Source organism: Sciurus vulgaris, assembly GCF_902686455.1.
Source record: "Sciurus vulgaris genome assembly, chromosome: 11".
NCBI classification, from domain to species: domain Eukaryota; kingdom Metazoa; phylum Chordata; class Mammalia; order Rodentia; family Sciuridae; genus Sciurus; species Sciurus vulgaris.
In genome coordinates this window covers 116,146,370-116,214,910 of record NC_136472.1, presented here as the reverse complement: position 1 = coordinate 116,214,910, position 68,541 = coordinate 116,146,370, and the positions used below count along the sequence as shown (strand labels likewise).

At 39.5% G+C, this 68,541-nt stretch overlaps 1 protein-coding gene and 1 long non-coding RNA gene across 5 annotated transcripts; both read right to left on the bottom strand.

The window, feature by feature from the left end:
• Positions 1 to 19,482: 19,482 nt before the first annotated feature.
• Positions 19,483 to 26,899, bottom strand: LOC306640224. The gene is made up of 3 exons (XR_013757772.1): positions 24,164 to 26,899; positions 21,709 to 21,783; positions 19,483 to 20,826 (listed from the first exon to the last, which is right to left on the bottom strand). It is a non-coding gene; the product is annotated as an uncharacterized lncRNA (long non-coding RNA).
• A 4,057-nt stretch (positions 26,900 to 30,956) lies between these two features.
• SC5D (sterol-C5-desaturase) lies at positions 30,957 to 46,747 on the bottom strand. 4 transcript variants are annotated; one of them, XM_079103279.1, is made up of 6 exons: positions 46,624 to 46,733; positions 41,567 to 41,611; positions 40,306 to 40,523; positions 39,414 to 39,546; positions 37,282 to 37,382; positions 30,957 to 36,998 (listed from the first exon to the last, which is right to left on the bottom strand). In XM_079103279.1, exons 3-6 carry the CDS (start codon positions 40,513 to 40,515, stop codon positions 36,543 to 36,545), a joined length of 900 nt encoding a protein of 299 aa, XP_078959405.1. In that variant the 5' UTR covers positions 40,516 to 40,523; positions 41,567 to 41,611; positions 46,624 to 46,733; the 3' UTR covers positions 30,957 to 36,542. The 4 variants fall into 4 exon arrangements, with proteins under 4 accessions (XP_078959405.1, XP_078959406.1, XP_078959407.1 ...); XM_079103280.1 differs by lacking the exon at positions 46,624 to 46,733 and adding an exon at positions 46,474 to 46,581; XM_079103281.1 differs by lacking the exon at positions 46,624 to 46,733 and adding an exon at positions 46,391 to 46,409.
• Positions 46,748 to 68,541: the final 21,794 nt, after the last annotated feature.

Sequence of the window (68,541 nt, the reverse complement as noted above, 5' to 3'; positions counted from 1 at the left end):
CCTTCCTTCCTTCCTTCCTTCCTTCCTTCCTTCCTTTCTTTCTTCACGGTGCTGAGGATTGAACCCATTGCCTCACATGGGTTCACTGAGCTATATCCCCAGCCCTAAATGTCACTTCTATGGCCCATTCAGTGTGTGTGTGTGTGTGTGTGTGTGTGTGTGTCTGTGTGTGTCTGTGTGTGTGGTGCTAGGGGCTGAATCCAGGGCCTGGCACAGGCTAGGCAAGCACTCTACCACTGAGCTACATCTCCAGCCTTTTCTTTTATATTTTGACACCAGGCCTTGCTAAGTTGCTGAGGCCAACCTCAAATTTATGATCCTCCTGTCTCAGTCTCCAAAATAGCTGGGATTATGGGCATTGGCCACCATGTCCAGTTACAACCTATCAACTTCTAACAACTAACTCAAAGGATAGGGAAACAGGCCTATGAGGGAGGGGGTATCACAATTTGAAAATGGGCCAGGAATCACTGGGTCCATAGAAAAGAATGTGTGGAAGCCAAATAGAGAAGATCAGCAGACGAGGACCGGGATGGAGCTCCGAGGCCTTCTTGCTCTCATCCTCCCTGCGCCGATGTGTCCCCAGTGGTGAAGAACTCCTAGTGCTCATGCTTTGCAGACCATGCTTAAAAACCGTGGGTCTAGATTTTCTCCTGTTTGTCAACATCTCTCTTAATCTATAGGAAACAAAGTCGTGTATATACCCAACCTCTGGAACGGTATAGGTGTAATTTATTGAAAGAAAACCATTTCTTACCATTTTGCCATAAACACACAAAGACCCAAATGATGCCCCTAGACGTTTCTTCCTCTGGCAGAGGCTTCCATTGCTTCATCCCCTGAAGGGCCTCAGGGAGTCCCTTCTCTCTCTGGTGTCCCTACCTCTTGGCCCCATGCCCACATGTCTTGGATTTTCCCTGAAGGATGCACGAAATTCCTCACTTTCTGTCACAGGACGACAATGATGTGCTTCAGATTCTTTGGAATGGAGCAATCCTAATACCTCTCACGGCACATTCTTAGAGTTACTATGATAACAATCGCAGCTTTGGATTATGGTTTAGAAAAGACCCTCTTCCCACAGGATGAAGCAAAGGAAGGAATAAGGAGAGGACAGACGTGAAAAACCTCACCTCCACATACATGACCCACACAGGTCCTGGCTGGTCATCACCTTCCTTTCTCATTCTAAGACACACATTTCCTCCCCACTTTAACAGCTTACGATGGATGACAGCTTACACTCAATGGTGTTTCTCAGTTTATTTGGCAGGTTATTTCTTCCTTGTATATAAAATAGTGGTGCATTTCCAATAAGATGGTGACTTAGATTCAGTGAGATTCAATAATTTGAACTTGCTTTTCCCCTGTCTGAAAGTGGTTTATCCCGATGATCAAAAGCAACATCTGTGGGCATGACCTTTCGATTTTCTTTGAATTTGCTCTAAACAAATGGTAGCTTTCATGTATGCCTTGAGGAAAGACAAGACATAGTTTTTCTAAGACCAACCAAGCTGATAACTCTATTTTTAAATACGGTTTATTAATTCAATCAGCAACTTTGGAATTGAATAACTAGTATGTTTCCCAACCATAGTTCTAAATGTAAATATATATCGAATGCTCCCTCCTTGTCCACGGGGGCCACATTCTAAGACATTCCTTGGGTGTGGATAGCATTAAGACCTATATATACTCCATATATATATATACACACACACACACACACACACACACACACACATATACATATATATACTTACATACATATATATATACATACACACACACATATATATATACATTCACCTAGGGTACAAGTTAATTTATGAATTAGACTAAGACGTTAACAACAATAACTAGCAATAAAATAGGACAATTATAATAGGCTACTGCAACAAAAGTTATTTACAACTATTGAACTTTTTATTTGTGGAGTTTTCCATTTAATACTTTTAGATGGCAATTGGCTTCAGATAACTAAAATCACAGAAAATGAAACCAAGGATAAGGGTAAATTTAATTTTAATTTTAATTTTAATATTATGTTGCATTTTGCTGAATACATCGAAATATTTATTGAATGAGACATTTTGCATTTTTTTTCATCATCTAGTCTTCAAAATCCCATGTGCATTTTCACCAATAGCACATCTCAGTTAGGACTAGCCACACATCAAGTGCTCAATAGCCACATGTGTCTGTGTGTCAGCACAGTTCTGGAAGGTGGAGCAAGGTAATAAAGAAGTAAGCAAGAACATCATTTTATTTTTTTGGTACTGGTGATTGACCCCAGGGGTGCTTTTCCACTGAGCTATATCTCCAGCCTTTTTCATTTTTTGTTTTGTGATAAGGACTCATGAAATTGCTTAGGGTGCTCATTAAATTACCGAGGCTGGCTTCAAGCTTATAATCCTCCTGCCTCAGCTTCCCAAGTTGCTGGACCTACAGACATATACCATCACACCCAACAATAATGTCGTTTTATGACTGGATAAAGAAAATGTGGGACATATGCACAATGGATTATTACTCAGCCATAAAGAAGAATGAAAGTATGGCATTTGCTGGCAAATGGATGGAACTTAGACTATCATGCTAAGTGAAATAAACCAATCCCAAAAAATAAATTAAAGTAATAATATAATTTTAGATAGGGATGTGATCTATGAAGAATACAATAAGATCATGGGATCAATAGAAATAGAACAGAAGTTATTTCAATAAGTCTTTTTATTTCATCTTATTTCATTTAAATTAATTTTACTTTATTGTTGTGAAAGCGCTTAACATGAGATTTACCCTCAACAAAGTTTTAAGGTTATAACACATTATTGTGGACTGTAGGTATGATGTTGGACAATGGATCCCTAAAACATATTTGTCTATTTATTTATTTATTTATTTTAAATTTATTTTTATTGTAAACAAATGGGATACATCTTATTTCTCTGTTTATACATGAAGTAGAGGCATACCATTTGTGTAATCATACATTTACATAGGGTAATAGTTTTTGATTCATTCTGTTATTTTTTTCCTTCTCCCTACCCCATCCACCCCTCTTTTTCCTCTATACAGTCCCTCCTCATATTTGTCTATTTTAACTGAAACTTTGTGCCCATTGTGTAGTAACTCCCCACTTTCCCTTCTTCCAGGCCCTAGAAACCACAAGTCCACTCTTATTCTGTGGATTTGACTATTTCAGATGCCACACATCAGTGGATTCCTGCAGTCTTCATCTTTCTGTGGCTGACTTAGTTCACTTAGCATAATGTGCTCAAAGTTTCATCTCTGGTGCCACATATTGCAAGACTTCTTCCTTTTTTAAGGCTGAATAATAATAGTCCTTTTAGAGAAGGTCATATTTTTAAAAAATATTTTTAGTTGAAGATGAACACAATATCTTTATTTTATTTATGTATTTTTTGAATGGTACTGAGAATCAAAACCAGTGCCTCACACATGCTAGGCAAGTGCTCCACTACTGAGCCACAACCCTTACCCCTAAAGAAAGTCATATTGATATGAGATCTAACAGATGAGAAAGGGACAGAAGAAGGTTCTAAGCCACAGGAAAAGTGGGAGAAACCCCTGTAGTAAGAATGAATTTGGAACAATTCAGTAATAGAATGTGGTTTTAGCAGTGAGTGTGTGTATATATGTGTGGTGGGTGGTGTTGGGCTGAGGCTGGGGTGGGGAAGGAAGGAGAGGTAAGCAGGTGCTGGATCATGAGAGGCCTTATAGGAAGGCCAGGGAAATGATGTTGATTTTATATGCTTCACTACTACTGCATTTATTTTTCAAAGTACTCATACCCACTTGTTTAATAATAAACTTTGAAATTTTCTCAGGGATTTGTCTTCATTCATTTTCTGTGACTGTAACAAATTACCTGAGACTGGGTAATTTATAAAGAATAGAAATTTATTTGACTCAGGGTTCTGGAGGTTGAAAGTCTAAGAGCATGGTACTGGCATCTGCCTGGCATCTGGGGTTAAGGGTCTTCTTATTGCTCTGTGAGGTGGCAGAAGGCATCACATGATGAGAGTGCCAGCATTCTAACTTGGGGTCTTGCCTCTCCTACTTGTAAAGCCACTAACGCCCCCATGAGCTTTCCATTCTCATGACTTCTTCTAATTCTATTTACCTACCAAAGGCCCTATCTCTGCATACCATTAACATGAGAATTTGAAGATTAAATTTCCAATCCATGAATTTTTGGTATACCTTCAAGCCATAACAGGATTGATGTCTAGATTTTTAGTGTGAGGTTTTCAAAAGTCACTCCTTTTCCCCTGTTAGAAGTTGGGACATTATCTTTGGGCATCATCTCTCTTTTTTGTGATTTTTCAAAGACTACCTGGAGAGATGCTGAGTCCATACCTGCAGGCGCCTCCAATGTTTGGGGATGTCATGCAAGGAGGCCTGGAGACCAGGACAGATACTTAATGAGTAAATTCTTTTTCACCACTTTTCCCAAATCTTTGTCTTCATTTCTCTTTTTATGGTATTTGTACTATTCAGTCTGAAGATACCACTTGAGAGAGAAGATAGAAGTATAATAGCCTCTGAATTAATTCCACTCTCTACTGTTGGTTAAATTATATGATTTTCCCTGTCTTCTTTTTCTTTACTCTGAACACAGTAATATTGGTTTAATTTTCTACACACCTTTCAGTCCTTACAGTGTATTGCTTTCTAAACATTGATGTTTATATTATCTCTTTCTCTTTTGTGTTTGGACAACTGATGCAAAGGTAACCTTCTTGTTCCCAGATCCCTAGGTCACATTTCCTATGTTACTCAGGGCTCTCAGTTGAACATTACAAAAATACAGCTCAGCTTATTTAAACCAAAGGAGAATGGACTAGTTCACATGATTGGGAAGTTCACTGATTTTTTTTAAGCAGTCTGAGACTTTATTAGACAGGACATAGGCACAATATATCTTTTGCTATCAGCATACATTATTTATAAAATGCATAAATATTATGATGTCACATTTTGGCTAAAGTAGATTACCACAGACTGGGAAACTTTCAAGTAATAGAAATTGACTTCACCGATTTTAAGCAAGGTAGAGTCTGAAGTCTTAAAAATGTTAGTGGGAGTTTTTCTCAGTCTTTTCACTTTTTTTTTTTTTCATTATGGAAAGGCTCTTCTAGCTTGTCTACAACAGAAAAAAAAAAAAAAAAAAAAAAAAAAGCAAAAGAAAATAGATTCTGTCTCCTGATAGTACCAGAAAAAATTCCAGATAAGCTTTTCATTGGCCAGGCTGAGTACACATCCTACTTCAAATCAGTCCTCAGGGGATGTGTTAGTCAGCTTTATATCACTGTGCCCAAAATACCTGACGAGAATGACTTAGAGGAGGAAAAGTTAATTTGGGACTCACAGTTTCAGAGGTTCTGTCCATTGTGGGCCAACTCCATTGCTCTGGGCCTAAGTGAGGTGGAACATCATGGTGGAAAGACATGGCCGAAGAAAACTGTTCAGCTTATAGCAGCCAGAAAGCATGTGTGTGGGGGGTGGAGATCAACGTGGGAACTAGACAAATCCTTCTATGGCATGTCCCCAGTGACCACTTTCTCCAACTAGATCCCACCTGCCAGTAGTCCACTTGGCTATCAATGGATTAATCTAGCAAATGGACTATCCGCTGATGAGGTCAGCGTCCTAATCACTGCCCAAGAGCCACACCTCTAAATCTTGCTGTGTTGGGGGAAATACTTCCCACACATGAGCTTTTGTGGGGAACATTCCAGATCCAGATCATAACAGGGGGATCTGGTGTTCTCATTAGTCGCGTTTGGGATATGCCCCTCACTCAAGCCACTTGGCCTGGGATTAGTAAAGGTGGTTCCTCATAGGAAGGTTACTCATAGTTATGTTACAAGAAGGGCAACTGGGTAATAGGTAGGTAAGAAAATGATCCCCATGGTCTCATCATATCACTTCTCCCTTTTAAGTGTTACTTGTATTTTTTGTGTTCTTCCGATTCTTCTGCCTCTCCCCTACCTGAGTTATGTATGATTTTTTTCTTGGCTTATTGAAAAGATCCCTTAACTAGTCTTCCATCTTCCACTTTCTTCAGCACAATTCACAGGACACGTTTATATGAAAGTGCATATGACCATGCTGTGTAGCACATGGCCTGACTCCCCATCTTCACCCCCTCCCAGGAAAATGCTCTTAGAAAGTTCTTCTACAATGTACTTCTCAATGTGCCAACATCCGCAAAGTCTTGAGACTCAGAAGAAGATCATCATTCAGAGGCAGTAGAGAAATACCCTGTTGAACAGTGGGGACTGATAAAGCAAGAAGTAGCAGCTACCTTGTACTGGAGGAGCTAATGTGAAGAATTCAAAGCTTCCCCAGAACTCTGACCTAAACAGAAAGAATCTACAATATGACAAAGAGCGAGAATCTTACATGTATGTGTCCGTGATAGATACTAGTGTGTAGAAGGAGCCATGTAAAACGTCCTGCCCATAATTCACTGACAACTTGCAGCTGGAATAATGAGGGACAGCACTGTGGTAGAGGAGGTATTTGAGGTGACCTTCAAAAGATGGGTAGGGTCTTCTTGGCTAAGAGGAGAAGCATGCCTGGCAAAGTGACCTGCTCCAACTAAGCCGTGGCAAGTTGGATGAAAGGTTAGAGAATGGTGAATGTTTCCCCTAGAGAGTTTCTGCAGGGTGGTAGAGATAGACCATGAGACTGAGTTGAGGCTTGATTGTGCAGGTTGTTGAATGACCTCAGGTTTTGGAAATGTGTCATGTCACCTGATATATGTCAGTTGCTGAAAAAGAAGTATGATCCCAAGGGCAGGCAGATTCTGCTTGTCTGGTAGTCTGGAGAGCTGTTTTCCCTTTGTATTGCTTTTAAGAGAGAGAGGAAGAGATCCTGGGATTTGGCATGGCAAGTCCTTTCCCCAGCTGCTATGGGGCTGCTGCTCCTCTGCCCTCAGCACTGAGTGGGCCTGTCACCTCGGCAACCAAGACTCATGTTCCAGAACAGAGTTTCCTGTGCAGGCCTCGGGCCATCCTGATATCTCATACTAACTCCTGGCTCCTCCTGAGCTCCCGAGCCAGGCAGTGCTCATTTGGGCTTTTCTGGATTAACTGAGGCAGCCCAAGGATACTACGCAAAGTCTCACAGGAGGCAGAGGACAGAGTGGCAGAGAAAGACAACGTGGGCCCTGTTTGCATGCTCGGTGTGTGGTATAATATTCCAGCTGGTCTGAAAGGTCAGCCAGGGGGTCTTGTTTGTGAAATTAGGAAGAAGTATAAGTTGCTATTTCTTTCTCAATTCTGTCTCTCTCCCTTCTACCCTGGGACTGGGAGTTGGGTCATGCTTCTTGCCAAGAGCTTTCCTTCCTTGTCAACTGACTGCCTCTCTTTCTTCCCTTCTGAAAGGGAAGGAATGGGTTTCTTGGCTGTATTTTGGATAAATTCTGAAAGGTCCTCAACTCACCACTGGCACAGGCTGCCTGTGTGGGACTTTTGTAACATGACATGGTGTGTGTGTGCAAGACTGCATCCTGAGGTGCCCTGGGAAACACATTTCAGTAGCCCCTGCTGTCCCCTGGGGATCCCTTGAGTGGGGAAGCACTTGGCAGCAGAGTTAGACACCCTTGAAAGAGGTGGGATGCATGGTGGGATGCATGGCTAACTCGGGTTGCTTCTCATTCTCTGAGGCCAGGCCATTAGGATGAGGTTTGCAGATGCCTGTCTCTGATCCTGACTAGTTTAGAAAGTGCTGGGCAATGAAAAGATGCCCGGATGTCCAGAGGGGAGGAATCATTTCTGGAAGACTTCCTCCTGCTCCTTGGCTGTGTTTCAATAAGAGCCTTCTCCTTTTTCACCTCTCTTCTGTTGTTGGTGGTAGGATGTGGGGTGGACCTTTCTGCACCCAAATGTCTGCGCCTCTAAGCCAGACCATTAGAAGAACAGATGTCAGTCGGTTCGTTGGGAATATTTCGGGGCTTTGGTTGCAATATCCTAGAGAATCTCCAAGCACACGTGCCCCTGTGAAGGTAAACCGCCACTGACTCTTTGTAAGAAGGAAAATTTCTCAGCAAGTTAAGAGGGCAGCTGCAAGAATCAGACAGACCCAGGTAAAGATCCCAGCTCACACAGTTGTCCACACGACTGCGCGAGTCATGTTGACAGCGTCCGTCTGCAGGACTGTTGGAGTGGGATACGGGTCTGCGCTCACCTTGGGTGAAGGTGGAAGGACCAGACACGGTGGCGCATGCGCATGGTTTAGTATGAAGCTTGGCGCATACTGAGCGCTCAGTAATGGGGAATACCACTGTGATTAAAGTAGTGGCCTTGCTGTGATTGTTTGGCACTGATTAGCCAAGGGTTGGAGGGAATGGTCCCACAGTGGTGACCCAAATGCTCCCAACTGCCATTGCTCCCACAAACGGTCCAGGCAGCTGTTACAAAATGGCATTTACACAGGGGCTAACAGAACACAGTATTAATTATAGGATGCAGCTGGGTCATCCCCAGGCTTCGGGGACTTCCCACACACGGCTGGCGCACTGCCCTTCGGAGGCAGTCTTTCCAGTGACTTCCAGACTGACCTTAGGGGGCTGTTTGTGGCTCAGCTATCAAAGGGTTGTTAATTTTACACACATACCACATTAACACACGCTTTAAATGGTCTCATTAGTTTTTCTGCTGATATCCAGTGTTGAAATTATTACTCTGGCTTCAGAACCCCTGTGGACAAGAGCTCTCATTATTTTATAAGGGATAACACCCCCACTTACCCATAAATCTAGGGCAGCTTCCATTTGGACTTTCTTTGTGGTTCATTTGGTCCATTAGATTAGAGAGGTGATGTGTCAGAAACCACCAATTTGCTGTTCAGTTAGGACAAATGCAGTAGGGTAACTCAATTGCACCAATGCAGGAAAAGAGCTAGGTGCATAGGTGAAAAGAATCAGGTGCCATGGTGGACCACAAGCTTGAGAGCAGTTGTCGGTGCAACTCAGTTTGAAGGATTGACGCTGATTATATTGAACGTGTGGGCTGTTCAGCCTGATCAATCCTCCAGAGAAGAAACATTAGACAAAACAGAGATTCAGTACACCTTATAAAATTGCAAAGGAGATTTTATTAAAGCCAGCTTCACATGTATCTCAAGGACTCCTTTTAGCTAAGTACCAGAGTGTTACCCTCTAGTTTAATCTATGAAACACAGAATCCTTGCTTCTCAGAGATTGCTTTTAAAGTAAAAATTGCCTCTTATGTTTTGATTATTGAGGCTATGCGTGTACTGAGCTGAGCCCCTTTCAGAGAAAGAAGAAGGGGGAGTGGGACAAAGGGCATACATATGAAGATCCCGTGGCCCTGGTGCACCCCAGTCACTAGCATCTGGAGATGGGCGTCAGTGGGGGCTGAGGCTTCAAATTCTCTCATGCCCACTGTCCCCCACATGGGGTCCCCTGCTCTAGGGGCTATGGATAGATAGAGTAAAAAATGTTCCTCTCTCCTTCTTTTGGGCTGGTGTCCAAAGAACAGGGACCAACTCCTGATGGGACATGAGTGATGAGGACTCCCTGTCAGATATCGAGGAGATTGAGATCATTCTACCACTTCACTTGTAGCCATCATGGATAGAAAGGAACCTTCGGTTAGCAGAATCCACCATGCCGGTAGATGGCTGTACAAACTGTGCATTTGCCTCACTGACAAACCCAGTAACAATAAACCTCAGCTGGGGGACTTCCAGTGGGTAGCCCCCAGTCGTTAGGTCAGAGCCCACACTGATCCAGCTGGTAGAGACACTGCAGAGGCGGTTTCCCACGCAGGGTGTCACTTAGCATCCATCCCCCCTGCTGGATTCAAAGCTGGAAGAGACCAGGTCTCCTCATCACAGCGGGCTCAGCACAGAGCCCCGTACCCAGGGGACTCGGGATGAGCATTTGTGAATGGAGGGATTGCAGCTACACATAAACATGCCCCGAATTAAATGTTCTGAGCTGAATCATCCTCTCATGGTTGCCTGGGTTGAAAAATTTAAAAAGTATTTCCACACATGATTAAACAATGTTATAGGACATTATGCACTTATAACTCCAGTTTTGCAAGAGAGACAGCAAGAGAGAGAAAGAGGTAGGGAGAGACAGAGACAAAGACACCTTCAGAATGGTGGGAGACCTAGAGAAGACTAAACCCTAAATATAAATAGTGATTGCCATGGGGCGTAACACGGTATTTTTTTTCTTGTATTTGCCTGTATTTTTCAATAATTTTTAAATGCACATATATTAGAAACATTTTTATTAAATTTCTGAGCAGATCTCAAATGCACTAGAACCTGTGTCTTATTACAGTAACTTGGCAAACAGTGTGTCACCTTATTTTCAGAGTCCCTTTCATCATCGGCAGCCACCTTATCGATGCCCCCTCCTTTCCTCTTGGGGCTGTAATTTGTATTTTAACTTGAAGAACCAGGTGGTGGAGGGAAGAGAAAAACTCACAAAGCTCCCAGCAATCTGGAGGCTGCTTTTTCTCCAAGCAAGCAAATCTCTTTAGGAAGGTAAGGAACCATTGTAACTGAATGAAGAGGTGTTCTGAGGTAAGCATTAAATAGATGTGTTGCTTTTCCAGTCTTGACTGAAAGGATCAAGTGACTTCCTTTGCCCAGAAGTTACAATTCCATGATTAACAGAATTTCCTCACAGCTTTGCAGGCTTCAATTCTTATTCTCCCAAGTGTTGACCTCATTGCCTCCTCCTCTCCTCTCCTGGGAACAGTAGTCAGAACTGCAGTTCCGGGGGGCGGGGTGGTGACAGAGTTGCAATTTCCTGGTGAGCTGGAGTACCAAGGGGAGCATGGGGACATGGAGATAGGAGAGGACCAGAGGAGCACCCCAAGGAAATCAGCACAGCCTCTGCTCCTGAGGTTCTACCACCTAGTTGGTATTTATTTTGCTGCTTGGAAATCCTGCCTCTGCCCCCAGAGATTATAGGATCCTGAGACTATAAATACATAATCCCAGGAAATACCTAGTCTGAAATCACACAGGAAAAGATGCATAATAATTCTTTTCATTAGACATGTCTTAATTTCCAAGCATTTTGGAATTACACTCATTGTTTAAATGCAATAACTATCTAACCCTGTATGTTTTTGCATATTACCGTGCTGCTACTGTAAAAAGTCTTATTTTCTTGGTCCTTCTTTATGTAGTTTGTAGTGTAATACACGTCGCAAATTATTGTAATCCATCTCAAATGCTATTTTGAGCTGCAGTATGTTGTAACTCATCCATTCATTCAATTTTTTCTAGGGTAAGGTAAAGGCTTAGCTGTTGTTAAAAAAGCGTGGCCTCTTTCTATGTACAACCCCCATGGGAGCACTCCAGGGGGGAGTGAGTGGGGGCTGAGCCCCACAAATTTCTTTCTTTTGGGGGAGCCAGGTTCCCACATTTTGCTGCCCTGCCATCAACTGGGCTGATGTCACCGTGTGATTCAACATGGCCCGTGAGTGTGTCTGTGTTTCAACTTGTAGGAAAGTGAGCCAGTGGCAATCCAAGGCAGGCAGCTTGTTTTTATTGATTTTTTAATGAATAAACTTTATATTTTTAGAGCAGCTTTAGGTTCACAGCGAAATTGAACAGAAAGTACCGAGAGTAGCTATGTATCCCCATCCTTCATGCAAAAGCTCCCCCACCATCAACACCCCATGTCAAGTAGGGCGTTTTATTTTTCCTGTTAATGAACCTCCACGGACACATTCCAATAATTCAAAGTTCACAGTTTACATTTGACTTCACTCTGAAGAGTTGTTCATCCTGTGGGTCTTCAGAAATGTTTGACATGTAGCCACCACTGTAGTGTTGTGAACAAGGTTCACTGCCCCAAAGATCCCCTGGGCTCCGCAGTCTGTCCCTCCCCCTCTCCTAAAACTGGCAAACACTGATCTTCGTACTGTCTCCTTAGTTTCCCTTTCCCATCATGTCATATAGTTGGAATCATCCAGTATATGATCTTTTCACTTCTTTCATTTAATAATGTGGTAGCTCATTTTTCAAGCACTGAATAGTATTTCATTGTCTGGATGTATGACAGATTATTCTTCTTATTTGAAAGACATCTTGGTTGCTTCTGAGTTTGGGGAATTTTGAGGAAGGCTGCTATAAACATCCACACGTGGATTTTAGAAATAGGTTTATGCATATTATATTAATTATAACTATATTTTAAACAAGCTTTTAAGTTACAAGATTTCCAAGTATTAAGTACTTAAGTTAAGACTTAAAATTTCCAACTGTGTCCATGGAAACATACTGGCTTTAGTGGCAAAGTTGACTGAGTGGTCTGGCAAAGCACTGTGTTCTGATAGTGGTCCAAGAGAAAAAGTGTCTCAAGGCATCTTTTAAATATAAACAGACTTTTTAGGGTTAAAATATTAAATAAAATATTTGATATCCATATTAATGTCTGATTCATTCTACTGTCTTTCCCATCCCCCCTCCCTTCCAGTAACTCTATCCTGTCCAATCTGGTGAATCTTCCCTTTTCCCTCCCCACCCCCCACCTATTGTGAGGGAACATTCAGTCTTTGGTTCTTTGGGATTGATTTATTTCACCTAGCATGATAGTCTCCAGTTCCATCCATTTACTGGCAAATGCCATAACTTCATTCTTTTTATGCCTGAGTAATATTCCACTGTGTATATATACCACATTTTATTTATCCATTCATCTGTTGAAGGGCACCTAGGTTGGTTCCATAGCTTAGCTATTGTGAATTGAGCTGCTATAAGCATTGATGTGGCCGGGTCAATATAGTATGCTGATTTTAAGTACTTTGGATATATACTGAGGAGAGGGAAAACTGAGTCAAATGGTGATTCCATTCCAAGTTTTCTGAAGAATCTTCTTACTGCTTTCCAGAATGGTTGCACCAATTTGCAGTTCCACCAGCAATGTATGAGTGTACCTTTTCCCCCACATCCTGGCCACATTTATTGTTACCTGTATTCTTGATAATTGCCATTCTGACTGGAATGAGATGAAATCTCATGTAGTTTTAAGCTGTGAGCTCAACAAATCTCCTTTTTAAAAAGTCAGGCTGCCTCAAGTACTTTGTTATAGTAACAGAATACAGACTAATACATTTTCTCTGGCAATAGTACAGAGCATGGATATGGTGGAAATAAGACCAGAGCCAGCGGATAATCTAGAAGTGACTGCAGTTTGTACCAGAGAGGTTGAGGCTGAAGCAACTTCAGGGGAGAAAGCATAGAGAGGAGAACCTGATCAAGTGTGTGATTCAGAGATCAGAAATAAAATTCTATGGCCAGCTGTGGTAAGATGAATTAGAGAAAATGATCTGAATTGAGTCTTAGTTTTCTGATTTGGTAGCAGAGTGGATTATAATACCTGTTACAGGGAGGAGACCAAGGAAAAGAATCAAAACTGGGGTTGTTGGACAACGGTGCTATTTGCTCAGGCCATATTTATTCCCATGAGCATATATATCTCCAGGAGAGATGTCTAGCAGACTGCAATTGGATAGGAGTCTAAAGTCCAGCAGCATTGTCAGTCTGGGAGACTTAGATTTGGGAGCCTTCAACACAGGAAGGTGAGCATTAAGATTCTGACTACTGTGCAGTGTGGGAAAACAATCAGTGGACCAGAAGCCCTAGAAGGAGTAAAACGATCAAGAAGTTGGCAGAGGAGGAGGACCTGAGAAATAGAACAAAAAGCAAAGATCAGAGATGGTGGAGGAGAATCATGGGAGATATCAAGGAATGAGAGAATGTAGGAAGGATGGATAAGGAAGAGAGTCAAATGAAAGGTCCTGTTAGAACAAGACTGGCAGCGTCTACTGGCTGCCTCAAGTTGGGTAGGACTCTTTTGAAAGCAGAATGAGTTCAATGGTAGGTTCAGAAGTGAGGTGATGGTGGGTTTAGAAGCATAGGCGACATTTTCAAGGATCTTGGCTGAGAAGTAAAGAACCAAGAGAGACTTGCTTCTCTATAGGTGAGTCTGGATAATAGTGTAGGCCAAGGTCAAGGAGCTAACAGCAAGCAAGAGAACAAATTAATAGAAGAAAGGCTTTGTGAATGGAGCAAGGTCCTAAAGGTGAAGGCGATGATGAGTGACAAGCTGCGATGTGGGTGGGAATCTGCGTATGGGTCAGAGTGGAGCTGGGGTGTCTTGACCAGGAGCAGTTTGCCATCTTCCCTCAGATCCTGAAGAGGAAAGGCTGTTTGTAAATGAGACACATGCTTCTTAGCTGTTGATGCTGGCTCAGTGGAGGTGGGAGGAAGCAGAAGTTCACACCAGAAGCCTGTTTTCTTGATGAAATAGGACACAAGCCCATATGCTGAGAGAGAGTTGGGGCTGGAGAAGAAGGCTGCACATGAGCACCTGGCAGAATAGGAGAGGAGGGCCAGGTGGGACCCACACTCTACCCTGCAGACTGGGTAAAAGAGCCAGGAACGGGTATTCTGTGTCAATGGCCTTGTGAAGAGAATGGGAGCAATGGAAAGAGACGAGCTCACCAGCAGAGAGTGGAGTGGGGAGAGTTCTCAAGGACTTCTGAGTTACTCAGTTCTGAAGCAATAACTAAAGTCTCGAATATTTTAGGAAATGTTTTTACAGACATGTTTCATTTAGTTTTCATACCAGTACTGTGAGGCAAGTTATTATTTCCTTATTCTGCTGATAGATGAAGCAAGACTCACAAAAATGGTGACTTAAGCCAAGCACGGTGGTGCATGCCAGTAATCCCAGGAGCTCGGGAGACGGAGGCAGGAGGATAACGAGTTCAAAGCCAACCTCAGCAATGGGGAGGTGCTAAGCAACTCGGTGAGCCCCTGTCTCTAAATAAAAGACAAACAGGGCTGAGGATGTGACTCAGTGGTCAAATGTTCCTGAGTTCAATCCCCAGTACCCAAAGGGAAAAAAAATGGTGACTTAAGGTCAGACAAGTAGCAAAGGCAGGACTTAAAACTAGATATTCCGTGTTCAGGATTCACACACACACATCATTTGATCTTTAAAGACACTGATGATGCAAGTCAGGAATAAAAGTACCCACCTTGGGTTAGTTTTTCTAGGAGTGAGGTTGAAACCTCCCTTTTCTACTTGTGACCACAAATACAGCGCAGCTGGAAGTTCCCCAGCATGATATTGACATCAAGGTGATCCTGGACTTTCCTCAACTAATCTGCCCACACAGGTCCCCACTCAGGCTCACCTCCATGCCTCCACACCAATGCCCTTCTGCTGAAATAATCTCCCCTCCGTTGTCCCCTGGAAACTCCTTCACCTCCAAATCTTCCCAGTTGTCTTTCTTCCTGCTAAATGCCCTGATTCGTGTTTCTGCTTGTACCTGGGGCTCATCATTTATGCCCTCAGAATTGTTGCCTACACAGCTGTTTCCTTCAGGAGGCCAAGAGCTCCTTGCAGGCAGGGACTGTGCCTTATGTCTCTTTGGATCTCTACACCATGCGCCCAGCACCATGCTTGGTGCAAATATGGGTTAGTCACATGCAAATAGAGGAAATGGACCTGCTCCCTTTGACATGTGTCTCAGTGAAAAGCAGCCAAAAAGCATTGGTTAGCTCATCACGCAAGTAGTCTTAACAGAGACTCATTGCTTTGGTTGAGATAGGCAGACATAGAAGAAACATTGAGAGATAATTAGCAAAGGCTAATTAATTCTTTCCCTCAGACTTTCTTCCTTTTCACTTTTAAATGTGTGGTATTTTAATATATCCAGAAATTGACCACGTTCCCCCACCTCTACTCCTGCCATGATCCTGGGCCATGCCACATTCTCTCTCGCCTGGTTGATGGTAACAGCTTCCTAACTGGTCTCCCTGCCTCCCCTTGCTAGTGAACAGTCTATTCCCTGTACCCTGATCCTGCATCAGAGCGACCTGCTTCAATGAAGGTCAAATAATGTCCCTTCTCTGTTTGGTCATCTGCAGTGGCTCCCATTTCCTTCTATGTGAAAGTCAAAACCCTTTCATATCTTTCCAGGGCTCTGCACGATCTGTTCCTGTTAACTCTGACTCCGCCTCTTCTCCGCTTCTGGGCATCCCTACCTTTCTGAAGGTTCCAGGTGCGTACTTCCTCACTGCGCTTCCTGACCTGGGTGCTCCTCCACCTGATTTCTTTATTACTCACCCTCTTCTCCCTTCAGCTCTTTTATTCAGGTGATTCCTTTTCAGTGAGGCGTCCCTGACCACACTATTAAACATGACAAATCTCTACCCTGATCCAGGGATCTCCTGTTCACTTCTCTGCCGTATTTTCTACCCAGTACCCAATGCTGCCTAGCATATCACGTGTTACTTTTCTTCTGCTTTCTTCAGAAGGGCAGTGTCCAGCTCTGCTTTGCTCATTTCTGTATCCCTCCTACCCAGAATAGTGTCTTGCACAGACCAGGCGCTCAGTGGATATTTGTTGATTGAGTTCTGATCCAAGACTGATCTCTTATTTCCTGGTTTTAAAATATGCCTGACTCTCAGATTGTTTCACATGCATTCATTCTGTTTGTTTAATGAGTACATTTCAAAAACACCGACCATTTACACTTCACGCCTGTGTGACAGTCTACAGAGATCAACTGCATCTGTCCTTTGACTTGCCTGACCCCTTACACCCCATCAGCTCGCTCTAACTGCATCTGTCCTTTGACTTGCCTGACCCCTTACACCCCATCAGCTCGCTCTGCCTCTCCAGACTGCTGGGTTTCCTTTTTTACTTCCTCTGCTGCCCCCAGGTTCTCCTCCTCTTGGGAAAACCTCATCATTCCTGGAGAACTCCTTCCTTTCCCTGGAAGAACGCTTGCTTCTGCTGATTGAATCTTTGCTTTTTAATCAGCAATGAGGAGGTGGGGGGTGGAAGTGGGGAATATACTTAGACCATCATATATCATTTTATGGAAGAAAAGGCCTGACATTTTCATTGGCAAATCAATCCTAGAGCTCTGGGACTGGAAAGAACCTGAGAGGTCAGCCCATCTATCTTCACACCTCTGGGCAGTTCTGAATTGAAAAACCATCCCCCAAACACGACTGTCTAGCTTTTTCTCTGGCTATTCTCTAAGGAAGCTAACTTCCTGACCTCTTTTGATAAGCCATTTTAGTGTCTTAGTGGAAAATATGAAATCATTATTAAAGCACTTGCAGTGCCCTAGGGTTTGGAATTGAAGCACAAATTCACAACCTTGGAGTTGGGAGTGGGAGGTTGGGCCCTGGGACAGGACCAGCCTGGGTTTGAATTTTGCATTGACCACTAGCTGAGTGAGTGACCTTGTACAAATGAACCTAAAAAAAAAAAAAAAAAAATCATTAAAAAGAAGAAATTTTAAAAAGAAGTCCTTAGGACTTTATAATCGTGTGTGTGTGTGTGTGTGTGTGTGTGTGTGTGCACATATATAAAAATTATAAGTTATGTGCTCAATAAATGTACAAATATATACTTATGAATGTTTCCTCTTTTCCTTTCTTTTATTCCTCCCATCACTTCACTCAGTTTCATTTCATATTTAATAAGCCAGCTAAGTCTTCCCTGCAGAATTTTCAAGTCCAAGAGAATCTTGCAGCTTAATGATATCCCCAACTTTTATGAGGGATACCATGCCATTTGGTTATGATAATTTGTTTATGATCATTTGGTTATCTCCAAATCATTCTTGCCTGAAGATAAATACAGTAAGCTTAAAAAATGGATACAGAAGCCGTGGATATTGAATTTGAATCCAAGTTCAAAAAATGTATCAGATGTGCGCATTGGAGCGCTCATGTTCATAGAATCTTTGTTTCTTCATCTGTAAACTAGGTGTAAAATATCTGCTACCCCACAGGGTTCTTCCAAACAATTCAATGAGATTACATATGCAAGGGATTCAGCATAGCGCCCTGGGACTTAGTATGTACTTAACACATGATAATAATATTTGCTAATATTTAATATGTATCACCCATTTCAAGTATGTGAGGCATTAAGAAGTACTTTACATCTATTAACGGTAAATGAATCACAGCTTTCATTCAGTCGATTGCTTTCATTATCATTTCTACTACCATGTTTTAGAGACCCAGGAAGGAAGACAACGAAGAGTTCTTTCCTCTCCAAGGACCTATTGTTTTGGTATTCAAGCTAATAAGGTGTATCAGAGTGGTTGGTGTTAACTCTGCTAAAGAGAAGAGGTGAAGAAGGGCTTCGCCCTTGAATGGAAGGAGCAGTCAGTAAGAAGAGCCTGGTGCTCATAAGCACGAGGCTATTTCTAACAGCATAAGTGCTGGCACCAAAGTTCATTTCTCAGGCTGCCTGTTATCACCGCAAGGGCGATAACTGGGTTAGCGGAGGGGTGACAGGGAGAGGGCGAAGTGCGTTCAGAGCTGTGTCGCTCGGTTTCTGTGGTTTGTAAGTACACATCTCTCCAGAAGTGTAAGTGGGAGAGAGGGAAGGGTATGATTTTAATCTTCAAACAACAACAACAACAACAACAACAAAAAGCCACCATAGCTGGTCAAACTGACCTAGTGGAATAAGAAACTTAATTTAGCAGAACAACAGAGTTGACAGTATGGGTAGTCAGACTTCCAATGCTGTAACAGATACCCGAGATAATCAACCTAAAAGAGGAAATGTTTGTTTTGGTTTAGTTTTGGAGGATTCAGTCCATAATTGGGTGAATCTGTTGATTTGGGCATGGTGACCAGACAGCATATTATGGCAGTGGAATAAACTGCTCACCTATGACATCTGGGAAGCCAAGAGAGAGGAAGAATAAGAGACCAGGACCTGCAATCCCCTTTGAGGCACGTCTCCAATGACCTACCATCCTCCCATGAGGCCCCGCCTCTCAGAGGCTCTACCACAGCCCGCGAATAGTGCCACAGGACTTCATGGGACGCTTATCCAAACTATCATGACTGTTGTCAAAGTGCTCCAAACACATTTCCATTTTCAATTTTTTAAAGAATTTACACTTATTATTTCCAAAACACCAAACAAAGCAGAGAAAGAGACAATGTTGAAGATGTGTATTTTAAAATTCATCATAAAAGAGAAAACCCGATACATACTAAAGATGCCTCTGGCTGCTGAATATTTAGATAATCCCTAACGCAGAGATCCGAGGTGGAGCTGTTTTCTGTCCTAAAAGGTGATAATGAACCATTTAAAAAGAATAGTACCATTTGAATTGCCGGAATTGGTTACCAAATCTGAAATGTCCTTCCTAAATTGTTACACTCTCAGTTTAATTTAATAACATATAATTTCTAAATTATTAATTGAGTGCTTTCAAAGATTATTTTTGAATGAGCTTCTGAAATACTCTGGGGAGGCACCAGGAGAAGTAGTAACTAAGGCATTTCTTAGGGTACCTCCTACTCTCTCCAAGCTCCCCATAGTCTGTTCCTCTTATTCATTGGACTGCCAGCATCACGCCTTTATGCACGGATCTCTCCCTTGCCCTTTCCTTGGTGGTGGACTTCTTGTCCTCTGTGTTCTGGGTTGAATTTCTTCAGGTGAAGAGGGGATTTTCCTCACCACTTTTTTTTAAGGCGTTTCCCCCCTCCACCCTTCCAGCCTGCAGGGCGTTGTTCACAGCCACAGCAGTTCATTTGATTTATTTTCCCGTTAATGGGTTCTCCCTGCTAGACCGTACACCAGTCTAAGCTAAGCTGGATGGAACTAAACTATTCTAAGATAAAAAATAGGCAGAACTCATGCCTGTCTCACCTTCATGACTGCCTCAACCTTGAGCACAGTGGTTGAAACCTAGTAGAAGTTTTATATGTGTGGATTGACTAGATTGCTCTAAAGCTGCCTCTGGGCATATATTAAGTTTGTCCTAAACGTCTCTCCCTACATAGTGAACTGTAACCTAACTTGCTCTGTAAACAGATTGTAACCTACTCTTGTAACAAGTAGCTGAGTCTCAGCCAATCACAAATGCCAATGATTCAAACCACTCTCAAATATGACAGGCAGGAGCTATAGCCCATCAGCCTGCCTCTGCACATCACTTCCTTTTCTCTGGTTATATATATAACCTGCTTATGTGGTGGGGTGGGGCATTCTGAACCATTTTTGGTTCAAACTGCTACCCAATTCTAGGATTGCAAATAAAGCTAATTAAGCACTGCAAAACTAAATTTGTTGTAATTTGGCCTTTTAACAGTTTAAGCATGATGAGTGAAATTTAAAGAGTTCTTTTTTGTTTGTGACACACTTATGGAAAATACAAATGCCCAGAAAGCGAATCCATCTTCAGCTGTGATTAGGTCTATGTAGGAATTCGTGCATTTATTTAACTGAAGATTGGTGGCATTTGACCTTGGATTATTCAAGATCCAGAATATTGTCAAAATGTATTCACTCAAGTAAATACAGTTTGATTTAAGTAATACCATTTGGGTAGTTGGGGACAGAGTTATTCTTACCATTGAAAAGAGGAATGAAAGTACCTTTCACCTGGAGTCTGTAGTAGCTACAAAGGCACTATCCTATACAGCATAGGGGCAAAAAGTCATGGTGCCTTTCCTTATACAACTGTAAAAGATAAACATCAAATCTCAGACTTACTAACAGCTGAGCAGAGAAGCCGCTGTCTGTGATAATGCTACAATAATGCTTGGCATTATTATTCCCATTTTACTAATGGTGAAAATAAAGTTCATAGAAATTTCCCAGGTCCTCGAACTTAGCAAATGGAAAGAGGCAGAATTCATAGCCAGGTCTATCCAATCCCAAACTCACCAAATTAAACAACCCAACCAGCATTACTTGAGGTGTACCACGCAGAGCCGGAAACCGGCAACCTAGGAAGTGAAGAAAGACAGAAACCCAGGTGATTGTCTGTCCTCGGAATACATCATCAAACACATGCGAAGCAGCAACAGCCCTAACCTGCACCAAGCAAAGATGAGCCTGACATTTCTGGGTAATTAAATAAATGAAAGTAGGATGAATGTGACAATAGCAATGGGCAGGATAAGAATAATGTCGTCAGCAAGATTTTCACAAAAGAATAAGAAAGGCAGGAGGTGTGTGAGTGCAGCTTCTTGGTGGTCACTTCTGGCTCCTCCAACACTACCACATACCAGCTGTGTGGACTTTGGGTCGGGCCTGAAAGCCAGGAAGAGCAAAAGGGATAGTCAGAGTATTATAGGTCCTAGGATAGCCCAGTCTGGCCCATGAAATTCAAGGTGTCCATGATTTCTGAGGAAGCAGGCAGGGAACCTTCAGAAGAGAGTAGTCCTTTGTTTCCTTCATGCCAGTGTGAACAGCATCTCCCATGTGATAAAGGGACATACATGTGTGAGATCAGTAGTTCCGGGTACCTCCCCTGAGATAGAACTCATGTAGTTATGAGTTCCATTGCAGCTGCACCTAATCTTGGCTTTGCAATTTATTTAGAATTACCAACAAAACAAAACAACAAAGACAAAACAAAGGCACACAAGGGAACTTTTGGAGATGGTGGCTATGTCTAGTCCCTCAATTGTGGTCATGGTTTCACAGGTGAATATATATGACCAAACTCAACAAATTATACACATTAAATATTAAGTATTTTGTACATAAATTACACCACACCAAAGCAGTTTAAAATAAAAAAAATAAATAAGGGAACAAACAAATACACAAAATTGAACACTACTTTTAAAAAAGAAAAGTGAACCAGGCATGGTGACACACACCTGTAGTCCCAGCTACCCAGGAGACTGAGGCAGAAGAATCCCTTGAGCCCAGAAGTTTGAGGCTTTGAGGCCAGCCTGCAAAATGGTGAAACCCCATAAGTAAAATGAAAGAGAGAGAGAGAGAGAGAGAGAGAGAGAGAGAGAGAGAGAGAGAGAGAGAGAGAGAGAAAGGGAGGAAGGGAAGGAAAAGAAAATAAAGGAAAAGAAAAGAAGGCCATGGGTTTAGCTCAGTGGTAGTGTGTGCTTAGGATGCTCAGCGTCCTGGGATCAAGCCACCGCACCAAAAAGGAAAAAGAGAAGGGTGGAGGAGTCTTTGTCCCTTTATTCATTTGTGACATTTGGGTTAAATCCCAACTTGACTGTAGAGGACAATGAATAAGAGAGAAATGTTGCAGAGAAGATGCCCACGTTATTGAGATTTGAGAAGATATTGAGATTACTTAGTAAATGTTTCTGTAGAAACGTAGGCAGCATACTCCCTTTTCCTGTTTGTGCACCTGGGTTGGAAAGAAAGAAAATTGTAGGTTGAGTTATAACAAAGAGAATTTTGTTTCCTGCCATGCACGGGTGCTTTACAGGTCCTGTAGTGCTTTATAGGTCCTTTTCCAGAGGTCAAGGGCTTCCTCCTTCCACAACCAACATTACAGAAGGGATCTCAGCAGCAGGGAAGAGGATTAACTCTTGGTCGTTCAGACCACTGGATTCTGCATGATAAAGTTGAGACAAGGGAATGAGCATGATTTCCTATGTCCTTCCCTCCCCCGGGGTGTGCTCCTTGTGGATACGAGCACGATTTATTTATCCTGCTTAATTTCTTCAAACGTCATTAACTCTATTTGTGTATGTCCTTATTGGACCATGCTGTGATATTTAGTGTGCACTTAAAGTGGTTATCAAAGAAAGCACTTGCTTATTGCCAGCATTTAATACAAGTATCTAATTAAGTTCAGGTTATTGTGTTAATTAGCATCCAGATCTATAAAGTTTATTAAGCTATCTGATTTTAATATAACCCTACTGCAATTAGTGGTTATGTATTCATTCAACTGCTCAGATAAAAAACATTAAGTCTGGATATATAAAGTGAATTGTTTCAATTCACCTAACCATTAGATTTTATCATAAAATGTTTATTAGAGTAAGAGGTGCAGTTTTACTTTGAACTCAAGTTTTTAGTGAACCTATCATCAACTTTCATAATGAGTGTCCTACTTTCATACTTGGTCATGGCCATGAGTTCCATTTGCCTTGATTTATTTTTTAAAATATAACATTTTAAGATTTTTTTTTTTTTTTTGGTACCAGAGATTGAACTCAGGGGCACTCAACCACTGAGCCACGTCCCCAGCCCTATTTTGTATTTTATTTAGAGACAGAGTCTCATGAGTTGCTTAGCAGCCTTACTTTTGCTGAGGCTGGTTTTGAACTTGTGATCCTCCTATCTCAGCCTCTTGAGCCACTGAGATTACAGACGTGCACCACCACGCCTAGCTCACAACATTTTAAAAATTGTTTATCAATTTTATGAATGCTATTCAAAAACTTCCTCTTCAACCAATACTTTACATTTTCACAATGAGTGTATAGAAAAAGGGATCCCTACGACTTTTTACACGCAAAGAAAATAAGAATCTCCAGACGGGAATGTTCTTGAACTCTTGCCACTAAACCCACAAACTACCTGTGCTCTCTCGCCTGTGAGCAGAAGACCATTCCTCCTCCCACTGAAGCTGTTGCTCTCCAGCCTTCTAATCAGGCACCCCCACCTGGTCTTCCTCCGACCCCTCCTCCACCTGCCACTTCCTTCAGTACTAAGCATTCTCCAAATTTCTTGTATTATAAACCATGCTTTTCTTTGCCCCAATCTCCTATCATCCCTATGGGCTCTATTGCCACCCCTGCATTTGGAAGGGCACTTCTTGAAGAGCCACTGGCTTCCTCACCAGCCAGTCATTGCATGGACTCATAGGTATCTGACTGCTTCACCGAACGCTAACCCATAATCTGCCTGCACTAAATACATTAGAGGTTCCTTGAGCCTTCATTTTCTGGGCTTCCTGGGGATATTTGTCAGTACGGACAGCTTGCCCCTTTTGGTTTTCCTATAAAGCAGCACTCTCCTGATCAGCCTCTTTTCTTTGGTTCCTTTTCAGTTTTCCTATTGGTTCTTCTTCTGTTTGATCTTTACAGTTTCCTTAGGATTCTGTCCTTGGCACTTTTCTCTCTTGAACCATGCTCTATGGGCTGTCTATCGCTTCATGGCTTTTATTCCCATGTAAACTTGGCTAACTCCCAAATTTATATCCCCCAGCCACCCACCCATTAACACAGCCTAGGCAGATACAAATCCCATCTGATCACCTCAGTGAGTACATTCTTCCGTGTCTTCCATTGATTCTAGGATAAAATCAACCTCTTTCCAGGGTCAACTAAGCTTCCCAGGATCCAGCCTCACCTTGTTCTCCAGATTCCATCTCTTTCTAATCTTCTTCCAGAACTCTACATTCCAGCCATGCTGGACAGCATTCATTGTCTTGGATGGTCCATGCTCTTTCACCTCTGAGCCTTCTTCCATACAGTTTTTCCTACCCAGAACCCTTTTCTGTTCACCTTCCTGCCTGCCACCCTCAGAACTCTGGTTAAATATTATTTCCTTTGGGGAGAACTTTCCCCAAGCTATGTTAGCTCCTGCTGACCTATGACCTCATACTTTTTGATATTGTTTACTGCGTTAACCCACTTCCTAGCTCAATGCCTGAAATATATTAGGTTATTAGAATAATTTGTCGAATGAATGAATTTGCCTAAATGACAATAACATGATTGTTCACTTCATGTTCGAGAATGTCCACCTTTGGGAGGGTGGTCCTGTATGTTCTCCCATTTGCTAATTAATTCTGCTGCTTCTAAACTAAACTGCTTATTCATAACAATTAGGTTATTTTATAAAATCGTGGAGGAAGAGGCTGCAACACCCAAAGACAGCTGTGTTGCACTCCTGCTATAAGATATGGGGTGTGAGTCTAATTGAAAAGGTGTCTAACATCTGATTCAAACAACTCCTTTTTTTTTTTTCCCTCAGACTTGTTGGGAAGTTTACACATATACTCTAAAACCTGCTTTGAGTATTATGAACAGCTGATTATGAAAGCATTTTCCTTGTAACACCTAAAAATATTTACTCTGCTCTTACATATAGCTTCATTAACCCTTAGATGAAGGTTTTTACAAAGAGAAAAAACAGGGGGTCAGGATGTAACTCTGTGGGCCCTGGGTTCAGTCCCCAATATCACAAAAAAAGCAAAGCAAAACAAAAAACGATTTCTACATAGGCAGACATTAACTTCACAGAAAACTTCCAGAGCATACCAGGTTCATAAGGTTATAAAGTTGGGAATATCTTTCAAATGTCTCTGTAGGGTCAAGATACAGGAATGGAGATGAGTCTTCATGGGGACTGGGGAGATGTTGCGTCTTTCTCCATTTACCCTACTGATTTTCACTCCTGCTGCTTGGAAAGATATTTGACTGGTATTTTCCCACTCTGTGTCTGGACTTCAACTACTGGGAAAGCTCACCCTCTAATAACTAAAATGTTTCATGGGCTTCAAAGAAAACCTACATCAGAATATAGAGAACTTCTATGATAGCCTGCAGTCCCAAGAGTGGTGTTTTGTCCCACGGGGGAGGGATGGGCACACATGCACATATTGGATTTTATTTGGAATTTACTGTTTTGTGGGTTTTGTTATTGTTGAGCCTAAAATAAATAGCAGGACTGGACCAATGGTGCTCTAAATGCAGTGAAAAGGAGCACAGCAGGGAGCATGCATCTCCACCAGGCTGATTTAAGAGCACGGTTTTCTAAACACAAGAGAAGGAGTAGATGACCTTTCTGGATCCCTCCAGTCTAAAGATTTTTATGATTCCGTGCACGTCCTCTGTCTAGACATGAAAGGTGGATGCTTTTGCTTTTATGGCTACAACTTGGGGAAAAGTCTAACTACTCCACCTACAGCCAGATCCTAGAAACTGCTCAGCCTGTCAGGAAAAATAACAATAGAACAAGGGAGGGAAAAAAGCCCACCGGAAAGAATACAATTTCAGAGTTCATAGGGGAGGATATTTCCCACATTTGCTTTTAGTCCAGCCTCCTGAAGTGACTGTCATTTTAATATCTGTCTTCCATAGTTTGCAGTAATTATTCATTCTTATATTTAATGTCTCATAGGAAGTCCATTCCATAAGAAGAGGAGACAGAAAACTTGGCTCTTCCTTTGACAAGTGGGGAAAAAGACCTGGAAAGGTAAGTTAGATGTCTGTGGTTGCACAGTGATCAAGCCAAGACCAGGCGTGGTGACGATGGTTGAGTCATGAATGTGCAGATTTTTCTGCTCCTGAGCCTGACCTGACCTGCTATTCTGTCATCAGACATTACACCTGGAACTCTCTCCCCTCACTCATGGATTCCTTACTCACTCTTCTGTGTGGGGGCAACCTGGACACAACCTTGCCCCCGCTGGCCTCCCTACCTTCCTTACTATTTCCCTTACCTACTGCCTCCCATTTCTCTAACTTCCCAGACCCTACTGAACTCAGATCATAGCAGCCTCCTTGTTCTTTCTCAACCATGCCAAAGGCCTGCCCTGGATGCTCTTCCTTCACGTACCCATGTGGCTTGCTCCTCTTCCTCTCAGGTCTGTGCTCAGATGTTACTTCCTCTGGGAGGAATTTCTTAACACCATATTAAGTTCTTCCTTCTTTAAAGATAAACTAAATGTATATCATAGAGCTTTCTAAATCTTATATCTAATATGTGTGCTGAGTAGGGCATGAGGTCACAAGTCCTCCTCAAGCTGTTGTGGCTCCAGTCCCCACAGTGGGCTGTGGCTAACACGAACATCCTCCTTGCTTGACCTTACCTAACGGTTTTAAGACTGAATGATGGAGAAGGGTGACAACAGGGAGGGGAAGGAGGAGGCACTATCACAGTTCTTTGAGACTTCATCCTTAATCTTAAGCAAGTTTTACGCTGGAGCCCAATGTAGGCCTTTCCTGTCAATAAGCTCTGAATTTCCAATTACAACTCAAGAAGCTGGCTCTGAGTGTTTGGTGCTTCTAAACAAGGGGGACTTTCCAGCCAGCTCCTGACCCAGAAATCTGATAAATAAGCTCGGTGCAGTGGCACACGCCTGTAGTTCACTCAGGCCCCCCTGAGTTCACTCGGGAGGCTGAGGCAGGAGGATTTTCGAGTTCAAAACCAGCCTCAGCAATTTAGTGAGTCCCTATCTCAAAATAAAAGGGACTGGGAATGTGGCTCAGTAGTTAAGCACCCCTGGGTTCAATCCCTGGTACAAAAAAAAAAAAAAAAAAAAAAAAAAAAAAAATCTGATGAACAAATTCCTCAACTTCCTGTAGGATGGTACTTGAAAGAATAGAATCTCAAAAGGATTATCCATAACCACCCAGTAAGTGATTTCATGATAATCAAAAGACTGCTTTGTCTAAACTCCAATGTTGAAAAAAATATAGTTGGAGTTGTTCTGAATGATTTCACTAGCATAGTTCTTCAGAGGGATTTAGTGACATTTCTTCTCTTGACCTCCTTAGCAGCTTACCATTCAGGCTCGTGAACTTGCCATGTGACATTGGTAATATTGGGTAATGTACAGTCTTGTTTCTTCTGCTAAGTTGATTTCATGATCCCTAATGTCCTAGAGGGGTCTGCCACTTGTGGTTCCATAAAAGATCCTTCTTAAAGACGGGTTAAGATATTAGTCATTCACCATGATGTGCACATCACAGGGCTCAAACCTAGATAAAGAAACTGAGAGGTGAAGGAGTTTTGAAGAACCTTATTCCCAGAGGGGGTTAAAAAAATAAGATAACAGGGCTTTGGTTGCAGATTGAAAACAAATAAATGACAATCCCTTACTGGGGCCTAACATCAGACCTTGATGTAGGTGTCTTACACATGCTATTTCATCTACATTGAAGTATATCACCACAGGCTGTGAAGAAGTAAAAGAGACCTGAATTTAAGTTCTGAATTCAAGTCCTGATGTTGCCATAAACTTGCTCTGTGATTTTGGGCAAATTACCATAAACCTGCCAATCTCAAGTTTATTCATTTGGGAAGACTGGGATTTGTCCCAGTTGTTTTAAACATAAGCTCAGAATCAGTATCTGAACCCAGGCCCATTTTATGCCATATCTCCTTATGCTGAACAGTGCTGCCTCAAAATACTTCACCTACTATGCAATTTTCTCTGCTATTAGCAAAGAAGGGATCAAGATTCTCAGTTTTAATAGAAATTTGTTTGTATGCCCCTATCCATTTCTAGAGTCCCATTTCTTCCTAATCAGTGCCATAACTTTAATATAAAACACTCAATAAGGTTGGGAATTCAAATTTTTATGTGCACAATTTAACTTTGAGGTAGATTTCAAAAATCTTGGCATTACAAGTGTAGGAGATACAGGTTTATTTTAGGGAAGTCACAGAGGCTTTGTGGTCCCTTAATTGGACACTGAACTAGGAATTTAAAGTCATGAGCTCATTATTTTCTTTGCTCAAGTTCCTCAACACTTAGAAGAAATCAGCCAAGCCCATTATACTCCTTATTTCCACTAAAATGTTCCATGTAGTTAATACTCGTTCCTCCAAATCCTTGCTTTGTACAGGCACTTATTACAGGTATCTCTGCGTAGTCTTACCTGTTTTGCTGCTGCATATCATGGACTTCCAATATCTCCTTTATTATTGGAAATAAGGTCATTATTAAATCCATTCCTATCCAAGAACCATTGCAGACAGCACAGGGCCAATCCAGAGAACTGTTCTTAAGGTTCTGATCTCTGGAACCACTTTCAGTGCCAAACTCTTTATTAGTGTTCCATCAGAGAGAAGATTTGACCACAGGCAACAGTGAAAGCATCTTACATAGTCGATGTGAGGCCATTGTTTTTGTGTCTGGGGTTGGAATCTGAATAGGAGGAGCTGGGTCAGGAAGGAAAGATAAATGTAAGAGCAGGGAGGCAAGGGCAAACTAGAATTTGCGAGGTTGTCCTGGACAACTCGTGACAGACTGGCTCCTTTGTCACCTTCTCACCCAAGCCCCAATTTTGAGGTGGGACTGCCCAGCATTGGAGGTTGGTGCCGTTCATTATGAACTTAAACACAAACCAAATCCGAAATCTGAAGAGAGTACCAGACAGCAGCTGTAGGTCCAGCTGCAGCCTCAGGGCAACCACAGGCTATAAGACAATCTGAGTGAACTTGGAGTTTTGTGGAGTGCTCCATAGCCCAAGTTTAAAAAGATGGCTGCTGTGTTCCACTTCTACCTTCCAAAACAACCTGTGTAGCCACACTAACCAGGAACTGTACTGTACAAAGCTGCTCTCCCCACCCTTTCCATTGCGGCCATTTCCCCGCCTCCCAACTACTGTCAGTCTGTGAACATCCTAGCTAGCTATTGGTTCATCAGTCAGCTTGCAAGTATCCTTCTCCGCTATCGGTCCGTTGTTAGCCCGGCAGAATTCAACTGCTTCACAGTAGCTACCCCGCCATCTTTTTTCTTGCTTTTTCTATCCTACTCACTTGCTTTCTTTCTCCTCCTCGCTTTCCACTAGCTCGCTGCCCTTTCTGTTTCCCTTTCTTTTCCTCTCATTTTCTCTCTTACCCTGTAGGGAGGCACTTTGCTTAATAAACTCCCTTATGTGATTTCCTGTGTCCCATGGTTTCGTGGGATTTCTTACAGAAACTATGTAGAAAAGTAACTGGGAATGCAAGATCTGGCTCAGGTAAGGTAATGCAAAACAATTCTACCACACCACTACCACCAGAAGAAATCCCACTGAAATAAAGTACTTGGAACACAATAACAATGGAAACAACACTATCAAAGTTTGTGGGCTACAGCTACAGATGTCCTGAGAATTTTGTAGTTTTAAATGCTTATAAAGGATAGCTAGATAGATAAGACAGATAAATAAATAAATGGTCTGAACTTCCAACCTAAGAAGCGAGGGGGATAAAAAGAACAAATTGAACACAAAGGAAGTAGAAGAAAAAGATAGGAGTAGAAATTTAAAAAATTGAATATAATAGAGAAAGATCACAAAGTCTGAAGTTGGTGTCTTGGTCTGTTTGTGCTGCTGTAATAAAATATCTGAAATTGGGTAACTTATGAACAACAGAAATCTCTCACAGTTCTTGAGACTGGGAAGACTAAATAAGGGCTTGCTCTCTGCCTCCAAAATGGTGCCTTGAATGCTTCATTCTTGGAGGAAAGGATGGAAAAGGGAAGGGAACACCTCTCTGAAGCTTTTTTTTTTTTTTTTTAAATGATCTTAATCTCATTCACAAGGGTGGAGCCCTCATGACCTAAACCCTGCCTAAAGACTCCACTTAAGTTTCACATATGCATTTTGGGGGAAGACACTCAGACCCTGGCAGTTGGTTCTTAAAAAAAAAAAAAAAAAAAAAAAAAAAAAAATCAATAAAATTGATATTTTTTTCAGACCGATCAAGTAAAAGAGAAAACACAATTCATCAATATAAGGAATTAAAAAGGAAATATCACTACAGATCCTACAGGCATTAAAATAGGGAATGTTCAACACAATTTATAAAAATAAGATGAAAAAAGTATCAAAACTAATAAAGGAAGAACTGAAAATATGAAAAGTCTTATGGTTATTAAAAAGTTGAATTAATTACCAAAAACCTGGGTTTGCTTTGGGACTGGAAAAGATTTTCCAGATGGGACATAAAACACAATTACTATGAAGACGAAAATTGATAAATTGATCTTAATCAAAATTGAACATTTTCCTTATCAAAGCACATCATTAAGGAAATGAAAAAACCAGACTGGATGAAATTAATAAGTATTTGTAATGTATCTGATAAAGAAGTTATGTCAATATATAAAGAATTCTTATAAGCCAATAAGGCAAGAAAAACCACATAAATTTTTAAATGGTCAAAAGACTTGAACAGATACATTGCAAAAAACGAGACATGAGAAAAGTTGCTTAAAATCATCAGTTACAGGAAAATGCAAATTCTGCCACAAAGGGACACCACTTCATACACACTAGAATGGCTTAAAAATAAAGACTGACAAAAATGTTAGTGAAAATGGGGAGAAAATGAAATTCTAGTCATCAGTAGTGAGAATGTAAAATGGCACAACCACTTGGGAAAAGTATGATAGTTTTTATAAAATTAAACATACATATACTCTGTGACTCCAGAATTTTAATGCTTACCAGAAAGAAATGAAAACATAGCTTCACACAATGACTTGCACACAAATGCTTATAGCAGCTTTATTCATAACTCCAGACTGGAAATAACAAACATCCATCAATAAACAGATTAATAAATAGTCGTATACTACAATGGAATACTTTTCAGTAACAAAAAGACACAAACTATAGATATGTGCAATAGCATGATTCTCAAAGCATGTTAAGCTAAGGAGGCTAAATACAAGAGTATACACTGTTTTAATCAATTTAAGTGATTAAGTTTGAAAGAAATTCTAAAACAGGAAAAATTAACTTTCAGTGACAGAAAGCAGATCAGTGGCTACCTCGGGCTGGGGTGAGATTGCCAGCAGAGGGAAATGAAACTTTTTCTGATGAAGAAAGTCTTCTGGATCTTGATTGGAGTTGACATTGGTATATGAATTTGTTCAAGCTGGTTGAATGGTACTGTTAAAATGAGTAAATTTTATTGTATGGGAATTAAACCTCCATTAAGTTGACCAAAAAGAAAAACAATCTTGAGGAAGATCAGACAAAAATCAGTAAGTTGCTGTCTTAATATTTGAATGTGCACCATTTCTAGGTTTCTGGTTTTTGTGTGGTAATAACATGTCAGGAGGCCAAGATTTCATCTAAATATATAGCTGAATAAAATTATCACTTTAAAATGGAAGAAAACACAACAAATGATGTGAGAAGTGAATAAGAGCCTATGGTATGAATACTTTGCAATCAACTGACTAACTTCTGATACCATTATGCTATTTTGTGATTAAGTATGGTTGAGTAATCAAAAGATATCAAGGTGCTTAGAAAAATATGTCAAGTACCCAAGTCTGTCTTTGGGGGTACTGAATCAAAATATTAAATCTCTTAACAAATGTTTAAGAAAATATAACTAATACATAAATGGTATTAAATGTTTAGAATTTGAGGATCAAATAAGTTAATCATGAAATGAGAAAGCCATTTCTTATTTTTTTACCTTACTTACAATTTAGTAAGGTCTTCAAGTTAATCTAAAGAGAGTTAAGCGGGGAAAAATACATAGTTTTTGGTTTTACCGAGAATCAAACCCAGGGTCTCACGTATGCTAGGTAAGCACTCTACCACTGAGCTACATCCCAGCCCCAGAAAAAAACAAATTTTGCATGTATTTTAACAAAACAAATAGTTATTAAAACAAATACTTCTAAGTATTTTTCTTTCCATACTGCCTCGACAGTAAAGCTGACTGTGGTTCATACGCTTCCTTCCTGCCTTTCTTAAGAAACGTTTTCTACTTTTCAGGGAGGTTGCGTTGCTTCTGTTTTATCTCCATAGCTTCTAGATTAGCATTATGGTTTGAAGTAATGTGTTTTAAAAATGAAATTACATAGCAACAAATAATCTAGATATTTTGCCTCTTACAAAGTCAATTTACAGTAAATTTTAACTTTACTTATGATTTTTAAAAAATTTTTTTCGTTGTAGGTGGACACAATGCCTTTATTTTATGTTTACATGGTGCTGAGGATTGTACTCAGGGCCTCGCACAGGCTAGGGGAGCACACGACCACTGGAGCCCCTTATGAGATTTTCTGAGGCCTCTTCTCTGCTTTCCTTCAATGTATTTCACCCTCCAGTGTTAAGGTGAACGTGTCTAGGCGCTTTCCCCCTGTGATTTATATTGAGAGCCTATCTGAGATATGACAATAATCTGTACTTAGAAAGGAAAACCAGTAAGCACGATTTAGACGTGTTATAGCCCGAGTGTCTCTGACTCAATTTCATTAGGCAGGCAGTGTTTTCATCCATCTATAGCTGTAGAAACCAAGGTCACACAATCCACAGGTGGCAGGGCCAGGACTCATGCTTTGCTATTGGAATCTAAAACTCTTGGTAATAATAATGAGATGAAGTTTGATCCTCCTCCTAGGTTTGTGCTTTCTTAATATAATCAAACAGAATCTTTGAGAATCCTTCTGTATCTACAGCATTGTGCCTAGAGCTGGGTATACAGGTTCATTTGACCCCCTAATCAATATTTGTATTACTGATTTATATGTGGTCAGAATCTGGGGTACTGGAGGGTTTTGTCTGCTTCCAGGAGAAGGCTATTACTTTTGAAAGGGGAAAAAAGGAGCACTCCTTTGATATAGGGACCATCACTGACCCTGCTTTACTCTGCCCTTTTTGGTTCCCCCACGGTACTCAACAAATATCAGCTAATGAGTAAATGAGAAACAATTTGTTGGGTAAAAAAAGAGCATCAGAACAGATTAAATATTCGCATTTACTGCAGTGTTTGGCACTTATGTGGGGTCCACTGTATGTGCGTTGAAGGGAACATTTTCACATTTCATCAGTACATTCAGCAAAGTATTTACTGACCCTTTCCTAAGTCTTGAACATTCTGTGAGAACGAATGGTTTAATGCAATGATGACTCAGACACGGTCTCTACTTTCAAGTTATGTGTGGTCTAGAATAAGGTGCACATGATAATAAAAGAAGATAGAAGAAGAAAGTGCTGAAATAAGACTGCTAGTCAAATGTTTTGGGTTGAAGGTAGAAAGATAAGAAAGTTCTTTCCCCTTCCCTTAGGCATTTCTTGCTGCTTTAACAAAATAACTTAGACTAGGTCATTTATAAATAAAAGTTTATTTCACAGTTCTAGAGGCTGAGAAGTCTAAGATTAAGGTGCTGCAGTCTGGCTCCTGGCCAGGACGTGGTGCTGCCATGATGGTGATTTGTTGCTGCATCCTCCAAGGGGACAAATATTGTGTCCTCACGTCATTTGAGCAAAAGGGATGAAGAGTTCCCACACATCTCTTTTATAAGGTCAGTAATCCCATTCATGAAGGCATGACCTTTATCTCCTAAGGGCCTTACCTCTTAATAGCATCACATTGGTGATTAAGTATGAATTTTAGGGGACATGTTCAGACCACAGCACTCCTCAAGCTGGTTCATTTCTTCGGATACCTTTTTTCATGCTCTCTGTGGAAACCTCATGATTTCAAACTTTTCTACCTGGGTTAACTCCAAATTTCTCTTCTGAATTCCTCCTAGACTTCACCTCTCTGTAACTAACTTGCCTGAATGAATCAAAAGCTAAACTCTTGATTCTTTCTCAACTCTGTCCCTGAATTCTAGAAGATGGGCGGAAGAAGAAATATGAGGAGGGGGATAAGAAGTAAGAGATTCACAGCATTTGACCTTACAGAGACAGGGAGGAAGGTGAAGACTCAGGAAATGTCTCCAAGTTTGTAAAATGTGTTCTCACATCTCCAACCACTTCTCAGTTTCTACCATCAAAGTAGAAAATGTAACCTTGATTTTCCCTTTCTGTCCTATAACTATAAAAGGTTTTAAAGTCAAGGAAAAGTCTTTCACTTTGCTATTCCTATAGAAAGGAATTTAGATAAAACATTCTCTCAATTCCTTTAATAGAGAATATGAGAATGTGGTAGAATGCATAAAAGTTAGAACTCCTCTTGCCATAAATGATGTCCTTTCCTCTCTAGCAACACAGAAATACAAAGCTAGAGGAAATTTTAACACCCATATTGGAGGTATGGAATTAAAGACATTATTAATACAGCCAGTGCATAAAGAAATTCATGAGCTCATTCACCATTTTGATAACTTTATTTCCTGCGTTTCCCTCACAAAGAGGGTTGTGAACTACATGGATATAGGAACTGGCTAGGTGTTCAAGAAACTGGATTTCCCTTCCTCCCAGAAAATAGCTGGGAATATTTCCCCACTTCTCTTCCAGTGAGGTGGTCACAGGACAGTTCTGTTCAAAGAATGTGGTCAAAAAGGATACACACCATTTCTAGGCTTGAGCCAGAGAAATCTCCTATAAGAAAACATTTTCTTTTCCCCCATATGCCTCTTCAGTAAAGATAGTATACAGACTGAGAAAGAAAGAGTCATGGAGGAAGCTGTCCCCTGACCAGAAACATGCCATAGAACTTAACATGAGCAAGAAATAAACTCTGGAAAAGCTTCTTAACTTATCTGGGTCCTAGTTTCCTCATGTCAAATACTCATAACCATGCCTGGTGAAGAAGAAAAGCTCAATGCATGTTAGCTGTCATTATTATTAGGAAACAAATTCCTTCTTAATTTCCTTCCTTTTCTTGGGCAAAGTACAGTCTGGGGATGAGGTGGGAATTAGTGAAAAGGACTCAGCTGCATTTACGTGTTATAAAATGCTAATTGGTACAGTGAAGTAAGACAGCATTTTAATAACATAACGATAAAAAACATTTTCTTCTGGATCCCAGGCATTAAATTTTATGACTGGTCTCCTGTTGAAACACCAAATCTAATAAAGATGTGAAATATCTCCCACTGACACTGAGCATCTGTAAATGTTCTAAAACAGATTTAACAATCCACATCATCTCTGTGGTTTTGAATTGACATGAATTTCCATACAGAATATTTTGTGCTCTTACAATATTTAACTGATACAGTTTAATAACAGTATGATCAACTTTTATTGATTGATAAATAGCTAATAGGGTGCCTTTACAAAACATGTTTTTCCAATATATTTATATTACAACACACACATTTCTTTATGAAAGTATCTAAGTCTTTTTGCAGAGGCAATAGGAAAAAGTGAAGAAACAGGAGAATCAGATTTCAAAACAAATCTTCAGAAGAAGACCTAAATATTTGGCAATTATTTCCTTTTATAAACAACGATGGATTTGTAACTTTGAAACATGTCAAAAGTGCAGTGCATAAATTTCATTTTAAAATATCAGTAGTGCCAAATATATTACTTTGGCATCAAATTTCCCTAACTATATTCAGATTCACATTTTCATGCTTATTAAATAAGGTTTTAAATGAGAGCCATCAATATCTCTAGCTAAATAATCCCATATCTGGATTAAATCATGGTAGAATGGATTTTTTAAAAAATTCCTTTTATTTATCAGTAAAATGGACTATTTGACAATGTCCCCAGAAAATGAGGCTCCTATGTATAGGAAGATGATCATTTTATTATACTTGTCATTAAGTTATCGATGTAGCTGCTAATATATCAGAATTTTTTTTTTTCACATTGACATTTCCACTTGAACAAAGTCCTATGAGTATTCATTTTCATACCAATATTGAAGACTTAACCATTCCTGGAACAAGGAACCATCTTTATATTAGTATTTTTTGATTATGGTGCTTAGTCTTGGTATTACGAAGCACAATGAATTTTTCTTAATGAATATGGGTGGATTAAGGCAAAAGGATATAGCCTAGTCCCCACAGTAGTGCACTTTCTATCTGATTTTAAATTGTTGTTGAGGCTATACAAACTACAGATCTGCTGGCTGGAAAGACACAAATTGCCACTGGGCCAGCATCTGGCATTTTAAGCACGAGACTCTAATCTTGATGCTCACGGCATCTTTCTTTGACCTACCATTATGACCATTCCTCAGCAGAATGCACAATGCTGATTTTCAAATGATACCAATTACTTGCTATATATATCTTAGCTGTGTATAGATTATTTTTCCTCATTAAAAATATTTAAGAATAATCAGGCAATAATTACTTAGTCTTTGTAAACTCTCCATTGCATAATTTTTCATTTTTACAACCATTTTCTGCAGGGCTGTTGCACTTTTCTTCTGCCATCTTCTTCACATAACTAAGTGGTCCTTTCCCCTCAAAGGAAGAAGGATTTTTGAATGAACCCCCAATTCTATCCCAAAGTGTGAAGTACTGTCCATAGTTATAGTCAAAGAACAAGTGGTGGTCTGTATGATGAGCTGAACCATTAATAAATGGCTTTAAGATCTGGGGGACACGGAAATCACCATCATGAATGGAAATGGTCCAGATATTAACCAAGATGTACAAACCTAAGTAAACCACTTTGTGTAATGGGAAGATAAAAGGGTATATATGGTAAGGTAGACTTTGAAGGAAGCCATCCACTGGGTGAAAAGCATGACTTGCAAATGGAGTGGGGATCTTCCAAATGTGATGAGGTTTATGTATGCGCTAAAGAAGAAAGGGACACAATCAGCACCAAGAACCTCAACTGCTGCCACAGTCACTCAGCTTTTCACACTCACATTCTAGAAATGATCTCACTAAAAAAAAATCCCTTTGAAATTAGCAAAATACTTTATAAAAAGGCCTGCTTCTTTCTTTACCCCAAAACTAAAATTTTAAGACTCCAGACTCAAAAAGAAGGAAATTCTTGGAAATAGAGAACAGAATTTATGATCATACATGCTGAAATGTGTAATATTTTTTCTCCTTCCCCTTCCAGTGACTCTACCTTGTATACAAGTCTATGATGAAGGCCTCTGTGAATCCAGTAGATCAGCATGTCGGTGAAAAAGAGGAAGGATATGACACTGACAATGAGGTGAAACCAACCTAGGAGAGAGAGCAGGCACAGGAGAATCAAGAATCGGCTCCTAGGACTAGGGTTCACTTTGTACCTGCCCACGTGAGCACAAAACGGGATCCTAGACTCAGACATTATCAACTACTTCGGTTAACTTCATGTTATAATCTCCCTTCACTCCCTGAAATCTGGTCATTTCCTTACTTCCATCTCATAAGAACTCGAAATGTCTTATCTTTAATTGATTTAAGTTTATTTTTTAACTGATATACAACAACATAAAAATTGTACATATTAATTTCTTTAATTAAACTATAAAAATATATATGAAACAGAAAAGTCATTCCTAAAGGCCAGTCTCGGTGGTACATGCCTGTAATCCCAGTGGTTTGGGAAGCTGAGGCTGGAGGATTACAAATTCAAGGCCAGCCTTAACAATTTAGCAAGACCCTCAGACAAAAGAGGCTGGTGCCAGGTGGGGTGGCACATGCCTGTAATCCCAGCAGCTCAGAAGGCTGAGGCAGGAGGAGCCTGAGTTCAGAGCTAGCACCAGCAACTTAGCAAGACCCTGTCTCAAAATAAAAAATACAAAGGGCTGGAGATGTGGTTCAGAGGTTAAACACCTCTGGGTTCAATTCCTGGTACCAAAAAAAAAAAAAAAAAAAAAAAGAAGGCATTCCTCAGACACCATTTTTAAAACCTGAGAATAATGCTATTTAACCCATTTTCCTTCAGGTTAACCTACATAAAACATGTCCTTATAGAGTACTTTCCTGCTTAGAACTTTATTTTCCACTAAATACCTTAAATGTAGCATTTACTTCATAACCTGACCTTTCGGATTGTCACTCCTGCATTTCTGCTCTAACCAGGCTGGGTTTACTCCACTTCCTACCAATGCCTCAAGAGTCTTACCTCTGTACCTTTACTCATGCTGTCCACAAATCTAGCATGCTATTCATTCCTCTATTTTTATTCACACTTCTATCCAATTCATCACCTTAGTGCATATTTTTGTTGCCTCCTCTATATAACTAATCTCTTACATTGAGAGCAAGGCTCTGGTGCCAGGAAGCTCGAGTTCAAGTCTCAGGTACATCTTCTTTTGGCTGAATAACCTAGGCAGGTTACTGAAATTCTGTATATAAATTACTCACCTATAAAAGGAGCATAGTAACCTACCTATCTCAGAACTGTTGTAGAAAAAATGGATTGATACATGTGAAGAACTGAGAACTGTCAGTGGCACATATAAATCCTCAGCAAATACTGTTATTCTTACTTTTTATATACTAGATAACAGAAATGTATCTTTTTCTTTTTTAATTGCCGTGTTGGGGACTGAATCAAGGGCCTTGCATGTACTATGAAAGCACTTTACCACTAAGATACCTCTTTAGTCCCAGATATGTATCTTGATGAAATAATTTCAAAATCCACAAAAGTTCAACCACCATGCGACTGCTGGTAACAATGACAACAACAACAAGAATGACACTTAAAGGTCTAACAATTATGGATTAATTAATAATGAAGGACATCCATACAACGAGATATTATGATGAATATATTATACAATATTTATATGCATTGATACAAAATATGGCTATATTTATTAAGAGGAAAAATATCAGGGTACAAACCAGTATCCATTTTCACAATGTAAATATTGAAGCATATAGAAAAATGGGAGGATATATGTCAAAAGATTCATAGTTTCTCAGCAGCAGGATAAAGAATTTTTAAAAATCTATATTTTCTGATTTTCAGTAACTTAACGTGTACTACTTGAGTTACGTTTTTAAGAAGTTTAAATTCAATAGAGAGAATAGGAGACAGATGCAAGGGGCCATCTCTGATCATTCCAGTTTTCCCCAAGGCATAATTTCATCTACAACAGACTTTAAAGTTGATAGATAAAATGGAAGAAATGCACATAAGTGTCAAGATATGAATGCATGAAAATAAAAGTCAAAACTGAACAATTTAAAAGGATGAAAAGAGTATTAGTTTTCTAAAGAAACCATCTCGTGCTCCTGATCCTCATCTTATTTACTCACCATTTGGAAATTCTCCTATGTTGTCATACAATTTGCTGTAACCTCTCAGCTCTAGCAGGAACAATGAAACAGTGGGGATACTTATCCAGGGTAATGACTGGACAGTGAACTTAATCTCTCGGTACACTTGATTCTGAAAATGAAATTCCCAATACTTAAGTCACAAAATCTATGTTCAACAAAACTGGCATGAAATTGTTCTGGATTGTATTTTTAAACACTATTTTATATTAAGGGGTTTACCTCCAAACTGTTTCTATGAAAGTTTTAATACACAAATAGGTATGTAAGAAAAATATTCCTGTTATCCCAAGCAACACAGTAGATATCTTAAATTCTGAAACCATTTCTCCTTCTGACAAAATCTGTATTCAAAATTTATACTTATGGAATAATCATTTCTTTCATGATTAACCTCTATTCCCAACCCTTCCTATTTAAAAAAAAAAAAAAAAATTCAGTGCTTTAAGTAACTGACAAATAACTAAAGTAGAAAAATGGTTATAAACAACTCTAAACTACAGTTTGAATCCCCTGACTAAAGAAAAACATAGTAAAAACATATTTCAGTTTGTGAAAGCCCAATATTAAAACAATTACATAAATGAAGACATTCACTCATCAATACTGGCAAAAAAATTCTCATTTATGTATCAAGCAAGATAAGATATGAGGTTTATTGTTAAAAAAATCAGATTCACATGACTGTTTAAATTAGGGAAGGAGGGGATTAACCCTTACAAAAAATATCTAACCTTTTTTGGAGAATGGTTTCAAAAACTTTATTTAATGGTTATAATATACCCAGTTTAATATGAAAAATCTTACAAGTACACCACATTGTTATTTTTACTGTAACAGTAGTTAGAAAATATGTAAGAAGATCTCTTACCTTTAAAAACTGTGGATGCTTCATTAATGAATGATCATAGACAAAATAATAGCTCAATGTTGCACAGAAGAAATAAAGGATATAAGCACCAAGATTTGTTACAATCAGGAGACTAATTGTTTGTCGGAAGATGTCATCCTCTGGCCATGTGGCTGGATATATGTACGGTGTAAAAAAATAGTAATCTGCAGCACTGAGAACAAGGTCCATCTTAGCCCCTAAAGGGTAAACATACAAAATTACTTATCATGTGTACATTTTTCTAAACAAATTTTTTTTTCAAAAACACTACACATGAAGTTCCCCATTTAAGAAGTCTGCTGCCATCAGGAAGCTTCCCCTCAATGCCATCTCTAGAGCTAGAAGGGAATCTAAATCACAGCTCTAGTCCAATCTCTTCATATTCTATACAGGAACACTAAGGCTTAGCTAGAGAAACTGAGGCCCAGGAAGCTTTTTCTTTAAGGCGATCAAGTTGACAAGTGGTATAAGATCAGCTCTAATTCTACTTTCGGATTTTTTCCTACTACATACTACAGTAACATGGCAAGTTACAAAGATGGATATGCAGGGTACTAGGTACCCAAATATATGATTCTTTTAGCAATAAGTTTCAGCTGCATCTCTCTGCTTCCAGGACTCTAGAGAGGTTTTCATTTTAGTGCTGAGTCCCAACATGAATTCCCTAAAAGATATGCATGTTGCCACCACAACCATAGAAGTCTAAGACTACCTGTTCTGTGACTGAAGGAAAGGCACTCCTGATGACAGAAGAGAGGAAGAAGTATTTTTGCTGTCAAGAACTAGATTATCATTTTTTTCTGTCAAGAACTAGATTATCTTTTTTTTCTCTCCCTCCTGTCAACAGTCTAGGTTAGGGGTTGGCAAATGGTGGCCCAGGGGCCAAATCCAGAGCTGGTTTTTAATAAATAAATTTTTTAAGAAGTTGTTACTGGAACACAGGTATGCCCAGATATTTATGTATATCATCTATCATCCCTGGCTACTTTTCTACTACAACGAGGGTTGAGTCACTGCAAGAGAGATAAGGCCAAAGATATTTACTATCCAGCCCTTTACAGAAAAAGTTTGCCAGCTCCTGTTTCAGATTTTTACTTTGCTCTGACTATGGAACCTATCACCTAGGATCCTCTCATTCATTCTTCATTTCTTGACAGTTTCGCATGCAATTAAAATCGTATGTAACAAAATAACAAAAAGTAACAGCAAGCAAAACAGTACACTAAGAGATAATGAGAACCTGAATCAGCTGGCGTCAGGGGCTGTCATCAAATGAGTGCTGAACCTAAAACAAAAACAAAACAACCTTTTGGTTTTCAGAGATTTCAGACTTTGAGACTGTGATTAAACCTGTATTGAGTAAAATTCTACAAGCAGAAGAGTTAAGCCAAAGAGAAATGTGCATTTGTGATCCTGGTACGCTCCTCTAAACTGCCCTCCACAGGGTTGGGCTACTCTGTAAATCCTTAAGCATGGATTATATCTCTTAACCTCACCATCAGAGGATATCCTCAAACTTTTGGATATTCATCAATTTAATAGGTAAGCATGGTCACCTCAGGGGATATTTAATTTAGATTTACCTTCTTAGTGAGGTTGAGCATCATTTCACATATTTAGAGTAATTTTTATTTTTACTGTAATCTGTCTTTATCCTGTGCCTATTTTCTCACTGGGATTCTTATTCTCTTTATAAAAATAAAATTCTAAAAGCTCATTATTTATGAGGAAGTTTAGTGTTTTGCCTATGATATGAATTACAAACTTTTTTAATTTTGTCAGGAAAAGAAAATCAGAATTAACAACAAATGCTAAATATTCACATAAATCCATCCCATATGCCACTGTTTATTCAAAAAAATAATTAAATGCCAAGCACTATACTAGGTAATGAGCAGAAGATTAAAAAGGTACTATTAAAACGATTTTTAAAAGGCAAATGCAGGCCGAGTGTGGTGGCAACGCCTGTAATCCCAGCGGCTTGGGAGGCTGAGGCGGGAGGATCACAAATTCAAAGTCAGACTCTGCAAAAGTGAGGTGCTAGGCAACTCAGTGAGACACTGTCTCTAAATAAAACACAAAATAGGGCTGGGGATGTGGTTCAGTGGTCAAGTGCCCCTGAGTTCAATCCCTGTACCCACCAAAAAGTAAGGCAAATGCAGAAACAAATTATATCAATAAGACAAGTGCTACAATAAAATATATATGTATATATGTGTGTATGTGTATATATATAGTACATATATATAAATTCATATAAATTTCATATATTTCATATAAATTATATGAAATCAGAAAACAGCATTCTCCCTTGGCTTACAACAAAAGGCATCACAGTGAATGTAACATTAAATTTGAGTTTTGAAAGATATCACCAGAAAGAAAAGGTCAGGAAGCCATTCCAAATAAATGTGACAACTAAAATGGTAGCGAGGGACACAGTACATTCACGGCTCACTGGATGTGGTGGGTAGGTGTCAAACAGCGTGACGGAGTGAAGTAGGAGGGAATAAATCTACTGTCTGGTAGGAGGAGGTTGGTGTTAAACTACGAAGGGATCTACTACCATGCTAAGGAATTTGAACTTTCTCTTACATATTATAGGAAGGCCACATTAAAGAATTTTGAGCAGGAAAGAGGCGTAGTAGATTCATATTTCATAAAGATCATTCCATTAGGAAAATGAAGTACTGATGAGAAGCAGAGAAACTCATTTGGTTGCTCCTGTGCTAGACTACCTGAGAAGATGACAGTGCAGACTCAGATATGGTCATATTCAGAGATTTAGCATATAAAAAAATCCAGAGGCTGGGCGTGGTGGCACATACTTGTAATCTCAGCTACCCAGGAGCCTGAGACAGAAGGACTGCAAGTTTGAGATCAGTCCAGGCAACTAAAAGTGCCGATGATGTAGCTCAGTGGTAGAGCACTTGCCTAGCAAGCATGAAGCAGTATGGGGGAAGGGATCCACAGGACTTGGATAACCCAGAGACACTGGTATGCGAAAGGGAAAGAAATCTAAAGTAACTATGGTGGTGTCATTATAACTCAAATAGTAAATACGGGGAGAGCAAGGGCAAGGAATGATGGGCTTAGTTTAGGTCTGAAATGTAATTGCCTGTGGCTCAACTGGGCTTCTAGATATAATGAACAGGTCACATTAAATATGAATCTGAGGTTTAAAAGTGAGCCAAGTATTTGGTAAGTAATCATATGAGGTATGAAGTCATATGGGGTAAAGACCATCAAGGGAAACAGTACAGCAGGGGAAGTACACAATATAATAAGTGATACTGGGGAACATAAACACTTAATAGTTGAAGAGGATATTGCTACACCACTAAAGGTTGGTAAGAGCTGATGCACTCAATCCACATATTACTATACAGATGCTCCTCAAGGTGATATGCCAATAAACCTATAGTAAGTTGTAAATATTGTAAGCTGAAAATACATTTCATGGACCTACACAAATTCCTAGATTAGTGACACAATGCACTGAAGAGGGCCGGCTGTTCTCCTCACAATGACATGATCAAATGGGAGCTGCAGCTTGCTGCCACTGCCCAGCATTGCAACAGTACATACTGTGTATCATGAACCAGGGAAAAGATCAAAATTCAAAGAAAATTTCTACCGAAGGCAAATCATTCTCACACCATTCCAAAGTAAAAAAAAAAAATTCCTAACTCTAACCATCATTCTTTGAGGACTGCCTACAGTGCCAATATCACTAATTCAGTGGAGTACTTGAAATACCATGCAGTCAAAAAGAACTTGAACCCTATCTTCTTCATAATATAAGATACAAGGAAAGATGTCAATTCTTAAGTTTAAAAACTTTCATTTGGGGCTGGGGATGTAGCTCAGGGTGGATTGCTTGCCTCATATGTATGAGGCACTGGGTTCGATCCTCAGCACCACATAAAAATAAATAAATTAAATAAAGGTATTGTGTCTATCTACAACTAAAAATATTTTTAAAAACTCTTTCATTTTGCTTTTACCTGAATATCATGCCAAAAGGTTACTCTGTATACTCCCTGGACATCATTATTCTGACAGTAAACCAGTGCCTGGAAGGAGGAATTGTCACTTTCACCTGGAGGCAGTTTAGATACTGTGAAGTTAAACCTACTTTTAAGTGATTTTAGAATTTTGTTTTCGATTAATTCTATTTGTTGACTGTGGTAAACAGGGATTCTCAAACACTTTGCTGTAATTTCTGACAAAATCCTCTGATGATGAGATGATCTCAAAACAGCAATTAAATTTTAAATTTATATTCTAATCCATATCTGTAAAGTGAAGATAACATATCTATGTTATAGAGTTGTTCTAAGGTTTAGCAATTTAGGTAGTCTTTTGATATCATCTGACACTTGGTAAGTACTCAACAAACAGGAGTTATGACTGTTATAGGAGACAAAGCTGAATCACAATTACTTTAACATAGGCAGAAAAAGGTGTCATTTGACTTTTTGAAAAATAATTAATAACAGCTAATATTAATATTTTCTATATACTGTGGATATAGAAAATTCAAGTACCCTGCCCAAGGTCACAGGATAAATAAATGCTGTAGCTAAGATTCAAACACACGCAGTCTGATTGCAAAGTACAAAAGTCCATGGGACTAGGGTTGTGGCTCAGTGGTAGAGCCCTTGCCTATCAAGTGTGAGGCACTGGGTTTTATCCTCAACACCATATAAAAATAAATAAATAAAATAAAGGTATTGTGTCTATCTACAACTAAAAAAAAATTAAAAAGTCCCATTACCTCTTCACCAGAACGCCAACTCTTTAACTCCTTACACTTTAAAAATCCTCAGTAAGGACAAGCTCATATAATTCTGCATATAAGTTTAAGGGGTTACATCCCCTGAAGCCAGGGGCTTCACCTAAGTACCACTTCTTGAAACAGAAGCTTTTATTAAATATTATTTTGCCTTTGCAGAAACAAACTCAACCCCTTTTCTTAAAACACAATTATCAATAAAACCCTATTAGGCTTAGAATAACTGAGTGTATTATTACTTTTTTGCTTAACTTTTAAAATATTGATAATAATAGCTAACATATATTGGAGACCCAGATTTTATTTTAAGTACCTTTTTTTGGTATAATCTCATCTAATTTCCACAACTCTTTGAGGCAGGTACTTCTATATTCTCCACTTTACAGATAGGAAATTGAGGTCAGGAATACTTAAAAACCTTGTTCCGTAGTAAGCAGCAGCTATGACGGACATTCCACAGCCTGGTCTCTCTCACGATGTTATACATATAGATGGGGCGGGGGGTATGGGGGTTCTGGGTACCATCCCATGCCAATTACATAACTTAACAGAAAAACACTCTGTAAATGAACCAGGGTCATGTATTTATTATTTATTAGGTATTTATCACTGAAACCTAAAAAAAGAAATTATAGTAATATCAAACTAACTTCCTAGGTAGTTTCAGCTAAAAATACCAGACGGCTACCAACTTTCCAGTTTGCTACCTTTCTCTACAGAGATGCAATGTTTTCTTCACCCATATCACATTCAAGTTTACTCTGCAGACACAAAGGGATGCCAGTATGCATGACTTTTTACCATGCTAAAGTAACAGTTCACCTCCCTTTCCTGTTCCCTTCTAATCTTCTCCACTCGGATGTTGTCCCTGCAATCTATCTCTTTCCAGTAACTGACAGATAATGACCAGTTCTTCAGCCTAATTCCTTTGAGGCCAAAAAAAAAAAAAAAAAAAAAAAAAAAAAAAAAAAAATCCTTCCAAGAACAAAGGGAAATCCATTGCAAAGTAAAGCCTTAAGACTTCCTCTGGACAAGAAATCTACCTACAATAAGCAACATAAAACACCTCATGTTCTTCACAGGTCGACCTTTGTTTACTTCAAGTCTGGCCTTCTCAGCCCTGAGACACCTCTCCCCGTTCGGGGCCGTCACTCAAGGTGCCAATCTGGCCGCCACCCTTCTGGACGCCCGGGCCAGTGTGCGTCCGCTGGGTCCGGCAAGCGCCCCAGCACCACCCTCACACCTGTGTTGAGGATGCCCAGCTACCTGCCAGTCTGTGCTACTGTCAGCTTCACCGCTGTGGCCTCAGCGCTGCCCACTGCCTGCCATTTAGGAGGCATTCAACATACGCCTGCTGCAGGTTGAAAAAGGAAGGTCCAGGCACACGCTCACGCTGCCCCACCCGGCCCGGCTGGCTGGTTTCTCTGCACCCCTCTCCTTCCTCCCGCCCCCGGCCCGCTCAGGTTATTCCGTCTGCTTCCGCCGCCACTTGCGTCTACCTGGAGAGAGTCCGCAGCCGCTCCAGCCGCCGCCGCTTCCAGGATGCCCGCGCGGGCCCGCGTCGGCAAGCGGACTCTGCCGGGAAGAGCGGAACTGGGCCCACGCGCCGGGCAGCAGGAGCGGCCAGCCAATCAGGGGCCGGCGCCATAAGCTGATATGACGGCGGATCGCGCGACTTGGCAGAGCGCGGCTCTCCGCGGTCACGTGGGCGCCGCGCGCCCGGCCACGCCCCTCTCCGCCCGGTCGGTCGGGAGGGCGGGAACCTGAGTGTGCACCGCGGCCGGAGGCTGGAGTTTCGGGTTGTGTGTGTGCGTGCTTTCTTGCTCATTGGCACCGAGTTGTGTGAAGCGGGTTTTCGGTATTTATGGAAACGTTCCGAAAAATGACGTTGTGCTTTGAGGGGTAATGGATGACATTTCCTTTGAAGTGAACGTCAGAGGCGTTTTCCCACGCGAATGAGAGAGGCTCAAACATCACTCACTTGCCAATATTTTTCACCCCGGAGCGTGCCGTTTTATACAGCGTTCAGTCGCTGGGATCCCGGCCGAACCGGTTTACGTAGGAGTTTAAATGCTGGCAAGATGATAAAAATAGAAGCCTTTCCGTAGTACAGAGTGTTCAAAACCAAAATTACAACAAGCATAGGTAGAACTGGCTTTAATTTGCAATGCATTAATCCGGGAAGCATCAAATTCTGTAAAAGAGTAAGAGCTCCCCACCAGGTGAACAGAAGAGATTGGCTTTATAGGTAGAAAGGAGCAGAAGAGAGCAGAAATAAGAAACAAAAAGATTGGTTTCGAAATTACTTCCCGTGCAGGATTAACACAGAGGACTTGTCCTGTTGTCAGGTAAATTGGGCCCCTTCTGATGGGTTGCTGTGCCTCTCCTATTTTGTTTTGTAGAGGTCTGACCCATTTCAAAGGTCAGTTTGACATGTGACACTGAGCACTCGTGGTTCTGTCTGGTTTGCTGGATTGTCTGGTGCAGAATCCTAGTCTCAAATAGTGACCTTTCATAAATTTCATTTGACAAAGTAAAATAAATCTCCACAGAGTAAACTGGAACTCCCAGAGTTGTGGTTTGCTATGTGTGTATGTAGTTTTTTTTTTTTTTTTCTTCTTCTACTTTTTTAAAATTTTAATTAAAAATCATAAATTTACATAGGGCAATGTTGTTTGATTCATTCTGTTATTTTTCCCCTTCCCCCCACCCCTCCCACCCGTCTTTTCCTTCTCAACAGTCCTTCCTTCCTCCATTCTTACCACCCTCCTTATCCCTAACCCTAAACCTAACCCTAACCCTAACGCTAACCCCTCCCCCCCCTTATATGTCCTCATCTGCTTATCAGCGAGATCATTCGTCCTTTAGTTTTTTTAGATTGGCTTATCTCACTTAGCATGATATCCTCCAATTTCATCCATTTGCCTGCAAATGCCATAATTTTATCATTCTTCTTGGTGGAGTAATATTCCATTGTATATATATGCCACAGTTTCTTTATCCATTCATCAACTGAAGGACATCTAGGTTGGTTCCACAATCTGGCTATAGTGAATTGAGCAGCTATGAACATTGATGTGACTGTATCTCTGTAGTATGCTGATTTTAAGTCCTTTGGGTATAGGCCAAGGAGTGGGATAGCTGGGTCAACTGGTGGTTCCATTCCAAGCTTTCTGAGAAATCTCCATACTGCTTTCCAGAGTGGCTGCACTAATTTGCAACCCCACCAGCAATGTATGAGTGTACCTTTTTCCCTACATCCTCACTAACACCTATTGTTGCTTGTGTTCTTGATAATCGCCATTCTAATTGGGGTGAGATGAAATCTTAGGGTAGTTTTGATTTGCATTTCTCTTATTACTAGAGATGTTGAACATTTTTTCATATATCTGTTGATTGCTTGTACATTTTCTGTGAAGAGTCTGTTCATTTCCTTAGCCCATTTGTTGATTGGATTATTTGTATTCTTGGTGTAGAGTTTTTTGAGTTCTTTATATATTCTGGAAATTAGCACTCTGTCTGAAGTATGAGTGGCAAAGATATTCTCCCACTCTGTAGGCTCTCTCTTCACATTACTGATAGTTTCCTTTGCTGAGAGAAAGCTTTTTAGTTTGAATCTATCCCAGTGGTTGATTCTAGCTTTTATTTCTTGTGCTATGGGAGTCCTGTTAAGGAAGTCTGATCCTAAGCCAACAAGTTGAAGGTTTGGACCTACTTTTTCTTCTATAAGATGCAGGGTCTGGTGTGATTCCGAGGTCCATGATCCATTTTGAGTTGAGTTTTGTGCAGGGTGAGAGATATGGGTTTAGTTTCATTCTGTTGCATATGGATTTCCAATTCTCCCAGCACCATTTGTTGAAGAGGCTATCTTTTCTCCATTGCATATTTTTGGCACCTTTGTCTAGTATGAGAAAATTGTATTTATTTGGGTTTGTGTCCGTGTCCTCTATTCTGTACCATTGATCTACTTGTCTATTTTGGTACCAATACCATGCTGTTTTTGTTACTATTGCTTTGTAGTAGAGTTGAAGATCTGGTATTGAGATACCCCCTGCTTCGCGCTTTCTACTGAGGATTGCTTTAGCTATTCTGGGTTTCTTATTCTTCCAGATGAATTTCATAATTGCTTGCTCTATTTCTGTAAGGTACACCATTGGGATTTTAATTGGGATTGCATTGAATCTGTATAGCACTTTTGGTAGTATGGCCATTTTGACAATATTAATTCTGCCTATCCAAGAACATGGGAGATCTTTCCATCTTCTAAGGTTTTCTTTAATTTCTTTCTTTAGTGTTCTGTAGTTCTCATTGTAGAGGTCTTTCACCTCTTTTGTGAGATTGATTCCCAAGTATTTTATTTTTTTTGATGCTATTGTGAATGGGGTAGTTTTCCTAATTTCTCTTTCTGAAGATTCATCACTTATGTATAAAAATGCATTGGATTTCTGAGCATTGATCTTGTAACCTGCTAGTTTACTGAATTCACTTATGAGTTCTAAGAGTTTTCTGGTGGAATTTCCAGGTTCCTCTAAATATATAATCATGTCATCAGCGAACAGGGATAGTTTGAGTTCCTCTTTTCCAATTCATATCCCTTTAATTTCTTTGGTTTGTCTAATTGCTCTGGCTAGAGTCTCAAGAACGATATTGAATAGAAGTGGTGAAAGAGGGCATCCCTGCCTTGTTCCAGTTTTTAGGGGGAATGCTTTCAGTTTTTCACCATTTAGAATGATATTGGCCATGGGCTTAGTGTAGATGGCCTTTACAATGTTAAGGAATGTTCCCACTACCCCAATTTTCTCTAGTGTTTTGAGCATGAAGGGATGCGGTATTTTATCGAATGCTTTTTCTGCATCTATTGAAATAATCATGTGATTCTTAACTTTTAGTCTGTTGATATGGTGAATGACATTTATTGATTTCCAGATGTTGAACCAACCTTGCATCCCTGGGATAAAACCCACTTGATCGTGGTGCACTATCTTTTTAATATATTTTTGTATGCGATTTGCTAAAATTTTGTTGAGAATTTTTGCATCGGTGTTCATTAAGGATATTGGTCTGAAATTTTCTTTTCTCGATGTGTCTCTGTCTGGTTTAGGTATCAGGGTGATATTGGCTTCATAGAATGTGTTTGGGAGGGTTCCCTCCTCTTCTATTTTATGGAATACTTTGAGAAGTATTGGAATGAGCTCTTCTTTAAAGATTTTGTAGAACTCGGCTGAGAACCCATCTGGTCCCAGACTTTTCTTTGTTGGTAGGCTTTTGATGACCTCTTCTATTTCATTGCTTGAAATTGATTTATTTAAGTTGTGTATGTCCTCCTCGTTCAGTTTAGGTAATTCATATGTCTCTAGAAACTTGTTGATGTCTTCGAGGCTTCCTTTTTTGTTGGAGTATAGATTTTCAAAATAGCTTCTAATTATGTTTTGTATTTCACTCGTGTCTGTTGTGATATTTCCTTGTTCATTCCGAATTTTAGTAATTTGAGTTTTCTCCCTCTTTGTTAGTGTGGCTAAGGGTTTATCAATTTTGTTTATTTTTTCAAAGAACCAACTATTTATTTTGTTAATTTTTCCGATTGTTTCTTTTGTTTCAATTTCGTTGATTTCGGCTCTGATTTTAACTATTTCCTGTCTTCTACTACTTTTGGTGTTGGTCTGCTCTTCTTTTTCTAGGGCTTTGAGCTGTAGTGTTAAGTCGTTTATTTGTTGATTTCTACTTCTTTTGTTGAATGCTCCCCATGAAATAAATCTTCCTCTAAGTACTGCTTTCATAGTGTCCCAGAGATTTTGATATGATGTGTCTTTGTTCTCGTTTACTTCTAAAAATTTTTTTATTTCCCTCCTGATGTCTTCTGTTATCCATTCATCATATAATAGTGAATTATTTAATCTCCAGGTATTGGAGAAGTTTCTGTTTTTTATTCTGTCATTTATTTCTAATTTCAATCCATTATGATCTGATAGAGTACAAGGTAGTATCTCTATCTTCTTGTATTTGCTAACAGTAGCTTTGTGGCATAAGACATGGTCTATTTTAGAGAAGGATCCATGTGCTGCTGAGAAGAAAGTGTATTCGTTCTTTGTTGGATGGTATATTCTATATAAGTCGGTTAAGTCTAAATTGTTGATTGTGTTATTGAGATCTATGGTTTCTTTATTCAACTTTTGTTTGGACGATCTATCCAGTGGTGAGAGAGGTGTGTTAAAATCGCTTAGTATTATTGTGTTGTGGTCTATTTGATTTCTGGAATTGAGAAGGATTTGTTTGACGTACATGGATGAGCCAATGTTCGGGGCATAGATGTTTATGAATGTTATGTCTTGCTGATTTATGCTTCCCTTAAGCAGTATGTAATGTCCTTCTTTATCCCTTCTGACTAGTTTTGGCTTGAAGTCCACATTATCTGAAATGAGGATGGATACTCCAGCTTTTTTGCTGTGTCCGTGTGCATGGTATGTTTTTTCCCATCCTTTCTCCTGTAGTCTATGGGTATCTCTTTCTATGAGATGAGTCTCTTGCAGGCAGCAAATTGTTGGATTTTTCTTTTTAATCCATTCTGTCAGTCTATGTCTTTTGATTGATGAGTTCAGGCCATTAACATTCAGGGTTATTATTGTGATACGATTTGTATTCTCAGTCATTTGACTCATTTTTGTTTTTTGACATGATTTGGTTTCTCCTTTATTTGGCTATTCCTTTAGGCTAGTTCCTCCCATTGCTGATTTGCATCATTGTTTTTCATCTCTTCCTCATGGAATATTTTGCTGAGAATGTTCTGTAATGCCGACTTTCTTTTTGTAAATTCCTTTAGCTTTTGTTTATCATGGAAGGATCTTATTTCATCGTCAAAACTGAAAGTAAGTTTTGCTGGGTATAAGATTCTTGGTTGGCATCCATTTTCTTTCAGGGCTTGGTAAATGTTGTTCCAGGCCCTTCTAGCTTTTAGGGTCTGGATTGAAAAATCTGCTGATATTCTTATTGGTTTCCCCCCTGAATGTAATTTGATTCTTTTCTCTCGCGGCCTTTAAAATTCTGTCTTTATTTTGTATGTTAGGTATTTTCATAATAATGTGCCTTGGTGGATCTGTTGTAATTTTGTATATTTGGAGTCCTATAAGCCTCTTTTACTTGGTTTTCCATTTCATTCTTCAGATTTGTGAAATTTTCTGATATTATTTCATTGAATAGATTGTTCATTCCTTTGGTTTGTTTCTCTAAGCCTTCCTCAATCCCAATAATTCTTAAATTTGGCCTTTTCATGATATCTCATAATTGTTGTAGATTCTGTTCATGATTTCTTACCATCTTTTCTGTTTGGTCAACTTTGTTTACAAGATTAAATATTTTGTCTTCAATATCTGAAGTTCTGTCTTCCAGGTGTTCTATTCTATTGGTTATGCTTTCTATGGAGTTTTTAACTTGGTTTATTGTTTCCTTCATTTCAAGGATTTCTATTTGGTTTTTTTTCAATATCTCTAACTCTTTATTGAAATGATCTCTTGCTTCCCGTATTTACTTCTTTAACTGTTGATTGGTGCGATCATTTCATGCCTGCATTTGCTCTTTCATCTCCTCCTTCAATGCCTGCATTTGCTCTTTCTTCTCCTCATTTGCTTCCCTGATTGTTTTAATTATGTACATTCTGAACTCCCTTTCTGACATTTCTTCTGCTGTGCTGTCATTGGGTTTTATTGATATAGTATCTAGGTTTGTTTGGGACATTTTCTTCCCTTGTTTTCTCATATTGGTCAGATGTCAGTGGGACTTTGTGATATTGCAGAATTCTTCTATTGGTTTATATTGTCCCTGTAGATTTCCAGTGTATCACCTTCCTGCCTTCAGTAGCCTGAAGTCTTGGAGTATCTTGATAATGCATTGCTTCCAAGGAAAGCTGCCCCTAGTCCTCTACTGGTTCCAGGACTTGGAGCTGGCTCTGTGTGGAAAGGCTCTCACTGGGGGGTCTGCTTCGAGAAGCTAGTTGGAAAGGCGCTTCCCACTGGAGGGGGCCTGGCTGCCGGCTGCTAGGGGAAGTCCCTGACTGCCCTGTCCTGGTCCTTGAAGCAACCTGTGGGCAGGAACTTGCCACCCTGGTTCAGGGACTTGAAGCTTGGTTCTGTGCAGAAAGGCTCTCACTGGGGGGCCTGCTCCAAGATGCTGGAGAATCTGGCCCCCTGTGGGAGGAGCCCACCACCGGAGCGTGCAGGGCCGCCTGGGGAAGACTCTAGCTGCCCTGCCCTACTCTAATAAGCCACCCGAATCCGGGCCTGCCGCCCGGGCAGCACTTCACTGGGTGGGGGAGACTCACCCTGAGGCTCTATTTTAGTCCGAGTCTCTCAATGCCTCCCCTTCTTGAATCCTGGGTTCTGGAGCAACTGGAGATGCAGTCACCCTCTAGTCCGCCATCTTGGATCACATGTGTATGTAGTTTTGATTGTTGTGGCTGTTAGCTTTTCCAAACGTGAATTGCAATGATTATGCTTATACATCCATCTTCCTGGGAGCTGCAACTTTAGTGGTTCTCAAAATAGTCTTTCAAGTAGGCATATCAGCATTATCTGCTAGTTTGCTGGAAATGTAAATTTTCTGGGGCCACTCTAGACCTTCTAGGTCAGAAATTCTGGGAAGATTCCTGTTTTAACAAATCCTGATTGATTCTGATGTTTGACGATCATTTGAAAACCACTGCTTTAGCAAACTTGACCAATCAGAAAAAAAAAAATCTGACTAGTTAGTCAGTTTTGCTCCCTCTGAAGTGATAAATAAGAAATCCTGTATTGTGGAAGATAAACAAATGATATGGGTCTTGAAAATCAGGATGGGATCTTCATTCCCCCAATATTGAAGATTAAACACTTGACACAAGAGTAGAAGTAAATTTATTTAATGGATAGAACACACACACACACACACACACACACACACACACACACCCAGGGAGACTCCTCTGGAGAGGAGGGGACCTAGAACTGGTGCCCCAGGAAGTGGGGGTGTCTTGTCTTTTACAGATTTTAGGTTTCCTTTCTTATGCCTGTGTGACCAAAAAGTCAGAAAAAGAAACATCCAGGGGGTGATTGCTTGTGTTGGAAAGTGGGATCCTTCCCCTTCCCTGGAGGTGTTAGCTACTGGTTGATGGTGAAGTGCTATCTACCCATTTCTCTTTTATAATCAGCTACCTGCTCTTTGCCCCAGTCTCATAAATATGGGGAAAATAATTTCCATTTCCTTGTGTGACCACTGGAAGTGCTATAGTGTTAGGAGAGAAATTATTAAATGCCAATCATTGGCACCTTCTTATATGAGTGTTGTTTAAAATATCTATTACTTGCCTCCTACTTTCTAACTCATGTTTTTTTCTCCCTTGTTTCTCTTCTTATTTCATGTCACAAGTTTTGAAATTAAGATTTTTACATTTATTTCTATGGAAAATATTATTCACATGGTTTAATAACCATATTATTCACATGGTTTAAAGGACATTTACCTAGTACAAGACTTCTACATTGGTGGCTGCTTTAGGATAAAGCCTGCTTATGGTGTTTGTTTTGTCCATGAGGAGTTTTTTTCTCTGTTAAACAAATGTTATGGAAGCCACTGTTTTGAGTTTGAGCTCCTGCTACAAACCAGACCAAACCAAAAAGGCATCCATGATAAGTGCCACATAGTCAAACTGAAACTTTAAAGAACCAGGTAAGTCCTCAAACCAACCAGTTTTTCCTAAAAATAGTTCGACAGCAACCATCAGAAAGGACTCAAGTCAACCTGTTAGTGAAATTAGGTAGTTCCTTCTACTTTAACCCTTGTAAGAGAAAAACCTGATTTTAACCAATCTGTTTTCTTTTATTGTTGTGTTTCCTTGTTCTCATAAAAATCAACTGTTCTGTCATGCTCAGGGGAACATTCCTTCTGCTTATAGAATAAAATACTGCTTGATTCTAGAATTGCATATAAAAAACCATTTGATATTTAAATATAACTTGTAAATTTGACTTTTGACATCTGTACTTTAATTAATTTCACATTAAAAAAAATGTTTCTTTTGAAAGACATTGAGTTCCTGCATGGAAATAATTGCCTGTAGCCACGTTGGCTGCTCCTATCAGATAGGGCCTGGGCCCTCCAGTTTAGTGGAACCACTATAGCTCTCCATGTCCTCCTAACTAAATTATGTTATTTCCCTGGTTTCCATAGGCATTTGTTTAATTTCCCACCCAGTATCTTGATATTAGTGGGATAGAAAGCCACCTTATATATGAAAACATTAGATACAAAGAACAAATGCTAGAAAAGAAGGATTTTAAAGGGGAAAAAATGACCCAATTTGCCTTTGGAAAGATTTTTTTTTCTGGTAGTTAAACATAGAACATTAGACTATATAAAATTAAAATGTCATAGGTGATGTTTAAGATAATGCACATAAAAGTAATTTTTAAATTGTACTTCATTCAATGCATTGTGCTAAGCACTGGGAAAGAAAGCTGTTATCAAAATAACAAAGACATACTCCCACCCTTAAAGAGCTCTGGGAGAAATGGACATGTACCAATAACTGTTGCTTATTACAAGGATAGGAAATAATAACTGTGGTATAGATTAGAAACATGGACAAAATGGCTATTAATTCTAATGAGAGATCAAGGAAGGAAGGTAGTTTTGTCTAATGAAACTTGAATGAACACTTAAAGTTTGCCTTGAGTATCAAAGATAATTAAGCAACATTTATTATTGCTGGTGGTGGCACATGCCTGTAATTGCAGATACTTGGGAGGCTGAGGCACAACCAAGTTTGAGACCAGACTGAGCTATTCAGTGAGACCCTTTCTCAAATAAAATTTTTTAAAAAGGCTGTGGATGTAGCTCAGAGATTAATGAAAGTGCAAAAGTGAAATATTATAATTAAATTTCAAATATAAACAGATACTTCTCAAAAGAAAAAATACAACTGCCCAACTAATACTTGAAAAAAATGTTCACCATCATCAACAATTAGAGAAATGCAAATCAAAACTACATTGAGATTTCATATCAAAATGGCAGTCATCAAAAATATAAACAATAAATGCTGGAGGCTGTGGATAAAAAGGAACACTTTTACACTTTTGGGATTGTAAATTAGTACAACCACTATGGAAGTCACTGTGAAGGTTCCTCAAAAGACTAGGCATGAAACCATCAGCTATACCACTCCTTAGTCAGTATACAGTAGTGATACATGTATACCCATGTTTATAGCAGCAAGGTTCACATTAGCCAAACTATGGAACCAGTCTAGGTGTTCATCAACATATGAATTGATAAAAAAAAAAAAAAAAGTGGTATATATGTAAGCAATAGTAACCAAAATAGTTTCAGCACCCTAATGAAAGCACACATAACTGGAATGGGAGCAGACATCATGGATCAACTCTGCCTTTTATTCAGCAGTGGAGTCAGGCGGCAGAGGGGCTCACTTTCTGGGTAGAAAATGGCCCCTGGTTATAGAAGGGATCTTGGTTTTTATATGTTACACTGAGAGAGAACTTAATCTGTAACAGAATGTGTCAGTTTGGGCATTCAGGAAACAGGTTGTGAGAATTTGAAGCTTGTTTTTACTGGGAAATGTTTTTACTGGGCAAGGATGGAGGGTGCTTTTCTCTTTCCCTCCAGGATCTATTGTACTGTCACTGGGAAAGGATCAATGCTTGTCCTCTTCCCAGGGATTGCCATTTTAGGATTGATTAATATCTCCTTCCCAGGGATTGTCTTTTCACTGGGAAAGGATTTATTGGGAAAGGATCAATGATCCACTTTCCTCCCAGGGATTGTCATTTCCCTGTCTTGGGTAGTGTTCAATATATACACAATGGAGTTTTATTCAACCATAAGAAAAATAAAATTAATTCCATTTATAAGAAAGTGGTTGGAACATGAGAACATTACGTTAAGCAAAAAAAGCCTAACTCAGAATGTCAAGGGTCATATGTTTCTCTCATAAGTGGATGCTAAAGAGAAAAAAGGAGAAGAAAGGTGGGCATGGGAAATCTCAGGAAAATCGAAATAGAAAAGCAGAAAAAAGACCAGGGGGTGAGAGGAGGGAAGAGAGTGGGGAAGTGTTGGGGAGGGATATTGGCCAAATTATATTGTTATATTATGTGCATGTATGGATATGTAGCAACAAATCCCACCATTATGTACAACTATAAGACACCAAAAAAAAAAAAAAAAAGGTGGTGGGGGGCGGGGAGAAAACCTAAATATAATGTCCCGAGTGGCTAGAATTTTATTATTGAATATGTCCTAGTCATTGCAAGTGATCTTCTATTCTTGGGAACTTCAGGGTTGATATTGTGTAATCTGCTCCTGGCAACTGAAAATAGTTATAAATTAACCCCATGAAAACAAGTCTTTTTATGTTTTGGTACCAGGGATTGAACTCAGGAGCACTTGACCACATGTAGAGCCACATCCCCAACACTGTTTTGTATTTTATTTAGAGGCAGGGTCTCACTGAGTTGCTTAGCGCCTCACCATTGCTGAGGCTGGCTTTGAACTCGTGATCCTCCTGCCTCAACCTCCTGAGCCACTGGGATTACAGGCGTGTACAACTGTGCCCAGCACAAGTCCTTTTTTAAAAGTCAGTTTTGAATGTGTTAATAGCGCATCCTAGGATGCAGTATTCCTTCAGACTTTCTCCAGATATGGTAGTCAAATGATTCATTTATTCATTATTTGAAAAATTCTATACCAGACAGTAAGTGTCAAGGAATTCAGAAATAAGCCACAATGCCTGCCTACATGTCTGGCTCAAATTTATACATGGGGAGAGGTCATTTAATTGCTAATAAGCAGTTATAAAATAGAGGATAAGTGCCAGGCATTGTTCTTTGCACTGGAGATATACTGATATTCAAAACAAACTTCTTGCTTTCATGAAGCTTATGTATTAGGAGATAAAAAACAAATAATAAGTAAATAGACATAATATAATGTTAGATAGTGATGAATGTGATGAAGAAAACCAAAGAAGAATAAGTAAATTAAAAATGTTGGGGGCTGCTGTTCAGACATCCTGGTCAAAGTCAACTTCTCTGAGAAGGGTGCATTTTCTTGAATGGAGTTAGCGGGTGTCATTCACAAGCCAAGACTTAGAGTCTAAATGTTTTCAAATGAAATGTTGCCATCAGCAATTTATCAATCCATAACCTTGTGCTGTGCTAAGAACATAGCCTAGAGACCTTTGTCTTTAAGAAGACAAAGCTTCTAAAGTTAGGAAATGTACTTCCTTTCATACTACAACTTGAATCTGGAATGTATTCATTGATCAGTATGTTAAGTTTTGGTTTCCAGCCTGTGGCAGTATTGGGAGGTGGGAACTTAGAAAGCTGGGTCTACTGGAAGGAAGTCAGTCGGGGTGTGCCCTTAAAGGGGATACCATAGCCTCTTCCTGTCTCTCTATTTGCTTCCCAGCTACTGTCATGTGGTATGGCCATGATTTACTGTGTTGCTACAAGCCCAAAGCAAAAGGGCCAAACAACCACGGACTAAAACCTCTGAAACTGTGATCCAAAACAAACCTTTACTTTTTAAAAGTGGCTTATCTCAGGAAACAGTAGTAGAAAGCTGATGTAATTTCTAACTAGTTTTCAGATCTATCAAGTAGAACAGCTTCCTTCGTGAAAAATTGCAACCAAATTCCTCAGTAACTTATTGCCTCTTGTTCATTACATAACATTGTACAGTACTAAGAACACTAAGCCCTCAGCTATTTGGAGTATGTATGCTTTTGATAAACTGATAGGATCACTGACTCATAAGCATTCGTTTCTATGAATCTATTCTTCAGGGAGAAAGGTAACACCGTCCAGCGGAGTCAATTTGGCGCAGGAGACAAACGAGTAGCAAGGCTCTTGAATTCAGAACGGCTTATTGTTGATTCAGGAAACCCGGGAACCACCGGTGCTCGAGGAGAGCCGGCTTATATCCCCTCCAGGAGATGAAGGGTAGGGCCAACGCTAGTTAAGCGAAGATCAGGCGAGGAGCTAGCTGCCCAATCACGGTAAAGGTCAAAACGAGCAGGCACGATCAGGAGCACTTGGGAACACCTGTGCATGTGTTGTGTGCATGGACTTAATTGAATACAGCCAATGATAAATCACCTGGGTGTGCTTATGTTAATCAACCTCCTCACCACCGAAGTGATCAAAACAACCTCTGGCTGGCTGCCAGGCTCCATCTTGGCATAGTCTGCATGGCATAGCCCCCAACAGAAAGGAGTATTCAAGAAAAAGGTAGATGTAGAAGTATCTAAAAGAAAATTCAAGAAAAGAAGATGTTTATTCCTCATCCTGGCCCCAGGTATTAGGTTTCCATTTATAGTACAGTAATAAACATTATGGATCCCTCTGAACATTGATGAAAAGTATGGACTTTGTCCTGAGAGAAGCACACATATGGGCATTCTGTAGGAACTATTCCTAGACAGCTACCACTTAGCCTAATGCTCTCAATCTTCTGTCCTAAATATGACACCTCATCCCCATAAAATACCAAAAAGTTTGTAGCCTTTACTTGCAGATTTGATTCCACCGGCTTAATGGAATGCTTATCAAGAGTCACTTGTATTTGTTGCTAAACTGTTCTTTTGCACTGTACTACTCATAATTATGTAATTTAACTAAATTACATCAATTGATGAAATTTGAGTCTGCAAAGAAAAAGAATTGTTTTTCCATGAAAACCAAGACGAATGCTTTGGAAAAATCAGATAAAAGTGATCGTATAGAAAAATATTAATTGAATTAGGTATAAACCAGGTAATTATAAAAAACTAGAGAAAAATTTAAAAGTTCCAAATCTAGTAGTACTCTGCATTGAATTAACTTTATAAAACTTTTTAGCTTTTGTCCATTTTGTGAATAAAATGAAACTGAAAATCCAATGCAGAACACCAGGGGTATAGTTCATGTAAAAAAAGCCACCCAGAACTCCAATCAGAGGAGCAATACTCAAAAGAAAGGCTTTAATGATTGGGAAATAAATATTTAGGTAAAAATAAAATTCTTAAGATATGCATATGAATAGATGTAAGTTAAGCTTTGTGACAAATGCCCAAAATAACAGTGATTAACTCCAGAGAAAAGTCTATTTTTCTTTCACGTAAAACTATTAATTAGGGTTTGTTTTCTGTGGTAACAAATCAACTGCAAAATTAAGATAACTCAAATTAGTAGAAGCTTATATTCCACTCACAAGTGAGTAAGCCTGGACAGTCAGCGGTCCTTTTCCATACAGTGATTCAGGGATCCAGGCTTTTCCATCTTCTAGCTTCACCATTGCAATTTGTGATGTATTGATTAAAGGAATAGGAAAGTGGGTATGGGACTGGCATAGCCATCTTTTTAAAGCCTTGATCTGAAAATGGCACATAAAGTCTTGGGTATTTTATTGGTTACAACTCAGTCATGTGGCTGCATCTATTAAGAAGGTCTTTATTCTGCTAGTCTATTTGTTTCTACAAATCAGAATTTCTATTACTGTAATAGTTTTCTATTGCCTTGTGACAAATTTCTTCAAAAACATAATGGCTTAAAACAATAAACATTGACTCTAGATCTTTCAAAAAGTGATAGTCAAGACATTATCCAGGATTGTAGTCATCTCCAGGTTCTATTTGGGCAGAATTCACTTCCAAGTTCACTCATATTGCTGTTGGCAGCCTTCAATTCCTTATTGGTATTGCCAGAGAAATTAGTTCCTTGCCATGTGGGCTACTCCATAGGGCTGTTCACAACACGCCAACTGGTTTTACCTAGAATAAGTGAGGGAGAAAGCAAGAATATGAAAAAGACAGAATTCAAACTCTTTTAATGACCTAAATCTGAGAAGTGACATTTCATCACTTTTGCTATATTCTGTTAGAAGCAAGTCTCTAGACCTAGACCACACTCAAGGGAAGGAAATTCCACAAGAACTTAAGCATTATGAGACAGGGATCATTGGGTAGCATTTTTGAAGATATCTGTCACTTTAATCTATAGAGAAGGAGGAAACAATGATATGGTTTGAATATGAATTTTGTTCCCCAAAGACCCTTGTGCTAAAAAGTGTTGATCCTCAGAGTGGTGCTATTGGGAGGTATTAGGATATTTAGGAGGTGGGGCCTTTTGGGAGGTCCCTAGGTTATTGGGCCTTGCCCCTGAAAGGAATTATGGGACCTTGGTCCATCCTGACTCTCTGCTTCCTGGCTCATGATGTGAGCAGTTTGCTGTGCCACACATTCCTGCCATTGTCATCTAGCACCACTACCAGAGGTCAAAATCTGTGGGGCTGCCTAGTATGGTCTGGAACCTTCAGAGCTGTGAGCTAAATATACCCTTTCTTTCAATAAGTTAATTACCTCATAGTAATAATAAAATAGTGCAACTGACTAATATAAAAAATTGGTCCCAAGGAGTGGGGACCGTGCTTTATACCTGAAGATGTGGAGGAGGCTTTGTGATTGTATTTTGAGAAGAGTTAGGAGCAGGCTATAGAAAGCCTAAAATGTTAGAGAAGGATCTTAATGGGTAATTTTTGTAACAGTTAAGAAGACTGATAGTGCTAATAGGAATATGGACAAAGGCCATGCTGATGAAGTTTCAGGTAGAAACAAGGATTCTGTGGGGAATTGGAGAAAAGGCCATCCTGTTAACATCATGGCAAAGAATTTGGCCATGTTCTAGGACTTTATGGGAGGTTGAATTTAAAGGTTTTGGAGTAGTTTACTTGGCAGAGGAGATTCCAAGGCAGCAAAGCATTCTGACTCTGGTATGGGTATTACTGGCTTCATTTGGTGAGACTGCAGTGAGAATCAGGAGCAAAAAGGAGCAGAGTGGAAAGATTTAAAAATTTTGTAACTTGACTAGGAAAGGAAAGGACATGAAGTTGAGGCAAAACAGGGTGAAGTTGCTACAGAGATTAGTATCAGTAAAAAGAAGTCAAGTGTTTTGCATTGGGTCAGTAGGAAAGATACCTCAAAAAGTGAACATCTTAGAAATCAACAAGGCCACAACACCCATCACAGGCTGCCTGTAGGAATGCAAGTTTTCCAGGGTTGAATCATTTCAAGAGAATTTGAGGGCACACTGTGTGCCCAGGACTGCCTCAAGATTCAGGATTTGGGATTCAAGATTCTTCTCCCTATGTTCAGCCACAGTCATGTTTCAAATGGGACCAGGTACAGCTTGTACTGGCAGCAGACCTTGGAATCATCCAGTCATCCATGTGGTACTGGCTTTGTGGGTGTACAGAATGTAAGAGTTTGGGGGTCATGATAGTTTTCAATGAGATTTCAAAGGAAAGTTTGGGGGACCAGCTTGTGTGCTGTGGGGTTGGAATTCCTGCAAGCAGTCCCTGATGAGGTGATGCATAGGGAGCTATGGGACTGAGCTGAAGTTGTAGTGGAGATCCTAGGAAGGTAAAGGTACCAGTGACATGGCATGCCTGACAAGGAAAGCTGCAGGCAGTGTGCAGAGCCAGCCTAAGACAGTGGCCAAGTGAGTTGCAACCAACAAGGCTATAGAGGTGAGGCTGCCCAATCCCTTAGGTGTTCCTTGGTGCTGGACATGGAACTTTACAATTTAATGTTTGCCCTGCTGGGTTCTGGTCTTGCTTTTGGCCAGTTACTGTTTTTTACCCTTCTGTTACCTTTCCCCCTTTGGGAATGGAAAGGTATACCCCATGACTGCCCCGTCATTGTATCTTTGAAATGTGTAACTTGGTTTTAAAATTTCATTCTAGGGCTCACAAATGAGTTTGCCTTTAGTCTTGGAGGAGTTTGTAGACTTAGACTTTTGAGCAGAGTGCTGTACCAGTTAAGATTTGGGGACATTTGAGGATGAAGTAATGCATTTTGCATTGTGATGTGGATGGGAACCTCTGAGGGCCAGGGACAGAAGGCTGTAGTTTGCATATACATAGTGTCTACACAAAGCTCCATGTGTTAAATATTTGTTCCCCATGGTAGTGCTGTAAGGAGGTGCTGTGGACCTATAGATTGTGTAAGGTCCTTAGGTCACTGGGGGAATGCCCCCAGAGGTGATTGTGGGACCCTGTCTCATTCTCTCTTGCTTCTTCCTAGCTCACAAAGTAAGCAGTTTGCTCCGCCATGTGCTCCCTGCCATTGCTATCTGACATCCTCATCAGAGGCCCAAAGCTATGGGGATACCTGATCTTGGACTGGAACCTCCAGAACTATGAGCTTTTTATCTTTGTAAGTTGATTTCCTTAGATATTTTAATAGTAACATTAACCTGACTAATATGAACAGATATTGGAAAAAAAACAAACAATCTCTCTCAATATATTTATATTTCAGTGTTGTTGATTCACCATTTAAACTGAATCAATTAACTGACCAGTTACAGTTCTACTACTGAAAAATTGTCAGGTACTCTTCTTAATCCTTTATATGCATTAACTCCTTCAATTATAACACCAATCCTTTGGGGTAAGTACCACGATTTTTGCCCATTTTACAAAGTAATTGAAATACAGAGAATTTTTTAAAATACCTATTCTCTGTCATCAGGTCAGTGCTATGTGGAGACCAGAGAAGAAAAAAAGCAAGTAGCCTCTCTGGTTTTTAAATTTTACTTGTGTGTCTCATCCTATAGAGTACAGATCTCACAGTACCAAAAGGATGGTTCTTCATTTAAGTTTTTAGTTTAATTTTTAAACTTATTTCTCTAGCTTTACTGAGGACCAGTTGACAAAATTGTATATATTTAAGGTAAGAAATTTGATGACTTTATATATAGATACATTGTGATCGTCATCTTCAAGCTAGTTAATACATCCATTGCCTCACATAGTTTAATGTTTTTTGATAAGAACACTTAAGAGCTACTCTATTAGCACAATTCAAATATAAAATACACTATTAGTAACTATAGTCCCCATGCCGTGAATTAGAATCTCTGAATTTATTCATCTTATAACCAAAAGCTTGTATCTTTGGACCAATATCTCCCATTTTCCTCAACCCCATAGCCCCTGGAATATGTACATCCATATTCACACATACCACATATCCACACATACCACATTTTCTCTATTCATTTATGCATTGATAATTAGGGTGTTTCCATCTCTTGGCTACAATGAATATATGCTGCTGTGAGCATGGAAGCATGGATATCTTTTCAAGATAGATTGGACCTGTACTCTGACATGGGATTGCCTGATCATATAGTAGTTCCATTTAAAAACTTTTGGAGATATTCTTTTCCATAATGTCTCTATCGATTTACATACATATTCACCAACGATGTACAAGGTTTACTCTTTCTCTATGCCCTCTTGTCAGATATATGTTTTGCAAATATTTTCTTCCATTCCATATGTCCTATTTTAATTTTGTTGATTGTTTCCTTTGCTATTCAGCAGTTTGTATGTTTATTTGATGGTTGGTTTTAGTTTAATGCAGAACTGTTTATTTATTTTTGCTTTTGATGTACTTTTGTCATCTTATCCAAAAAATCATTGCCATAACCAATGTCAACATAACCTTGTGTTTTCTGCTGGGAGTTTTGTGGTTTCAAGTCTTACATTTAAGTCTGTAATGTATTTGTGTTAATTTTTGCTGATGGTATATGATAAAGATCCAATTTCATTCTTTTGCATGATATCCAGTTTCCTGTCATCATCTATTGAAGAGGGTATTCTTTCCTCCATTGTGTATTGTTGGCATCATCATCAAAGGTTAATTGAGCATACATGCATGTTTGGCTTCTGAGTTTTCTGTTTGGTTCCATTGGTCTATGTATCTTTTTTATCTGAGCACTGCTGTTTTGACTATGCAGTTGTAAATCAGAAAGTGTGAAACCATCAGCTTTCTTCTTTCTCAAAATTGTTTTAGCTATCTTGAAACTTTTGTGGTTCCACACAAATTTTATAATGTGTTTCTAATTCTGTGGAAAATACCTTTGGAATTTTGATAGGAATTACATTGAATTTGTAGATTTACTCAGGGTAAGAGGGATATTTTAACAATATTAATTCTTCCAATCCATGAACATGGATGTCTTTATATTTATTTTTATCTTCAATTTACTTCATCAATGTTATGGCTTTCAGCATATAGGTCTTTCACCTCCTTGTTTAAATTTATTCCTAAGTATTTTGTTGTTTTTGATGCTACTACAAGTGGAATTTAAAAAATTTCTTGTTATAATTTGCTATTAGTCTGTGTACATATGCAACTGGTTTTTGCATATGGATTTTGTATTAGACAGTCTTTCTGAATACATTTTATTAGTTCTAATAGCACTTTGGTGGGGTTTGGGAGGTTCTCTACTTATGAGATATGTCATCTGCAAACAGATGATTTCTTCCTTTTCATTGTGACTGTATCTTATTTTTCTCATTTAATTGCTCTGCTAGAACTTTCATAGTATGCTGAACAGAATGCTGCACCCTTGTCATTGATTGTAGACTTATCATATGTAGCCTTTATTATGTTGAGGTCCATTCCTTGTATACCAAATTGTTTAAAAGTTTTAATCATGAAAGAATGTTGAGTTTTGTTAAACACCTTTTCTCCATCTATTGAGATGATCATATGATTTTTATCCTTCATTTTCTTTATTTGGCATATCACATTTATTGGTTTGTGTAGGATGAATCATCCTTGAATACCAAGGATAAACTCATCTTGATCATGGGGTTTGATCCTATTAATATGAATTCAGTTTGCCAGTATTTTTTGAGAATATTTGAACCCAGGTTCACCAGGATTATTAGATATAATTTTCTTTTCTTGTAATGTACTTGTCTGACTTTGGTATGAGGGTAATCTGGCTTCATAAAATGAGTTCAAAAACTTCCTTATTCATTCTGAATAACTGAAACTAGTTCTCTTTAAATGTTTAGTAGAATTCACCTGTGAAGCCACCTGCTCCTGGGCTTTTCTTCTTTGGAGGTTTTGATTACTGCACTAATATCTTTACTTGTTGTTGATTTGTTCAGATTTTGATTCTTCATTATTCAGATTTGGTTAATTGTATGTTTTCAGGAATTTGCCTGTTCTTAGATTATTCAATTTATTGGCATGTAATTGTTCATATTAGTCTCATGATCCTTTGTACTTCTTGGATATTAGTTGTGATGTCTTCTCTTTCTTTTATAATTTTATGTATTTAATTCCTTTATCTTTATTTCTTGGTTATTCTAGCTTAAGTTTTGCCAATTTTGCTTATATTTTAGAAAAAAAAAACTCTTAGTTTGGTCGATCTTTTGTATTACCTATCTAGACTCTTTTTCACATGTTTTTGCTCAAATCTTTATTTCCTTCCTTCTGAAGCATGGACAAAGTAAATAACTGGCATAAGAGTATACTTGCAAAGGGTACATAGCATGGAAGAGGCTGCTATGGTCTGAATGCTTAAATAATTCCAATACTCTCATGTTGAAACCTAATTACTGATGCGATAATATTAGAAGGTGATACATTTTATGGGGTGATTAGATCAAGAGGAATGAATGGGATGTGTCCTTATTAAAGACCTCAGAGAGCTGCCATGCCCCTTCTACCATGTGAGCATGTAGCAAAAAGATGGCCATCCGTGAACCAGAAAGCATGACTTCACTAGACACCAAGTTCACTGGCCTCTTGATCTTGGACTTCTCAGAATCCAGAACTGCGAGAGATAGATTTCTGTTGTTTGAAAGCCACCCAATGTACAGTGTTCTGTTGCAGCAGCCCAAATGGACTAAGACAGAGGTAGAAGCAGAATTACGAGATTGCTGCTGTTGTTGTTGTTGTTATTCTAGTGAGTAGATTGACCCTGTGTGAGTGTGGGGCCCTGTTCACTCTAATCCTCTTGAAAGTTAGTTTTCCCAGGCCTGAGGTAGTATAAAATGGAAGTTGTCAGAGTCATTTTTGTCAAGCCCTAGTGGAAGGAAGGAAGGTAGAGAGGAGGGAAGGAATAAAGGAAAGAGAAAAGAAGTTATAAAGAAAGGGAGCTTTGGCATGTATGCCTGATAGTAAGACCTACTCATAAAAGACTGTCGTAACAATAACTTAAACAAAGGTTACTGTAACATACTTCTGCAAGAATATCTGACCCCTAACTCTCTGTTCAACCTGGGACTGGTGAAACATGTTATTGATCCCTGTAGGTGTGATTATTTCAAAATGTTTTATATAGTCCTCCTTTATCCACCTTTAAACACTTCTTCTTGAGTCAACCTCTTTGAATATGCTCACAGTTAACTATGGCAGGCATATTCCCATTCCAGTGTTCTGCTCCAAATAAATATCATTATCCTTTGGACAATCTCTTTCCATTATTTAGGTTGAAGGTTGTTTTCTTTAATGCACTTAATAATCCTTACTCAAGGAAGACCCTTGAGATTCTTTCTCTGTGCAGCTCTCTCCTGTATTCTGTCAAAGGAACTCTACCTGTCTTGGTCTCTCTTTTCTCTCAGCCCTGTCTCCTCAATTCAGGGAGTCCACTGAGCTCCATCTTAGTTCTCTGTCCTTAAACTGTGGCCTACAAACACTCTCAAGCAGAAAACTGGGACAATTGTTGGACTCATTCATTTGTTTCCCATTTCTTAGATATCATTGTTCTTTATTGCTTGATGTCTGGTATCGGGAAAACAATTTTTTAAATGTATTTTGTCTCGTATTTTGTTGTTTTGTTTCAAGAAGAGAAACAAATATCTTTCCAGTTATTCCAGCAAGCAATTCTAGACATGTTATGCCACTTCTGTTAAAACAAACACATGAAAAATAATCATGCTTGCTGCGCCATTTGGGTATTTCTATGCTCTTCCACTTTGGAGTCTTGGGATTATATGTCTGGGCCAGGAACAATGTTCTTACAGAAAACTGGTGCTGGGACTCCTTTAGTGGCAGCAGAACATAGCATTATTCCCAAGCACATATGGAGCACACCCATCAATCTTCAGAAATAAGGGAGACTTTGTGCAGGACCAGTGGATAAAGGAGCAATTAATCTGTGACATTGGAGTTATTAATGTTCATGTGTACTCATTCATAATCACAGACTTCTGGGGCCTAGGAAATTTGGGCTATTAATACAAAATATGTGCTAAAATAGGACAAGAACCCACAGAGGATATTGACTTCCTCTGTCTACGGAAATCAAAGAAACTTCACGGCTCAAGTTAAGCCTATGGAGATTGGAGACTTTCCCAGGTCAGGTGGTAGGAGTAGAAGGTAAAGGGCATCATCTATGCCAAGGATAACAAGATGAGACAGAAGAGCATGTTCCACATGTTGAAAATTTACTATATAAAACAGAACTTGAAAAATCACTTCATCAATGAGGTACAAACATGAATGATTTCTATTGAAATTTTTTGAGGTCTGGGCTAAACTTCTCCATGGAGGAACTGCTTCAGTTAGCCTTCTGGGGACAGTTCTCTTC

Bases quoted from the DNA above. Each gene is read 5' to 3' on its own strand.
- SC5D (XM_079103282.1), bottom strand. From the start codon at position 40,515: ATGGACCTTGTTCTCAGTGCTGCAGATTACTATTTTTTTACACCGTAC. The intron at 37,383-39,413 runs GTGAGTAAATAA...TCTCTCTCCTAG, and splicing joins CATAGGAGAATTTCCAAATG to GTTGGTTTCACCTCATTGTC. The intron at 36,999-37,281 runs GTAGAGTCACTG...TTTCTTCTTTAG, and splicing joins ATCATAGACTTGTATACAAG to CGCATACATAAACCTCATCA.